Source organism: Aegilops tauschii, chromosome 5, assembly GCF_002575655.3.
Source record: "Aegilops tauschii subsp. strangulata cultivar AL8/78 chromosome 5, Aet v6.0, whole genome shotgun sequence".
Lineage (NCBI taxonomy): Eukaryota > Viridiplantae > Streptophyta > Magnoliopsida > Poales > Poaceae > Aegilops > Aegilops tauschii.
The window spans coordinates 464,479,245-464,550,147 of NC_053039.3; the positions used below are offsets into that span (position 1 = coordinate 464,479,245).

The following is a 70,903-nucleotide window of genomic DNA, read 5'->3' on the forward strand; positions in this document are numbered from 1 at the left end:
GAGGGGCCACAACAAGCAGTCCCTTATATCATATCATGCCTACCCACTAAACTCCTTTGATACCAGCAAGAAGCGCATATCCGCATAAATGTGATCACATATCACCATAAAGCTCATTGCCATGATATTGGAAATTTTGTTGTTCCTTTCACTCCAAATGCGACAACCAACAATAAATCAATCATAGCGATCAAGAAGAAGGGGAATGATTCTTGTTTTTTTTATCTATGTTTGTAGAGTGTACAACTTTATGTTTATGATGTATTGGGTTTTTTTCCTGTCTTATTAATGAATGAAAGGCGCGCTAGAGATGGCTGTGTCAACGCAGAGGCCAGGGTTTTCACCACCTTCAAAAAAGCAAGAAAGAAGGCAATGCTGCTGCATTTAGCTTAAATTTACTAGATCTGTTGGTTGGGTCGATGAGGTACGTAGAAATTAGTAAAAGGGACATGTCAGGTTGACACGCAAAAGAAAAAGAAAAAGAAAAGCGTGAGCAGGGTGTAACGTACGGCACTCCAACCATGCTAATCGACTGAGAACATACGCCGGACTGGAATCCATGCCCTACTGCTACAATCAAAATAATTAGCGAGGGAGTGATGGGTAGAAAAGTCCATGGTGCATGCATGCTATGGCAAACAGATGGGGGGCCATTTTCGTGTGCACCACTACGTCCTTATGACAAGAGGGTACCTGTAGCTAGAGCTGGCTCGCCCTACTTACGTTACTCCACTACCGTCTTTGTCATATGTACTATGTATGCAATGTCGGTCTGTACCTACCGGAAACTGCTCAGCACGCCACACAACAATACAATACATACAGATCACATATATAGGAGTACATCTTAGGTATGGGTGCCCCTACATAGACGTGTGGTGTGGCGTGAGCAAGGGACAAGGCAACTAACAGATTTTCCCATTTGCAACAGGGTGCAACTAATAGAGTTGAAATATTGTTACCGGATATGTTGCTGTGCCGATCCGCACACCCACCGGCGGCACTGGTTTACAGGGATTGTGGCACACGCGTCCGGATCTGATTGGCTCCTCCGCCCTATTAAACCACACCGTATGTATCTCCACTTCTCCACACAGAGCACACCCATCCACCATCCATCCACGCTAGAAGCAGCGGCGAACAAGTGCACCCCTAGCTGCGAGCACAAGGAGCAGGCAGCAATGGCGAGGCGTCGCCTCCTTGCCGTGCTTATGCTCCTCGTCGTGGTAGTGGCAGCCTCCACTTTCCACCAAGCGGCCGCCGCTGGCCGAGGCCTTGCTGCCGTCGAGAAGTTTGCGGACCTGGAGCCAAAGCCAAAACCTAAACCAGAGCCAATGCCCAAACAAATGCCCAAGCCAGAACCCAAGCCGATGCCTAAACCTGAACCGAAGCCAGAGCCCAAGCCCAAGCCAATGCCCAAACCTGAACCAAAGCCAGAGCCCAAGCATAAACCAATGCCTAAGCCAGAGCCCAAGCCGGAACCTATGCCTAAGCCGGAGCCCAAGCCTAAACCTGACCCGAAACCAGAGCCACCACCGAAGCACAAGCCGCCAACAGCTTACAATTGATGGGATGCTATATATGAAAACTGAAGGATCGAGGAGATCATGGCCGGAGCCACAATCACGATATTTCTAGAATAAGTGGTGTAGTAACAATGTCATTCTATCCGGCTAGCTCCATAGTGATGCATCTTTCTGTATTCTATGTATTTCGTTACATTTACAAAGTTTCTGTTCCATGCACCCATGATGAGTATTACTACTTTGTAATTGTTAATTTGCTTGTTGGTGTACGTTCAGTTTTGTACGTGACTCGTTGTTCTATTTGTGTATCTATATGCATGATTCTATTCATTCGCATGAATGAGTTATTTTGTCCAGAGGACCGTAGTCTATGTTGTTTTTCTCCATGGGATGCAGTATAACATTTATTTGGAGAATATTGCACTGGAGCAAACGATATTCTTGCATATCTAGACTTCATATGTGACAAGTAACCTCATGGAATTTTTGGAAGACTTTATCAAAGGTAGAAAGGTGGCTCCTTTGTAAGGTCAAGAGTAGGAGTTTATATTCCCATAATTTGGAATTGATCTAAGTAGATTGGGCCATGGGGCATCATTAGTGGCACAGAATATTACCTTTTGCTAAGGAACAAAGATACCATCTTGCATCTTAACATCCACCAAAACTCCAAATGTAATCCAAAGAAAAAGAATATTCCTTTTTGTTGAGGAACAAAGATACCATCATGTATCTTAACATCCACTAAAACTCCAAGTGAAATCCAAAGAAAAAGATAAGGATAGCTTATAAACACCCTTCCACTAAAATGAGGATAGCTTATAAAACCAATCAATCAGTCCTGATGTTTGAAGTCAAAAAAAAGTTAATTTATCTGATTAGATAAACAGTCTATGACAATGGGGCCCACCCGTCAGCTTGACTGGTCAACGGTCAAAGCTGACCGCTGACATCACCCTGACATCATGCTGACGTCATGATTGCATTTTCTAATTTAATTAATTCTGTTAATTCTAAAAATATTTTAAATCTTTAAAAATTAATATAAAATAATCCGTAGCTTGGATGAAAATACTTTGTACATGAAAGTTGCTCAGAACGACGAGACGAATCCGTATATGCAGTCCGTTCGTCCGCCACACGTCCCTAGCATAACGAACATGCAACAATCCCCCTCCGTTGCATCTGTCCGAAAATGTCAAACACCGGGGATACTTTCCCGGATGTTTTCCCCCTTCGCCGGTATCACCTAATACCGCGTTAGGTCACCTCTAGCACCGCGTATTGCCATGTTACGCTTTGTGATGCTTTGATTGCTCTGTTATTTATTGTGTTCCCCCTCCGTTACTTCTTTCCGGTAGACCCCGAGACTACCGGCGACCCCCGATCGACTACGGTGTTGATGACCCCTCCTTCTTGCCAGAGCAACCAGGCAAGCCCCCCCCCCCCCTTGATCACCAGATATCGCCTATTCTCTCTCTACTGCTTGCATTAGAGTAGTGTAGCATGTTACTGCTTTTGGTTAATCCTATTCTGCTGCATAGCCTATCATTGTTGCTACATCTGTTGATACCTTACCTGCAATTCCTAACTGCTTAGTATAGGATGCTAGTGTTCCATCAGTGGCCCTACACTCTTGTCCGTCTGCCATGCTATACTACTGGGCCGTGATCACTTCGGGAGGTGATCACGGGCATATGCTATATACTTTATATTGTTACATTACTTATGATACTGTTCGGAGATGGGGGCTGAAGGGGCAGGTGGCTCCATCCCGGTAGAGGTGGGCCTGGGTTCCCGACGGCCCCCGACTGTTACTTTGTGGCGGAGCGACAGGGCAGGTTGAGACCACCTAGGAGAGAGGTGGGCCTGGCCCTGGTCGGCGTTTGCGGATACTTCAATTAACACGCTTAACGAGATCTTGGTATTTGATCTGAGTCTGGCCACTGGCCTATACGCACTAACCAACTACGCGGGAACAGTTATGGGCACTCGACGTCGTGGTATCAGCCGAAGCCTTCTTGACGTCAGCGACTGAGCGGCGCGCGCCGGATTGGACCGTAAGCCTGCTCTTGTATTAAGGGGGCTAGTTCTGCTTCCGGCCGCCCACGCAACGTGCAGGTGTGCAATGGGCGATGGGCCCAGACCCCTGCGCGCATAGGATTTAGACCGACGTGTTGACCTCTCTGTTGTGCCTAGGTGGGGCTGCTACGTGTTGATCTTCCGAGGCCGGGCATGACCCAGGAAAGTGTGTCCGGCCAAAGGGGATCGAGCGTCTTGGGTTATGTGGTGCACACCTGCAGGGAAGTTTATCTATTCGAATAGCCGTGTCCCTCGGTAAAAGGATGACCCGGAGTTGTACCTTGACCTTATGACAACTAGAACCGGATACTTAATAAAACACACCCTTCCAAGTGCCAGATATAACCCGGTGATCGCTCTCACACAGGGCGACGAGGGGAGGATCGCCGGGTAGGATTATGCTATGCGATGCTACTTGGTGAACTTACCATCTACTCTTCTACATGCTGAACATGGAGGCTGCCAGAAGCGTAGTCTTCGACAGGACTAGCTATCCTCCTCTTATTCTGGCTTTCTGCAGTTCAGTCCACCGATATTGCCTCTTTACACAGATACCCACGCATATGTAGTGTAGATCCTTGCTTGCGAGTACTTTGGATGAGTACTCACGGTTGCTTTTCTCCCTCTTTTCCCCCTTTCCATTCTACCTGGTTGTCGCAACAAGATGCTGGAGCCTAGGAGCCAGATGCCACCGTCGATGACGACTCCTACTACACCGGAGGTGCCTACTACTACGTGCATGCCGCTGACGACGACCGGGAGTAGTTTAGGAGGATCCCAGGCAGGAGGCCTGCGCCTCTTTCGATCTATATCCCAGTTTGTGCTAGCCTTCTTAAGGCAAACTTGTTTAACTTATGTCTGTACTCATATACTGTTGCTTCCGCTGACTCGTCTATGATCGAGCACTTGTATTCGAGCCCTCGAGGCCCCTGGCTTGTATTATGATGCTTGTATGACTTATTTATGTTTTTAGAGTTGTGTTGTGATATCTTCCCGTGAGTCCCTGATCTTGATCGTACACCTTTGCGTGCATGATTAATGTACGATTGAATCGGGGGCGTTGACCTCATATGCACGTAGTAGTAGGCACCTCCGATGTAGTAGGAGTCGTCGTCGACGGTGGCATCTGGCTCCTGGGCTCCAGCATCTGGTTGCGACAGCCAGGTAGAATGGAAATGGGGAAAAGAGGGAGAAAAGCAACCGTGAGTACTCATCCAAAGTACTCGCAAGCAAGGATCTACACTACATATGCATGGGTATTTGTTTAAAGAGGCAATATCGATGGACTGAACTGCAGAAAACCAGAATAAGAGGGGGATAGCTAGTCCTGTCGAAGACTACGCTTCTGGAAGCCTCCACCTTGCAACATGTAGAAGAGAGTAGATGGTAAGTTCACCAAGTAGCATCGCATAGCATAATCCTACCCGGCGATCCTCCCCTCGTCGCCCTTTGTGAGAGCGATCACCGGGTTATATCTGGCACCTGGAAGGGTGTGTTTTATTAAGTATCCGGTTCTAGTTGTCATAAGGTCAAGGTACAACTCCGGGTCGTCCTTTTACCGAGGGACACGGCTATTCGAATAGATAAACTTCCCTGCAGGGGTGCACCACATAAACCAACACGCTCGATCCCCTTTGGCCGGACACACTTTCCTGGGTCATGCCCGACCTCGGAAGATCAACACGTCGCAGCCCCACCTAGGCACAACAGAGCAGTCAGCACGCCAGTCTAAATCCTATGTGCGCAGGGGTCTGGGCCCATCGCCCATTGCACACCTGCACGTTGCGTGGGCGGCCGGAAGCAGAACTAGCCCCCTTAATACAAGAGCAGGCTTACGGTCCAATCCGGCGCGCGCCGCTCAGTCGCTGACGTCAAGAAGGCTTCGGCTGATACCACGACGTCGAGTGCCCATAATTGTTCCCGCGTAGTTGGTTAGTGCGTATAGGCTAGTGGCCAGACTCGGATCAAATACCAAGATCTCGTTAAGCGTGTTAATTAAAGTATCCGCGAACGCCGACTAGGGCCAGGCCCACCTCTCTCCTAGGTGGTCTCAACCTGCCCTGTCGCTCTGCCACAAAGTAACAGTCGGGGGCCGTCGGGAACCCAGGCCCACCTCTACCGGGATGGAGCCACCTGCCCCTTCAGCCCCCATCTCCGAACAGTATCATAAGTAATGTAACAGTATAAAGTATATAGCATATGCCCGTGATCACCTCCCGAAGTGATCACGGCCCAGTAGTATAGCATGGCAGACGGACAAGAGTGTAGGGCCACTGATGGAACACTAGCATCCTATACTAAGCAGTTAGGAATTGCAGGTAAGGTATCAACAGATGTAGCAACAATGACAGGCTATGCAGCAGAATAGGATTAACCGAAAGCAGTAACATGCTACACTACTCTAATGCAAGCAGTAGAGAGAGAATAGGCGATATCTGGTGATCAAGGGGGGGCTTGCCTGGTTGCTCTAGCAAGAAGGAGGGGTCATCAACACCGTAGTCGATCGGGGGTCGCCGGTAGTCTCGGGGTCTACCGGAAAGAAGTAACGGAGGGGGAACACAATAAATAACAGAGCAATCAAAGCATCACAAAGCGTAACAAGGCAATATGCGGTGCTAGAGGTGACCTAACGCGATATTAGGTGATACCGGCGAAGGGGGGAAAACACCGGGAAAGTATCCCCGGTGTTTGACATTTTCGGACAGATGCAACGAAGGGGGATTGTTGCATGTTCGCTATGCTAGGGATGTGTTAATCTTAATTAATTATTTATTTAAATTTCATTATTACTATTATTATTATTGTTAATCTTAATTTTTTTACGTTCTCTGGGCGTGGGGCCCTCGTGTCAGCGGCCCAAAGGGGCCATAGCGAGCAAACGGGTGCACGGGCGCCGGGTGCGGGCGCACCTGAGCGGGAACTCGCCCGCAGGGCGGGACGAGGCCGTCGGGACACCGATGGCGGGGCAAGCCGGCGCGGCCAGTCGGGGCCACGGCGGGTGAAGGCGAGGGGTGGCGCCGGCGCGGCCAGTGGCGCGCGGGCGGGCGCGGTGGCGGGAGGAGGAGAGGGCGGAGGTGAGGCGCGGGGCCATGGGGCGCCGGCCGGAGCGGGATGCGGGGAGGCGGCTGTCGGTGTCAAAACCGGCAGATCTCGGGTAGGGGGTCCCGAACTGTGCGTCTAAGGCGGATGGTAACAGGAGGCGGGGGACACAATGTTTACCCAGGTTCGGCCCTCTCGATGGAGGTAATACCCTACTTCCTGCTTGATTGATCTTGATGATATGAGTATTACAAGAGTTGATCTACCACGAGATCGTAGAGGCTAAACCCTAGAAGCTAGCCTATGATTATGATTGTTGTTGTCCTACGGACTAAACCCTCTAGTTTATATAGACACCGAAGGGGGCTAGGGTTACACAGAGTCGGTTACAAGGGAGGAGATCTACATATCCGAATTTCCAAACTTGCCTTCCACGCAAAGGAGAGTCCCATCCGGACACGGGACGAAGTCTTCAATCTTGCATCTTCATAGTCCAACAGTCCGGCCAAAGTATATAGTCCGGCAGTCCGAGGACCCCCTAATCCAGGACTCCCTCAGTAGCCCCTGAACCAGGCTTCAATGACGATGAGTCCGGCGTGCAGATTGTCTTCGGCATTGCAAGGCGGGTTCCTCCTCCGAATACTCCATAGAAGATTTTGAACACAAGGATCGTGTCCGGCTCTGCAAAACAAATTCCACATACCACCGTAGAGAGTATAACATTTCCACGAATCTAATCTGCTGACAACTGTTCATAACGTGACATCCTGCCATGGTCCGGTTATTACGAACCGTTTTTCCCAGCCTGCCGCTGCACGTGTTGCGAGGCGGTTTTATTGGCATGTCTTGTTGAAGCAGAGATCGTGTTCCCCTTATCACGGGATTCTCATTAATACGGGTGTGGGTAACCCAATCGTGCCTGCTGGTATGACTCCTCGATTTTAGGCAAGTTCCAAACGGCCACGCGGAGGACGCTTGATATTCACCCTCTTTATAAGGGGCCAAGGCCTGTCCTTTTCTTCTCGCGCTCGATCCTCCCCCACCTCGAATTCCAACACCCAAGGCTCAGGCTAAGCGCTTCGGACCTTCAATCATGTCCGGATCCAACCTTCAAGGCCGGTGGATGGCCTCCTCTGTCATAGAGGAGGACGTCAAGAAGCTAAGAGAAGCCAGGTATCTGACCGCCGAAATCTCGCACAGGCTGCCTGCTCAAGGGCAGGTCATCCCCACTCCCGAACCCAATGAGAGTGTCGTATTTGTTTCCCACTTCCTCCGAGGGCTAGGCTTTAGTCTTGATCCTTTTGTTAGAGGGCTTATGTTCTATTACGGGTTCGATTTCCATGATTTGGCTCCGGATTCCATCCTTCACATCTCGTCGTTCATCGTCCTGTGTGAGGCCTTCCTCCGCATCACCCCACACTTCGGCTTATGGCTCAAGACCTTCAATGTGAAGCCGAAGATGATCGATGGGCGACACGCAGAATGCGGAGGTGCCATAATAAGCAAAGGCGCTGATGCTCCATGGCCAAAGGGTTCCTTCCCGGAGATGTCCAACTTATGGCAGCGGGAGTGGTTTTACATCACGGCTCCCCGAAGTACTAAGTGGGCAGCTGCCCCCGCCTTCCGTTCGGGCCCCCCGCCACAACTGGCGTCATGGGTCAACAAGGGGCTGGATAGGGGGCCAGTTAATGACGTGCCGACATTGCAGAGTCGCATCCGAGATCTCCTCAAGAGAGATGTCAGCCTTGTCAAGGTAATGCTAGTTCGTCGGGTCCTGCCATGTCAACGTCGACCTCTCCGTATGTGGGAGTTCAACCCGGAAGGACCGCGAACTATTCAGCAATTCTTAGGCGTGACGCTCGAAGGGATGTATGGGTTGTTCTTCGGATCACGAATAAAGTGTCCGGACACCACCGAGGATGTGGGTCTAAACTGCAATCGTCCAGATACCCACGTAAGTAATTCTGCGGCCGAACATGCTGTCTTTTCATTTGTCACAACATCATTCTGAAAAATCGCTCTTTGACCAGGACTGGATAAAAAAGGCGAAGATGATCAGGTGTTCGGCCCCCCTTCCCGGAGGCTCACCGGATCCTGTACTAGCCAGGATGCTTGAGCTCGCACCTTATCAAGCGCCATCAGGGGAAGATAAAGGGAGGAATAAAGAAGCCAAAAGCGGGCCTCAGGCATTACTCATCCAAGCCGGGGGAATTAGTGTTTCCGCGAAGGAGGATAATCGGGGAGAAGAATCTGAAATTCCCTCTCCCCAAGGAAGGAAAAGGACCGCCTCTGAAGACTTGGAAACAAGGGTTTCCAAACGAGGGAAGAAACCTTCGCCAGGGGGCCCTGCCCCGGAGGGCATCCTTACCGCACAGTGCCCGCAAGGGGATCAACCCTCCACCGAGCTGTAAGTGAACAAGAGTACTTTTGGTAAATATATCTTGCTTTATCTCTGAGGACAATAACTGAGACGTATGTCTTGCAGTTCGGATCGTAGCCCTTCTCGACAGAGTTCGTCTTCGGGGGATCTTCTTCCAAAGATGATGGAGAGCGAAACGCCTCCCCCTGTCTCCCCGCCTCATGAGGCGGACAACCCTGAGGTGTCGTCACGGAGGATTTCTCCTGATCCGCCAAGGCCGGAAGGTAACCCTTCGGCCACCCGAAGTTCGGAGTATTCGGCTCCTAAGGAGAGCAACAGAAAGAGTCCGGGACTATCCGGTGCACGACCGGATGCACTGATGGGTATTCTGGAGCAAGCGGCTATCTCAGAGGCGCATCGTACTTTAATGGGTACGGTGGTTGAGAGGATTTCATCCGCCAAAAGTGGGTTGCATGAAGCTTTTATGAGCCTGCTAAGAGGCTTTGAGGTACGCAAAGTAATATATATATATATTGACGGTACCACACACGCTAGGTGTGCCCTATGCAGATATTAGCCCCTGAGACTCTGGTTGCTGTCCAAAGGCGGCAAACAGAGGATCATAGTCCCAGGTAATGATCATGCTGCTTTCATGTGCAGGCGGCTGAGGGTCCGGTGGCTGGCCGGACCGAACTGAGGTGGCAACTTGATGCGGCAGATGCCGACATCGTGCTTGTAAACAAGCGGCATGACGAGGCACAGGGTATGTATTCTCCGGTGGTCAACCGATATTAAGAGGAGCATGATGCTAGTATTTGTAATATGCTGTGACTGCAGATGGAGCTGCCGCCGTGGAGACCCTTCGGGCGGAGCTTGCCCGAGCCAAGGAACAAGCCAGGAGAAGCGATGCGGCCGCCCTAAAGGCGGCCGAAGAGTTAAGAGCCGAACAAGCTGCTCATCGCCAGAGCGAAGATAAAATAGCCAAGATGGCTGTTGAGCTGAAGGATGCCGCCAACCGGTATGAGCTTCTTGAAAAGGAAAGCCAAGCGAAAGCGGCGGACCTGAAGAAAGCCATGGTAGCAGCCAAGGAAACCCGCTCTAAAATCAGAGCGGCGAAGGAGGAGCTTCGCCAAGCGGGAGATATCACGGCTGGAAAGCCCTTTTTGTTGCGGACGAAGTTTGGAGATCTGAAGTATGCCCCTCTGGATCAATTATGGAGTGCTGCAGACGCGTACTTGGACTTGGCAACGAGTGCTGCTGATGCGACTGAGTTTTTCAGAGATCAAAAAGATCACGAAGTGGAAAAGTTGTTCTGGTCGCAGTTCAGTGCTCCGACGCGTCCGCTGCTTTTAAATGAACAAATGGCCGAGTGGGCTGAACTCCATAGATTGTCCGGACTTGCCATGAGGTCTGTCGTGGATCATCTTTGGCCGGAAGGACCAAGGCCGAATAGTTATTTTGGTTTAGTGCAACGATTCCTTGGTGCTGTGCCGCATATCGACGCTGTAAAGAGGTCGGCGTGCATAGAGGGTGCACGGATGGCTCTTTCCCGTGTTAAGACATACTGGGCAGAGATGGAGGCCACCGCTATTGCAACCCAGGATCCGGCCGTAGGCCAGGTCTCGGCCGAGCACTATTTTGAAGAAGTCCTAGAAGGTGCTCGTTTAATGGAGGCTTAGTGCTCAAAGAGTATCATGTTCGAGTGACATGTATCCCGATTGTAAAAACAATGCTATTTGGATTATAAAGGTTGTGTTTATACTTTTGCCTGAAAGTATTATGATGCCTCCTGTGCGGCTGTTTATGTATGTATATAACCTGAAAGTTTGCAGTCGTCGGCTTCAGCCCCCACGCATATGATGCGGGGGTGTTCGGAAAAGCCCGTATTCACACTTGATCCAACGTCTTGGTCCATTAAGGAGGTGATGGCGCGGCGAACAAGGCAATCGGACTATATAGCTTTAACACTTTCACTTAGCCATAGGAGTTTGACGGTGGGGCTACTATATAGCCCTGGTACTTCCACGCTCATCCGAATACGGGGCGCGTACATACATGACCGGGAAACCGGCCCTTCGTTAATGCGGAGGAATCGCAAAGATTCCGCTAAGTCATTAAGTGGTTGACCAGTCTCGCGCTTTATCATGACAGTCAGTTTTCGGCTTTCTCTACTGAGGTGCTCGTCCAGATGAACCAGGGCACAATCGCAGTAGTTCTCCCGGTGCCACCTTAGCCGATAAAGCGGAACATAAGGTAGCAAAACACGGGAGCCGGGCAAACCCAACTATTGACCAAAGACATGATTCGGAGCTGATGCATATAAGGCCAAACTCGCGACGCCGAACACTCCCTAAGGTATTCGGTCTTTACAACATATACCGGGCTGAGTAACGCCCTTGATAATGAACCCTGAATTTCCAGGTACGTGCATTAGTCTGACGTGGCGAAATGCCAATAACGCCAGCATCCCTCTCGGTTGTGTTGAGTATCCGGAGGGTGTGAAGCAACAAGAGACAGTAAGAAAGGTTTACACAGGGTCTTAATCTAAAAAGAAACCTTTGAGCGGGGCCCTGCTGCACGTCTGCGCCTGTGTCTCCGTTGTGCCGTATCCTGGAAGGGTGTAGCACGATGATCATCTATAAAAGAAAAAACCCAGGTGAAAGTCTTCGTGCGAAAAACTGATTATTCGTAATGAACCATTAAAATTCAATCTAAATAAGGTCAAGCCAAACTGTAGTCCTTTTTACATGCGGGAAGCCCCTAGCACCACCTATAGGGGTATATCCATCGACCCAATCTCAGGTTTATCTAAGCTGTTACAGCTAGTGGTGTGCCGGACTCGTCTAACCGTGTCTGCGGTCTTGACGACCGATCAGTTATTCTGGTTGGAGAGGTTGTTCAGTGTTCGGCTGCTAAAGCCGCCACACATTCTTCCGCGCGTAAGGAACGCTCTGTGTTTCCGCTAACTATGATGATGCCACGTGGACCGGGCATCTTAAGCTTAAGATAAGCGTAATGCGGTACTGCATTAAAACGAGCGAAGGCCGTTCTTCTGAGTAGTGCTTGATAGCCGCTTCGGAATGGGGCGATGTCGAAGGTTAAATTTTCACTTCAGAAGTTGTCGGGAGAACCGAAGACAACCTCTAGTACTAGAGAGCCCGTGCAGCGGGCCTCTGGGCTTGGTATTACTCCTTTAAAGGTAGTATTGCTTTGGCTGATTCTTGTCGGGTCTATCCCCATTTTGCGGACTGTGTCCTGATATATCAGATTAAGACTACTGCCGCCGTCCATAAGGACTCGGGTGAGATGGTATCCGTCAATTATTGGGTCTAGTACCAAGGCAGCCGATCCTCCGTGCCGGATACAAGTCGGGTGATCCCTGCGATCAAAAGTGATCGGGCAGGCCGACCAAGGGTTGAACTTGGGGGTGACGGGCTCCACGGCGCATACGTCTTGGAGTGCGCGTTTGCTCCTCCTCTTCGTTACGTGAATCATGTTCACTGTTTTAACCTCTGGTGGGAATTTTTTCTGTCCCCCAGTGTTTTGCTGGCGAGGCTCATCCTCGTCTTCACTTGTGTCTCCCTCCCCTTGCGTTCGGCGTTTAGCTCTGTTGGTGTGATTTGCAGGTTTGTCGGAGGTGCCATGAATCTGACATAATCTGTCTAGAATCTTGTTTAGGCTGGACGGTCCATCTCTGCTGCCTTTGAATGGCTTTTTCTGCTGACCGGGTCGAGAGCCCCTGAATCCGGTGTTTACCGCCGTGTTGTCTGGGCTGTCTTCATTGTTTCGACGCTTGCTTTTATTGCGTCGTGGTTTTCCATTGCAATCCCTGCCTTCGGATGTGCCTGGGTCGCTTGTGCCGCTACGGGCCAGCCAACTATCTTCCTGTTGGGGAACGTAGTAATTTCAAAAAAAATCCTACGCACACGCAAGATCATGGTGATGCATAGCAACGAGAGGGGAGAGTGTGTCCACGTACCCTCGTAGACCGAAAGCGGAAGCGTTAGCACAACGCGGTAGATGTAGTCGTACGTCTTCACGATCCGACCAATCAAGTACCGAACGCACGGCACCTCCGAGTTCAGCACACGTTCAGCCCGATGACGTCCCTCGAACTCCGATCCAGCCGAGTGTTGAGGGAGAGTTTCGTCAGCACGACGGCGTGGTGACGATGATGATGTTCTACCGACGCAGGGCTTCGCCTAAGCACCGCTATGATATTATCGAGGTGGACTATGGTGGAGGGGGGCACCGCACACGGCTAAAAGATCAATGATCAATTGTTGTGTCTTTGGGGTGCCCCCTGCCCCCGTATATAAAGGAGCAAGGGGGGAGAGGCGGCTGGCCAGGAGAGGGGCACGCCAGGAGGAGTCCTACTCCCACCGGGAGTAGGACTCCCTCTCTTCCTTGTTGGATTAGGAGAAGGGGGGAAGAGGAGAGAGAGAGGAAGGAAAGGGGGGGCGCCGCCCCCCCCCCCTCCTTGTCCAATTCGGACTAGAGGGGGAGGGGGCGCGTGGCCTGCCCGGCGGTAAAACCAGTCTCGCGTAAGCGTACGCGTAATGTCGGTCCGGGCCGCTTCATCCAACAATACCGCCGAACCAAAGTGTGACATGCTGGTAAGCAGTATGACTTGTATCGCCCACAACTCACTTGTGTTCTACTCGTGCATATAACATCTACGCATAAAACCTGGCTCGGATGCCACTGTTGGGGAACGTAGTAATTTCAAAAAAAATTCCTACGCACGCGCAAGATCATGGTGATGCATAGCAACGAGAGGGGAGAGTGTGTCCACGTACCCTCGTAGACCGAAAGCGGAAGCGTTAGCACAACGCGGTTGATGTAGTCGTACGTCTTCACGATCCGACCGATCAAGTACCGAACGCATGGCACCTCCGAGTTCAGCACACGTTCAGCCCGATGACATCCCTCGAACTCCGATCTAGCCGAGTGTTGAGGGAGAGTCTCGTCAGCACGACAGCGTGGTGACGATGATGATGTTCTACCGACGCAGGGCTTCGCCTAAGCACCACTACGATATTATCGAGGTGGACTATGGTGGAGGGGGGCACCGCACACGGCTAAAAGATCAATGATCAATTGTTGTGTCTTTGGGGTGCCCCCCTGCCCCCGTATATAAAGGAGCAAGGGGGGAGAGGCGGCCGACAAGGAGAGGGGCGCGCCAGGAGGAGTCCTACTCCCACCGGAGTAGGACTCCCTCTCTTCCTTGTTGGATTAGGAGAAGGGGGAAAGAGGAGAGAGAGAGGAAGGAAAGAGGGGGCGCCGCCCCCCCCCCCTCCTTGTCCAATTCGGACTAGAGGGGGAGGGGCGCGCGGCCTGCCCTAGCCGCCTCTCCTCTTCTCCACTAAGGCCCATGTAGGCCCATTAAACCCCCGGGGGGTTCCGGTAACCTCCCGGTACTCCGGTATATATCCGATAACCCCTGGAACCATTCCGGTGTCCGAATATAGTCGTCCAATATATCAATCTTCATTTCTCGACCATTTCGAGACTCGTCGTCATGTTCGTGATCTCATCCAGGACTCCGAACTACCTTCGATACATCAAAACATATAAACTCATAATATAACTGTCATCGAAACTTTAAGCGTGCGGACCCTACGGGTTTGAGAACTATGTAGACATGACCGAGACACGTCCCCGGTCAATAACCAATAGCGGAACCTGGATGCTCATATTGGCTCCCACGTATTCTACGAAGATCTTTATCGGTCAAACCGCATAACAACATACGTTGTTCCCTTTGTCATCGGTATGTTACTTGCCCGAGATTCGATCGTCGGTATCTCAATACCTAGTTCAATCTCGTTACCGGCAAGTCCCTTTACTCGTTTCGTAATACATCATCCCGCAACTAACTTATTAGTTGCAATGCTTTCAAGGCTTAAGTGATGTGCATTACCGAGTGGGCCTAGAGATACCTCTCCGACAATCGGAGTGACAAATCCTAATCTCGAAATACGCCAACCCAACAAGTACCTTTGGAGACACCTGTAGAGCACCTTTATAATCACCCAGTTACGCTGTGACGTTTGGTAGCACACAAAGTGTTCCTCCGGTAAACGGGAGTTGCATAATCTCATAGTCATAGGAACATGTATAAGTCATGAAGAAAGCAATAGCAGAATACTAAACGATCGTGTGCTAAGCTAACGGAATGGGTCAAGTCAATCACATCATACTCCTAATGATGTGATCCCGTTGATCAAATGACAATCATGTCTATGGCTAGGAAACATAACCATCTTTGATCCACGAGCTAGTCAAGTAGAGGCATACTAGTGACAATCTGTTTGTCTATGTATTCACACAAGTATTATGTTTCCGGTTAATACAATTCTAGCATGAATAATAAACATTTATCATGAAATAAGGAAATAAATAATAACTTTATTATTGCCTCTAGGGCATATTTCCTTCACTTCCCCCACGCAAAAGCGGGTCATAAGGCTTGTTAGGGCTGCCATTGTCCTTGGTTTTTCCTGGCCGAGGTGTCTGGCGAGCCATTCATCCCAGACACTGTGTTTGAAAGCCGCTAAGGCTTCGGCGTCCGGGCAGTCGACAATTTGATTCTTCTTAGTGAGGAATCTGTTCCAGAGCTTTCGGGCTGACTCTCCGGGCTGTTGAATTATATGACTTAAATCGTCTGCATCCGGAGGTCGGACATAGGTCCCTTGAAAATTAGCCCTAAAAAGCATCCTCAAGCTCTTCCCAACTTCCAATTGAGTTTTCGGGGAGGCTCTTCAGCCAGTGCCGAGCTGGTCCTTTCAACATGAGGGGCAAGTATTTGATGGCGTGGAGGTCATCTCCTCGAGCCATGTGGATATGAAGGATAAAGTCCTCAATCCAGACCCCAGGGTCTGTCGTCCCGTCGTATGCCTCTATGTTCACGGGTTTGAATCCCTCTGGAAATTCATGATCCAGCACCTCATCGATGAAGCATAGGGGGTGCGCAGCACCCCTGTATTTGGATGTGTCATGGCATTCTGACGGTTGTAGTGCTCGGTTTTGCTTCTGTGCCGGAGCACGCTTCCTAGATCCGTAAATGGACCTGGTCATACCGTCTTTTTGGTGCAAGTCCTCATGTAAATCGTGTGCTGACTTATGTGCGTCATCGTTAGCCGCCCTATCGCGGCCACGGGGTGGTCGATCCGACTGATCGGTCATTTTATTTTTCGGCTGTATAGGCTCTAAAGCCTTGTCATCGAATTCAGGCAGCAGCTTGCGCTTTGGATAGCTCTTTGTGTGGCGACTGCCACCGTACTTTTCTTCGGTGTCGAGCACTTTGTTCCATCTGATGTTGAGTATATTTTGCGCGGCCTTAAGCCTTTGCTTCTGCTTTTTTAGACTCCTCGCGGTGGCAATAAGCCTTCTATGGAGGTTTTCTTGCTCCAAGTGCCTTTCCGGGATGATGTGTGCATCGTCGTCCGGACTGTTCTCCTCTCCGGAGACAGGTTGATTAGCTTTACCCTCGGCGTCGCCGTGATCGGACAGCGGCTCCGTACTATGTTCGACGTCCGCTGGTTCATCCTGCTCTGTCGCTGGGTCCATGTGGTCGTCGTTTCCTTTGGAGTCGACCGGGGTATTGTTCTTTCTTGCGCTATTATCGCTGTTTTTGCCGAGGCGGGGTTTGGAGTGGCGCCTATGCCGTCGCTTTGGTTGCTTCTCGAGGGAACTATCCTTCGCTGCATCCTTCCGTTCCTCGTCATTGTTTTCTTTGGGGTGTCCACCATGTATATATCATATGATGAGGTGGCAGTCCAGCGCCCTGTGGGCGGTGGTTCCTGTTCTTCTCCTGCATCGTCGTCCATACCGTCGATGTCTTCAGAGCCGAAATTGAGCATGTCGGTTAAGTCGTCGACAGTGGCTATTAAGTGGGTGGTGGGTGGGGAACGAATTTCTTCGTCGTCCGCTTCCCACTCAAGCCGGACACAGTTCGGCCAAGGGCCTCCTGACAAGAAGAGAGACCTTAATGAATTTAGCACATCGCCCATGGGCGAGTGCTGAAAGATATCCGCGGAGGAAAACTCCATGATCGGCGCCCAATCAGATTCGATAGGCACGGACGCAGGCGGTTCGGAGCCCGTGGCCGGGGACGAATCCAAGGATCCGGCAACACAGGTCTCATAGGAGGTGAAGTCAGAGTATTCGGCTCTATCGCCGCTGAGTGTGCGGCCTCCGTGGCGAGGTCCATCCACCCGTCCTCGGACGGCGCGATCTGCTCCGGATTGAGGGCCGGAGTAGCCACAGGTGTGATCTCCCGAACACCGTCCGACGACAGAGCTAAATCATGCTCGTCGTGACTGTGCGGCGCACCTGACATAGGCTCGAATCCGTCAAAGATCAAGTCTCCGTGGATGTCGGCAGTATAGTTTAAGTTTCCAAACCTGACCTGACAGCCAGGGGCGTAGCTCTCGATCTGCTCCAGATGGCCAAGCGAGTTGGCCCGCAGTGCGAAGCCGCCGAATACGAAGATCTGTCCGGGGAGAAAAACCTCACCCTGGATCGCATCGTTGCCAATGATCGAAGGAGCCATCAAGCCTTATGGTGACGGCACAGTGGAACTCTCAATGAAAGCACCAATGTCGGTGTCAAAACCGGCGGATCTCGGGTAGGGGGTCCCGAACTGTGCGTCTAAGGCGGATGGTAACAGGAGGCGAAGGACACAATGTTTACCCAGGTTCGGGCCCTCTCGATGGAGGTAATACCCTACTTCCTGCTTTGATTGATCTTGATGATATCAGTATTACAAGAGTTGATCTACCACGAGATCGTAGAGGCTAAACCCTAGAAGTTAGCCTATGATTATGATTGTTGTTGTCCTACAGACTAAACCCTCCGGTTTATATAGACACCGGAGGGGGCTAGGGTTACACAGAGTCGGTTACAAGGGAGGAGATCTACATATCCGAATTGCCAAGCTTGCCTTCCACGCAAAAGAGAGTCCCATCCGGACACGGGACGAAGTCTTCAATCTTGCATCTTCATAGTCCAACAGTACGGCCAAAGTATATAGTCTGGAAGTCCGAGGACCCCATAATCCAGGACTCCCTCAGTGGCCAGCGCCGTGACAAAGAGGGCAGCGCAGCAACGGCGGTAGAGCAGCAGCAGCAGGGGGCGTGGCCGTGAGGTTGTGCGAGTGCGGGGACGCGGGGCAGCAGGAGCAGAGCGGGGCGGTCGTAGCAGAAATTAAAATTTTCTACGCATCACGAAGATCAATCTATGGAGTTTACTAGCAACGAGAGGGGAGGAGTGCACTATGGAGTTCACCCTTGTAGATCGCGAGCGGAAGCGTTCAAGAGAACGGGGTTGATGGAGTCGTACTCATCGTGATCCAAATCACCGATGATCCAAGCGCCGAACGGACGGCACCTCCGCGTTCAACACACGTACGGAGCGGTGACGTCTCCCACGCCTTAATCCAGCAAGGAGGAGGGAGAGGTTGAGGAAGAAGGCTCCAACATCAGCACGACGGCGTGGTGGTGGTGGAGTGACAGTTCTCCGGCAGGGCTTCGCCAAGCACACGCGGAGGAGGAGAGGTGTTGGGGAGGGGAGGGGCTGCGCCTTGGATGTGGTGCTGCAGCCCTCCCCTCACCCCTCTATTTATAGGGAGAAGGGGGAAGGGGCCGGCCCCTCTAGATGAGATCTAGAGGGGGGGCGGCCAAGGGGGGAGGAAGCTTGCCCCTCAAGCAAGGGGGGCGCCCCCCCTTTAGGGTTCCCCCAAACCCTAGGCGCATGGGCCCTAGGGGGGTTGGCGCCCAGCCCACTAAGGGCTGGTTCCCTTCCACCTACAGCCCATAAGGCCCTCCGGGGCAGGTGGACCCTCCCGGTGGACCCTCGGAACCCCTCCGGTAGTCCCGGTACAATACCGGTATACCCCCGAATATTTCCGGTGACCGTATGGTGACTTCCCATATATAAATCTTTACCTCCGGACCATTCCGGAACTCTTCGTGACGTCCGGGATCTCATCCGGGACTCCGAACAACATTTGGTAATCACATACAAACCTTCCTTATAACCCTAGAGTCATCGAACCTTAAGTGTGTAGACCCTACGGGTTCGAGAATCATGCAGACATGACCGAGACACCTCTCTAGCCAATAACCAACAGCGGGATCTGGATACCCATGTTGGCTCCCACATGTTCCACGATGATCTCATCGGATGAACCACGATGTCGAGGATTCAAGCAATCCCGTATACAATTCCCTTTGTCAATCGGTACTTTACTTGCCCGAGATTCGATCGTCGGTATCCCAATACCTCGTTCAATCTCGTTACCAGCAAGTCACTTTACTCGTTCCGTAATGCATGATCCCGTGACTAACTACTTAGTCACATTGAGCTCATTATGATGATGCAATACCGAGTGGGCCCAGAGATACCTCTCCATCATACGGAGTGACAAATCCCAGTCTCGATCCGAGCCCACCCAACAGACACTTTCGGAGATACCTGTAGTGCACCTTTATAGCCACCCAGTTACGTTGTGACGTTTGGTACACCCAAAGCATTCCTACGGTATCCGGGAGTTGCACGATCTCATGGTCTAAGGAAATGATACTTGACATTAGAAAAGCTTTAGCAAACGAACTACACGATCTAGTGCTATGCTTAGGATTGGGTCTTGTCCATCACATCATTCTCCTAATGATGTGATCCCGTTATCAATGACATCCAATGTCCATGGTCAGGAAACCGTAACCATCTATTGATCAACGAGCTAGTCAACTAGAGGCTCACTAGGGACATGTTATGGTCTATGTATTCACACATGTATTACGATTTCCGGATAACACAATTAAAGCATGAACAATAGACAATTATCATGAACAAGGAAATATAATAATAACCATTTTATTATTGCCTCTAGGGCATATTTCCAACATGTGTGGCGCGCACGGGCGCGCGGGGGAGGCGAGCGGGTGACACGGCGGCGCGGAGCTCGGGCGACAGCAGGGGAGCACGGCGGGAGCTAGCGGGTGCAGGCCACAGGCGGGGCACGGCGAGCACGGGGACCGGAGGAGAGGAATCTCACGGGGGTGTAGGGTCTGGGCAGTGGGGGTCAAGGAGGAAGACGGGGACGACGCAGTCCGGCGGGGAGGCGACGCCGGCGAGGTAGCGGGCGACCCGACGAACGGCAGCGAGGGCGATCCGGTGGCGGCGGCATCGAGCGGCGACGGGGTGGGGGGCCCGAGCACTGGCCGCCAGTCGGGAGGAGGTGAGGACGGGGCAGCATCGGGCGTCTAGCGGTGGGGGATCGATCCCGATCCAGATCGGGAGGGGGGAAGTGGCGACGTGGGGGGAGTGGGAGCGAGTGGGGAGGGGGTTAGGGTTTCGGGTGTGGGGAGGGCCTTATAGGCCAGGGGCGATTGGGCCGGCTAGCTGGGCCGGCTTTGGCCAGCTGGGCCATTTGGCCCAGTGGAGGGGGGCTTTTCATTTTTTGTTTTCTATTTTGTATTTTCCTTTTCTTTTATTTATTTTTTTTCTTTTCTGTTTTGGCTAATTGTTTGGGCACCAAATGAGTTTTGTAAAATATGAGAGCTGGCCCACAAATCACAGCACAATATATCCTACCACCAAAAACTAGTTTGGGGTAAATATCATTTCATATTTATTTTGTATTAATAAAAAGGTTGTTAAATAATGTTTTCAACCACTGTTTGAGGTTGTTTAAGTCACTTATCAAATTTCAATAGTGTTGTTTACAATTTTATCATAGCCTCTGACTTATCTACTATTTATTGAACATTTTAGTTTTAATATTTGAAAACTTTTATTGTTTGCTTGATTTTGAATTTGAATTTGAATCGGTTTCGAACTAACGCGAGATTAGCAAAAATAATTGAGGTGACATGGCATTGTTAACGTGGGATTACTGTAGCCTAATTATCCGGGCGTCACAATACTTCACTGCATGTCGCTCTGGTGTTTTTTCGAAACGAGGGAATATCACCGGCATTTGCATCATGTGATGCACACAACCATTTTTATTGAAGTATTTAATATCCGATACAAGAGATAAGAACATAATTTCAATTGACTCATCAGCCTAACCGGTTGAATGTAACTTGTGCTATAGTCTCCCCACAACTGCACACAAGGACCATAGGCACCTAATCATCTGCACATTGTAGACAACACCAAGTATAGATACATCATGTGGCTTGGAAGATAACCGGCAACAAATTTGATTAGTTGTATGGTTAAAATACAATCATCACTGCAATACAATATTGCCCATAATTAATAAGGCACACGTGCCAACGCGCATATGAGCCTTGGTGGTTACAACCTTTCAAATGATGGGTAGAAAAACGATATATTTTGGTTGTGTTGTTATCGCGCTCTTGCATACCATGTGTGAGATTCTTGTTTGATTTCAGCTATAGTTCATTCCTCTTTGTTACAACTTTCACTTCATTTGAAGCTTGCATGTTGTAGCCTCCCCTCCGTTCGATGGGGAATCAATTGCCCCAAAGCCACTACCCCGGCATCACACACCCATATTTAATATCCGATACAAGAGATAAGAACATAATTTCAATTGACTCATCAGCCTAACCGGTTGAATGTAACTTGTGCTATAGTCTCCCCACAACTGCACACAAGGACCATAGGCACCTAATCATCTGCACATTGTAGACAACACCAAGTATAGATACATCATGTGGCTTGGAAGATAACCGGCAACAAACTTGATTAGTTGTATGGTTAAAATACAATCATCACTGCAATACAATATTGCCCATAATTAATAAGGCACACGTGCCAACGCGCATATGAGCCTTGGTGGTTACAACCTTTCAAATGATGGGTAGAAAAACGATATATTTTGGTTGTGTTGTTATCGCGCTCTTGCATACCATGTGTGAGATTCTTGTTTGATTTCAGCTATAGTTCATTCCTCTTTGTTACAACTTTCACTTCATTTGAAGCTTGCATGTTGTAGCCTCCCCTCCGTTCGATGGGGAATCAATTGCCCCAAAGCCACTACCCCGGCATCACACACCCATATTTAATATCCGATACAAGAGATAAGAACATAATTTCAATTGACTCATCAGCCTAACCGGTTGAATGTAACTTGTGCTATAGTCTCCCCACAACTGCACACAAGGACCATAGGCACCTAATCATCTGCACATTGTAGACAACACCAAGTATAGATACATCATGTGGCTTGGAAGATAACCGGCAACAAACTTGATTAGTTGTATGGTTAAAATACAATCATCACTGCAATACAATATTGCCCATAATTAATAAGGCACACGTGCCAACGCGCATATGAGCCTTGGTGGTTACAACCTTTCAAATGATGGGTAGAAAAACGATATATTTTGGTTGTGTTGTTATCGCGCTCTTGCATACCATGTGTGAGATTCTTGTTTGATTTCAGCTATAGTTCATTCCTCTTTGTTACAACTTTCACTTCATTTGAAGCTTGCATGTTGTAGCCTCCCCTCCGTTCGATGGGGAATCAATTGCCCCAAAGCCACTACCCCGGCATCACACACCCATATTTAATATCCGATACAAGAGATAAGAACATAATTTCAATTGACTCATCAGCCTAACCGGTTGAATGTAACTTGTGCTATAGTCTCCCCACAACTGCACACAAGGACCATAGGCACCTAATCATCTGCACATTGTAGACAACACCAAGTATAGATACATCATGTGGCTTGGAAGATAACCGGCAACAAACTTGATTAGTTGTATGGTTAAAATACAATCATCACTGCAATACAATATTGCCCATAATTAATAAGGCACACGTGCCAACGCGCATATGAGCCTTGGTGGTTACAACCTTTCAAATGATGGGTAGAAAAACGATATATTTTGGTTGTGTTGTTATCGCGCTCTTGCATACCATGTGTGAGATTCTTGTTTGATTTCAGCTATAGTTCATTCCTCTTTGTTACAACTTTCACTTCATTTGAAGCTTGCATGTTGTAGCCTCCCCTCCGTTCGATGGGGAATCAATTGCCCCAAAGCCACTACCCCGGCATCACACACCCATATTTAATATCCGATACAAGAGATAAGAACATAATTTCAATTGACTCATCAGCCTAACCGGTTGAATGTAACTTGTGCTATAGTCTCCCCACAACTGCACACAAGGACCATAGGCACCTAATCATCTGCACATTGTAGACAACACCAAGTATAGATACATCATGTGGCTTGGAAGATAACCGGCAACAAACTTGATTAGTTGTATGGTTAAAATACAATCATCACTGCAATACAATATTGCCCATAATTAATAAGGCACACGTGCCAACGCGCATATGAGCCTTGGTGGTTACAACCTTTCAAATGATGGGTAGAAAAACGATATATTTTGGTTGTGTTGTTATCGCGCTCTTGCATACCATGTGTGAGATTCTTGTTTGATTTCAGCTATAGTTCATTCCTCTTTGTTACAACTTTCACTTCATTTGAAGCTTGCATGTTGTAGCCTCCCCTCCGTTCGATGGGGAATCAATTGCCCCAAAGCCACTACCCCGGCATCACACACCCATATTTAATATCCGATACAAGAGATAAGAACATAATTTCAATTGACTCATCAGCCTAACCGGTTGAATGTAACTTGTGCTATAGTCTCCCCACAACTGCACACAAGGACCATAGGCACCTAATCATCTGCACATTGTAGACAACACCAAGTATAGATACATCATGTGGCTTGGAAGATAACCGGCAACAAATTTGATTAGTTGTATGGTTAAAATACAATCATCACTGCAATACAATATTGCCCATAATTAATAAGGCACACGTGCCAACGCGCATATGAGCCTTGGTGGTTACAACCTTTCAAATGATGGGTAGAAAAACGATATATTTTGGTTGTGTTGTTATCGCGCTCTTGCATACCATGTGTGAGATTCTTGTTTGATTTCAGCTATAGTTCATTCCTCTTTGTTACAACTTTCACTTCATTTGAAGCTTGCATGTTGTAGCCTCCCCTCCGTTCGATGGGGAATCAATTGCCCCAAAGCCACTACCCCGGCATCACACACCCATATCAGTGAAGCCACCTCCACTACCCCACAATCCAAGGACACACACATATCTGCCAAGGAAAGGTTTAAGGCTCCCGGCTAGCATGAACGGTGGAGTAATATTTCTGGAGAAAAGGGGTAGATTCCAAATGCCCCGGTTCCACGACATTACGTGAATACCGTCTGTTGTCTCCTTTGTTACCAAGTGTATACTTTTAAGGAAATTGCGAAAAAACACCCAAAGGGCATCTTATAACTGACATTTATCAGCGAAAACGGTGGACAGTGCAACGAAAAGATAACAAGATACATAGTGATTTGCAAAAAAATGTACTTCAAAATCATACTGGACGTGTTCTTCCTTCGGTTGTACCCCCCCCCCCCCCCCCCTTGGCGGAGCAGAGCATGAAAAATGGACAGAACCAGTTGTAAGGGAAAGAGACAGCTGCAAACATCCTCACCAAACCAGGCTTTGAAGACCGCAATAATCACTCGCCGCTAGAAACGAGATCTAGTTACCAATGATGAAGTGTTAGTTGGGGCATCACCCCACACAATGCAGACTTGCAATCCTTCATGGCCAATCCAAAGGGTTGGAGAAACCGTACCTGATGTATACTGTCTCTTGAGCAAGCAATACACATGATTCATTGCATTGGTCAATCATGCATGTTTGTGGTTCTTGAGATGGCTACGTGAGAATTGATCATTTTGGTTATGATTGGTAGCTGGATTTACATAAGGCAAAAAGGTTAACAGTTAAAACTAATCACAAAGGCGGACCTGAGATGGCTCATTGTCATTGATGACCTAAAGTGCATGGATCACCATTGTACCTTTTGTGGTAGTATTGAGAAAATATTTTATTGATCCATAGGAATTAAGGTCAGCCATTCCTTGTTACCACAACTAGAGTTGACACGATCTCTAGTCGCTGCTGCACTCGGTCAAATTTAGTTGGGCCAACACGACGGCTAAAAAAAATAGGGGTGTTCCGAGAATCGAACTCGGGACCTCTCGCACCCGAAGCGAGAATCATACCACTAGACCAAACACCCTGTTAGTTGGGGCATCACCCCACACAATGCAGACTTGCAATCCTTCATGGCCAATCCAAAGGGTTGGAGAAACCGTACCTGATGTATACTGTCTCTTGAGCAAGCAATACACATGATTCATTGCATTGGTCAATCATGCATGTTTGTGGTTCTTGAGATGGCTACGTGAGAATTGATCATTTTGGTTATGATTGGTAGCTGGATTTACATAAGGCAAAAAGGTTAACAGTTAAAACTAATCACAAAGGCGGACCTGAGATGGCTCATTGTCATTGATGACCTAAAGTGCATGGATCACCATTGTACCTTTTGTGGTAGTATTGAGAAAATATTTTATTGATCCATAGGAATTAAGGTCAGCCATTCCTTGTTACCACAACTAGAGTTGACACGATCTCTAGTCGCTGCTGCACTCGGTCAAATTTAGTTGGGCCAACACGACGGCTAAAAAAAATAGGGGTGTTCCGAGAATCGAACTCGGGACCTCTCGCACCCGAAGCGAGAATCATACCACTAGACCAAACACCCTGTTTGATTTCGTAGCCAATCTAACTTCTTAAATCTACACAGCTAATTAGGCGCTATTCGACTCCTCTTTTTTTTCGCTGCTATTCTACTTCCGTTGATGAGCTACCACGAAAATGGTGACTACCTATTAGGCGCTTGTTGTAGGGCAGATGGAAATCCAAGTAAAAGGGACATGAGGGATTGACACAAGCTCGTCAAAAGGAAATGCGATCGAAAACTCAGAGCTGATCCTCAACTCATCTATTCCAGGGTAGAGTAAATTTCCCCCCGCAGAAAAAAGGGGGTAAATAGTAAATTCAGATAAAATAATAAAAAAATATTTTAAAAATCTGAAATGTTTGTACTTCAAACACGCTCGACTCTTCTAGGCGCGTGCAAATTTTCATGGGAGGAGCTTGGTAACAAAACAAAATCGGAACTCCAAAATGTCCAAAGCTGCAAAAAAAAATGCCAAACTCCTACTTTCTTTCTGAGCCCCTCCAAACTCATATCGCCAAGAAATTTTGCAAGCACCTACACAAGAGTCGAGCATCTTAGATGCCCGAAACATTCAGATATATCTTTTTTTTAAACTCTAATTATTTGTCTCAAATTTACTTCTCACGAGCTGGACTGTTGGAACAGACGCACGTGGGCATTGAAACGCCGGCCGCCGCGGTGCGGGATTTATTTCGTCAGCGGTGGGAAACGGGTGGGTGGTCAGTTTCGTGTGCACCCTTGTGACAAGGATACCTGTACCTGTACCTGGCTAGAGCTGTGGCCCCTCTTCGTACGTTACCCTAGTACTTACTGTATTTGTCGGCATATCTGTATTTTTATATGCATGTTGATCTGTACCTTCGGGCGGCCATATGAGGCTGCCTGGTAAGATCAAACATTTCTTTTCGGAAGTGCTGCGAGGTGCTTTTTTACCCTGCGATGGTATTCTTGCTAACCGGCACATCCCACGTTGACCGCAATGCCCCATTTGCTGGGCTGGGGTGGAGGACATCCAACATTATTTATTTATTTAACCGTCGTGGAGCACAAGAGGTATGGAGGGAGCTAGAGCTGCGAGAAACTATCAGGCATACTGTTGCTGCAGCTTCTTGGGTTTTGCCAAATGTGAGTAATATTGACTCTGCTGAACTCATTGCTGCTAAGCACGATATTTACTTGGCTGCTAGAATCGGTTGCAGTTCCGTTCAGATTGAGTCGGACTCTAGCTTTGTAATGGAGACTATTCAGAATCAGGAGGCTTACCATGGTTTGGAGGTTGCAACTATCACGGAGTGCAATATTCTCAAGCTGGATTTTACAAAAGTTTCCTTCTCTCATTGCTATCTAGAAGCAAACACGGTAGTGGATGCTCTAGCCAGCTATTCTTATACCAATAGATCCTCTGATTTTTGGGAGAGCTCGATCCCTGACTTTGTTTTTCAATTATTCATTTATTTGTAAACGATATGTCAATTATCTTTCCTTCAAAAAATATGTCAACTATCTGAGAATAAAGTCCTATTCATGTAGAACAAAAAGGCATCTGTACACAAGTGCCCTTTGGGTTTGTGTAAATAGTTCATCGTCATCAATAAAGAAGGGAGTTGGATCATTTGCTTTCTTTTGTAAACAAATACTCCCTCCGTCCGGAATTACTTGTCGCAGAAATGGATAAAAGTGGACGTATCTAGAACTAAAATATGTCTAGATACATCCATTTCTTTGACAAGTATTTTCGGACGGAGGGAGTAGTACAAATGAACACGGGCCGGGCCAGTGTTGAGTCTCCTCAACTATGATCTCAAAGTGATCAGTCAGAAAAGGCATCCATCCATCCATCACTACTATTGTTTGCTTGGGCCCGTCTGTGAATGAATGAAGGCGTGGAGGATGGATTTTGCCGTACGGCCTCCTCTTGAGATTTACATCTCCCTTCGGTTCCCTCCCGACACTTCTTAAGACATCTTAAGCTAGCCAACTAATTCTACCAAGCCGTCTTACTAATTAATAAGCCGGTATGGATTTGTAGCAAAGTACAGTATAACCCAGGGAAGAGGACATGTGTAAGCAAAGTATCCTGCGAGATGACTCAGGGGCATGTAGACGGAATGGACACATCTACTTTTCCTTTTACGTACCCACATACATACATACATACATACATAAGTTTTGGATATGTCATACAAGCTATTAAAACTCCTGATACATCAGTTTTGCCCTGAATACATGAGAGTCTCTTTATTTATTCTTTATCATACCCAAGAGTACATCTTCTGATGCGTACAGTCATTAACCTCAGGTTACGACTTTGTTGTGCCCAGTCACGAAATGGTTCTTACCAGACACGGTATTGTGGCTCCCAGATACAACATTGTTGCTACCAGATACGATATTTTTGCTCCCACCTACGTCATTGTGGGTCCCGGACACAATATTGTGCTTCCCAATCACGACATGGTGGCTCCCAGACGCGGCATGGTTGCTCCCAGACACGACATGGTTATCCCCAGTTACGACATGGTTATTACCATATACGACCTGGTAGCTCCCGGATACGGCGTTGTTATTCCCAAATATGATAGTGTTGTCATTCCCAGCCACAACGTTGTTGCTACCAGATCTGACAATGTTGTTGGTCCCAGCTATGACATTTGGGGCATGCTTAAGTTGTCGGCGAAGTATGCTTGTTCCACTACGCTTCAGATACAATGACATGTTAGTGAAACTGATACCTGGTGAACACCCGGAGGTGTTGAGGCCCTTAGAACTCTTGGGTACCTCGCCAACCAATGTATTGTTGGAGAGATCCAAGTAGCAAAGGTGATCAAGCCTACCAATCCACGACGGGATGGTGCCGACCAGTTGGTTGCGGGACAAGTCAAGGACCTCCATGTTCTTGCATTGAGACAACCATTCCGGAACCCTGCCCTTGAGAGCACAATCACCAAGGTCCAGCACCACGAGGCTCTTGAACCCAGCAATAATGCCATCACCGGGTAGCTCCTCGCCACCGAAATTCTTGGTGAGAATCAGCGTGCTGAGGTTCTGGCACCCACGCAGCATGGTGAGCGCCCCTGAGATGTTGTGCAAGCTGTTGTAGCCGAGGTCGAGTTCCTCCAGCCGCATGAGACCCGCGAGGGAGGCTCCTGGGATGGGCCCCACAAGGCCGCGCCCAGGGAGGCGCAACGCCGTGACGCGGCCGTCGGTCCCGTCACAACCCACGCCATCCCAGCCGCAGCACATGTCGCCGGACCAGGCGGCACGAAGGAGAACGGCCCCCCTGCTAAGGTTCCCGGCGAAGCCCCGCAGCGCATGTAGGTCGTCGGGGTGGCACGAAGTCGCGCGCGCCTCGGGCAAGAGAACCGCCAAGAAGAGGAGGAGGAGCAGGCAGCATTTCACCATGGGATTCATTGAGCTCTAGTGAGTGATTCACGGGCGCTCTTGGTGTACAAACTGCTTGGGTGTTGCATCTATCGTTATTTATAGTTTCTACAACATGTGCGTTGTTGCAAGTAGTAGAGAGTGAGTGGCCACCCCACGAACAAGTAAGTGCCTGCCATTGATTTCATTTTGATCTGTGTCTGTCGACTGGGCTGAAATTCGTGGGCGCCAACTCCTCCTCCTCCTCATCTATCTTTTACTTTACTTCCCATCAATCAAAAAGTGAAAGAAAAAAAACGTATACTTTACTTGTCGAGAGAGAGCACCTGGCCTTCTTATAGTGCTCATGCTTCTTGTCTTCATTGTCCTTTCGTCGACACCTGTTTTCTACCCATAGCCCATAGGATGTATCTTGTCAAACTTTCTCGAGGCGTCCGGGGACAAAATACGTTTGAATTCCTCCAAATTCCTTGTTGAATGGATGCACCTTATCTTAATTTTCTCTAGCAAAGTGGAAATGTATCTCAATATATATATGTCCAAGGGAAGGGATCCTATGCTATGCTCTTCATAATTCGTCCTCTCTACTTGCCAAACTGACGGGTTGATTTTACACTTGGTTTATATCCTTGAGCACTTCTATCAGTTGCAGGCCCGCTCTCTTTTCATATGTGGACAACATGCCAGGATCATATTCTAGAGCCCACGTCATCTACAAATAGCAAACATGATAATTGGTCAGTGTTCACCAACCAGGGTCAATCTTTGTAAAGCAGAGTTAAAACTTAAAGAAACATGAAGTGCTGTTCCTTAAGACATGAGACAACCAGGGTCGTATAGTTGGCTGGCCTTTTACTGGACGCCTCCTTTACACAGAACAGTTTGCAACAATGCTAATAACTAGCTAGCGCTTAAAAAATCCATGGATTCAATCCAACTAAGCTTGAGTGTGATTGTTTACCAGTGGTAACCATCTTGACCCTTTTTGGCTGGCTGGTAATACCATTCGTTTATTTTGTGGATACAAAACAACCCTGACCATACAAAAAACAGTAAGTACTCCTTCTGTAAACTAATATAAGAATGTTTACTAATATAAGGGAGTAGTAAATATGCATTACGTTGAATGGCTTCCGTGACTAAACCTGGTTCTTAACAACCTCAAAAAAGTCATGGTATCACTAAAGATAACGAAAGAAAATATCTGAATATGGCATCTAAGACATAGTGAAAGCGCATTTGAATTTGGTCCATAGATCACCCGCAAGATTTAGGATTCTCATCTCAAACAGAAAACACCAGAAGATATAGTATTCAGCACAAACTTTGATCTTTTACCATACCATTTCTAGGGGCGTAAACATACACAGCTTCGACGATTTGTTCGAATTTGCCCCAGCTTCCACTGCGAGGGAACATACCAGAGTTTGAATACAAGACAGTGAGACTTTTGAATTCTCTTTCAACTATAGTACATAAAGCCACAACACACGAAGCCTCTTCTGAACTTTTAACTATGGCTACTGCTCCCTGTCCTGTTATATCCAGGGAGATTCAGATACAACTCTCAAGCTTGTTATTTCCTTGCTGCAAGCCTGCAAATCCTCATAGGTTTCTGTCAGTGTTTGTTTGGGTCAGCCGCGGACATTGTTGCTTGGTCATAGCGACCGCCTTTCACGGTGCCTCCTGAAGAAGCGGTGGCTCAGGGCTTCCTGAGCGGTCAGCCTGGCCGAAGGCTCGTATGCCAGGAGGCCCTGCAGCAGCCCGATCAGGTCCCCAGCAGAGTGATCCACATGCTGCATCACCAGGTTCTGCATTGCAGGATTGGATGAAGGTGGTTATAAAACAATCCAACAAACTTAAGCAAATACCGTGTCACTGCGGTGGAGAAACACAAATACATCTTGAATCCAAACAAGGAAACTTAAGAGCCACTGGCACTAGATTTCAGGGCGAGAAAAAATAGAAATGCCCCAGAAACTAATAGGGAAAGCTCGTCCTGTTTGCGTACCTGGAGGCGAGGCAGCTTGAGAACAGCTCTCATGCTCTCTCGTGTCGTTGCACCTTCTGGCCAGTTCAACCTTCCTCTTCTGATGTACTTCTGCGCATGGTGGCTGAATTTACACAAGGCAAAAAGGTCAACCATCAAAACTAATCACATAGGTGGCATTAGATCCTAATAGTGGCAATAACACAGGTAGTGGATGATTAATAAACATACTCGGCTCTTTCCAGCATGTGCCGTGGGAGAGGACCTAGAACCCTCTCCATCATCGCCAAGTGCTCCAAGTTTTCATGGGTCTGGAATAATGTCTCACCCTGTAATACATAGAGGCCAGTTCAATCATACATGCACATGAACCTTTCCCAAGACAAAGACGGACAAGATATACAATCACATACCGAGCAAAGCTCAACGAGTATACAACCAATGCTCCATATATCACATGGGTAGCTCCACCCGTGCCCTAATACAAGACCAGGGAAAGTCAGTTCCAGTATTTAATAAAACAATCAGAAGTATGTGCACCCAATAGCCAGTCATGTCCAAATTCATACCCAAAATAACCTCAGGAGCACGGTAGTGCCTAGTAGAGACAATGTAGCTACAGTCTTGATGATCATATGCTGTGCTACCAAAGTCGATTAACTTGATCGCACTTGATTTTGGCACCTTCTTTGAGAATGATCCATCCTAGATTTTAAACATGTATACAATTAGGAAAAATAATGCAGCGTGTTGTATCTAAAACAGAACTATACTGAACATGACTTTTATCTGCTTTGAACATGGTGCAAATTTTAAGGAAAAAAAAATCCTGCAACTTAACAGTTATTCGATGTTATGCAATGGTAATACATACCTTGTTTTCAGCTAACTTAGCATCTTCTGAAGAAACAAGGAGAATGTTCTCTGGTTTTAGATCAGTATGAATTAACTTCAGGGCATGCATAACTGCAATGAGATAAGATAAATATCAAGATACATGACACAGAAGCACATGAACCAAATTATGAGCACCCAAATACACACAAAAGCAGATAGCCTAAAAATCAGGAATAAAAGAGAAGAGAAAAATGTATGCAGAAACTTCTACTCATTTTTTTCCGAAAATGACAGAAAGAACCCAGTCCAAGATATGTTATAGAAGAATAAGCGCACAGAGAAAAAGAAAAGCAAACAAATAGAGAATCTTAATAGAAAACAAAGCAAGTACAAAATATATGAGGTTTGCAAAGGTACTGTCTCTACACACATGCGACAGATTCCAAAAGTTGCTCTCCAAGCTCACGAACTAGGTCGATTGGAAATGGGCGGTAGGCTGTTTTCCGCAGAAAGTCGTACAAGCTTGGGCCAAGCTTCTCGCATACCTGTTGAGTCATTGAAATTTATTGACTAACTGGACCCCAAGTCTAACAGACAAGTTGGGGAAATTCTATGAATCAAGCATATATACTTACAATACAAATATGGTTACGATAGTCAAACCAGTTCCGTATTTGCACACAGCTGCAAAAACACTCACGAGTATGTAACTTATTTCTTTAGCAACATGATGCGAAAAATAAATACACAATTTAGTCCATCCCGTACTTATTTATTTAGCTTCCTTGTGGAGGTAGGAGAGTTAGATGTATAACTTACTGTTTTCCTGTGGCGTCATTTCTTGCGAGCTTCTGCAGCACATCAATCTCTATCATTGCTGCGTCACTGTATTTGTTTACAGCACGAACAATTTTAATAGCTACCATTTCTTTTCTTTCTCTGTCCCAACATTCCAGTACCTGACCAAAAGTACCTAAACAGACAAAGATATTCCAATATTATTGTAGATATAAAATGGAAGTTAGTTGCTAGACAATATCAGGTGGATCTGAGCAACATTGGTGTCACAAATTCATTAATTTAAGATTTCACAAATCTATACTCGTGACCATAAGAAAATACTAACCTTCGCCCATCTTTCTGTATATTTTATCTGCAAAAATAGTGAGAAGGGGTATGAGAACAGAGCCTTCTAAGGAGCTCAATAATTTAAGACAATTTGTGCAAACAGAGATAACTAGCATGCACTTTTCAAAAAGACATGTTTGTGTTAACACTAAGACATAACAGTAACATCATCTGGTGCAGCTACAAAATAGGCCAGCATGGAAAACCTTGTAGACTTCAAACCACCCGAAACCAAGGAAATAAAGTCAAATGTAAAAACCCTACACAAGAAAAAGGGAAATCCAAAAACTATTTGAAAATTCGAAGATTGAAAACAAATTTGAGTTAATGTGAAACTAACTATATCAAAAGAAATTGTAAAAGAAGTTAAATCATGGATTTAAAGGTACTTGTTGACAGAACAGTACATGAGTAACCAAGGAACATAAGCAGGTACCGTATGTCTGCAGAATGAACAAATTCAACATACAGATATATCTCTAGTTTTCTGTAGTGCAGTTTAACCAATGCTAAAACATTTTTTTATTAAAAAGGAAAAAGGGAAATGGAAAAAGAAGTTTCCTGCATGCTAAGGGTCACAAACAGTCATTATACTCAAATAATGATGGTCAAGTGTAATTACAGCGAGAGGTCAAATTCTCTCCAACAGCAAATACATAATGGCCATCTTTATCGTCTTCTCTCCGAGGAGGGGAAGCATTTCGAGCAACACCCTTTGAGAGCAGAGAGAAGCAAGTATAGTCCGGAGGATGTGACGGCAATACCATGGTGGTCATATCGCCAACTTCTTGCCCACAAAATGTTATCTGAGCCTACACACATCGATCACTCATATTTTTCATGCAGAAAAGAAAATATAATACCCATCTGATGTTAATGTTATGAAGTGGAACACAGAATAAACAAAGCACAGAATCGGACATTAGCATCACAGTAATAAACCTATATAGCACTAATAGAATCATGCAAAAATAGCTTACCTGAAAGCACTCATATTAACAAAAGAAAATACCACTTAGTATGCTACACGCTATTCGTACGTGTAAATTTGAGCCACTAATACAGTGCCGAATATTCTGAAAACGCCATCCATAGTTCTCACTAGATGAAGCGAGGTATGTTAGACAATAATAATGTAGATCCACCCAAGTATTTCACATGTATTTTAGGCAGTGAACATAGGTGCATCAAGTTAAACATGAATTGTACTAAACTCAACAACATCATGATAAGCTGAAAGTTGTACGATATTGAGGCACTCTAACTCAAGTAAACAAGGCCTGAGAGAGAACCACGGACACAAGAATTTACAGGGGCAATTTGGTCCAGCATCCTAATTTAACCGACGCTGGCCGCATGTTGGCTGTAACAGCTCTACACAATCGCAGAGCCAACGGTATCTGCAGTTCAATCAATCAATCTCAGCCTGAGCAGGTCTAGCATCAGGCACACGACACTCTAAACGCTGGATTTGCGCCAGATCTACACGGACCGCGCCTCATCTAGCTCATGCTACACCTCGGAACAGACACAAAAGGCCCTGATCATGCTAGGGCTAACGAAACCGCGGACGAATTCCGTCGAATCGCGCCCCGAATCCGCGGATCGGGTCAGAGCAGAGCAGAGCATATAGGGGAAAATGGGGGCGTCTGTTTACCTTGGTCGCTGGCGCGACGTCCCAGCCGTGCCGGGCCCGCTTGCGGGGGCGGCCGGCGGGCAGATCGGCCGCGGCGGCGCACCTGGTCGCCATCGGTGGGTTGGAATTGGGGGGATTTGGTGGGAGCACGGGAGGGAGGGAGGAGAGGCGAGGTGGGGGAAACGCGCCAAAGGGGAAAGTGTGAGGCCGGTTGCTATGTAGGGAGGGGTGGGTTGGGTTGGGTGAGGATCGGATGCTGCTGGTGCTGGGTTTGACTTTTGACCCGGCCAGCGGCGCCGAGATTCGTGCCAGGCCTGATGTTAGGTACTACAGCGTTGGGATTTTTTGTAAACCTTGTTTTTATGGAATTTGCAATGTTTGGCCTTTTTCTCAGTGTCTATAAACGAACAATGGCACGAACTATATGAGATTACCAAGCGCATACGAAACCGAACGAAGAGTTTATACAAGTTCTCATTTGATGTGGGCATGTATGCTACTCCCTCCGTTCCAAATTACTCGTCGTGGTTTTAGTTCAAATTTGAATTAAAACCACGAAGAGTAATTTGGAACGGAGGGAGTACATTCGATGTGCCGTATTGTGGGTTGAACTTGTCTCTTGTGGTGATTTCAACCAAGAAGTCAAAGGGGAGACATGACAACGGATTTCTTCCTTTTAATTCAAAAATACAAATCTAGGGTGGGGGGGCGTGATTTTCTGTCATGTGTATCACATGTCCACCTTAGTGGATTGAACTCCAAACATATAATCATATCTGGAATGCTGATATGAGCATTCTAGCAATATACATGTCCATGCATGGACGACCAATGAGACCCTGGAAAATTGATGTGATCATTACGAAACACATATGCACAAGCCACCGATTATAATCCTTCAAGGACAAGATTGATGGAAGATTTGTGAACGAAAAGGATTAAGCAAAGAGCGGTGCCAACTTCTAAGGGCAAGGATGGAAATCAGAAAGAACCCACTGGTTGACACATATACTCTAGAATTTTCTATTGGTTACAACTAATCTATAAATCCTGCTCTAGAACCTCTATTAGGGTATTTCTTGCATTTGTGCATATATCAAGATTCTTAAATTGGAGCAAATATATATAAAGACACTATAGGACATCTAAATGTCACACATTATTCTGTAGACGAATATGGCTATCTTCTTTGCTCGGATTTTGATTTAGATTGGATTTTGAGTACCTAGGATATATCTAACTACTTTTGAGAAAAATAACATAACCCCCATGACTAATAACACTATACTTATACACTTCCTATTTGAAAGCACGAACATTTGGATATAGTAGCACACTTCGAGTTTTCAATGTTGGTTGTGGTTATCTTATAATAGAATTGCGAGTTAATGCATGTATCATCAAAAAACAAAGTTAATATTTTGTGAAAAAATGATCTATAAAAGATAAAAATATTTAGTATAACTAGATGATGGTTTGTTCACCATTTTACCATTTGTGGTATGTGAATTGTCGAAGTAGAGTGACCTTATATTGTACGAGGTTGTGGATCTGGCATCCCGGGAGTGGAACAAAGGAAGAGGATGCGGCGCCGACTAGGGGAGGAAACGGCGTCCTGAGACAGGAGGAGGCAGCCCTTGCCGGGGGAAAAGATGACGCCCAAGGAGAGGAGGTGTGGCGGCTCTAAGAAAAGGACTCGCTAAGTTAGGCAGTGTGACGCGGGGGACGGCACGCAGAAAGGTCGGTCACCCAATAATTCTCACCCAGCCATTCGGGAGGACTGACGAGCCCACCAGTCATACACTTCGAAAATAAACCCCGTGGTGAAAGGCAGCAGAGACATCCGACGGGCTAGTGTGCTCATTTGACCGAAATCAACCTCATCAGACAGCAAGGAACATCTCATAGTAGGTGAGAGTCGTGAGGCCTCTGTGTTGGCCAGTAACTTACAACAGCTTATTTGTCAAAGATGCCAAGCTGGAGTTTGCTAAGTTTAACAAAACAATTGTCCGTACTCACACAATCGAGTTATGCAAAACACAGTGGAGCAACCAGACCGTAAAGAAAAAACATATTGGCCCTTGTGTAGCTCCTTTAGTTGGCACTCGCATCCGAATTCATGTTACCTACCAGTCCTACGTACTAAGCGACATTATGCACGCACCCAACATTCAATGTCAAAAGATCAGTCTGGTTGATCGTACAAAGTACTAGCGGAAGGACGAAAGAACGAGATAACAATGAAGACATGCCAATTTAGACTATGTGCATGGCCTAGGGTTATGAGTTGTCTTACTTATGTACTACATGCATGTCAAAAGCTCCACTACTTGATACATATTTTCACATGTCATCGTTGCTTCTGGGCATTCAGTGAGAAGTGGCAACCAACAAAGAAGAACAAATTTCAAAATGAATCATGGGAGTGGATTAACCTAAATTAAACAAATACAAATTTAAAAATAAAAAATATAATGCAACTATGTGTAACATAATAGAACATACAAATTTGAAGTTTCTCTAGCCTTCTCATTCCCCCTATACTAATATACTAAAAACTAACAAAAACAAATTTTATAACGAAGAATGCATTACTAACATTGGTAAGAAAATGAAAAGAACTAAAACAAATAATAATAAAATATGCACACAATTTACACGGAAAATTGTGTTTTTTCATAATATGCAAAAATAAACATATAATAGTGAAATTACTGCAAAAATAATTTTTCTAAAAATAATAAATTAGTGGCATCGGTACTTAACCCATGGCGTCTGTGCTACTCAAAATAAAAAATAATGATGTTTTCCAATAAACTAAAATGAAAACTAAAGCAAAATCAAAATAACGAAGTTTTTTTAAGAAAGAATGAATTAGTGGTATTAGTATTACCATTTAAGAATAAAGAAAATAAAAACAAACAATGAAAAAACAGCACACACTATATAAAAAAATGTATTTTATATATGCAAGAATAAGCATATAATAGTTGAATTTCGCAAAAAAAGAATCCTAAGAAGGATTGAATTAGTGACATTGGTATTTCCCTTGAAGAAGAAATAAAATTAAATGAAAAATGAAACAAAATCAAAGCAATGAAGCTTCCTAAGAAGGAATGAACTAGTTGCATTGGCATTACAAGAAGGAAATGAAAAATATTAAAGCAAATAAAGAACAAAGTCCACAATTTACACATAAATCACGCTTTTTTCAGTATGCAAGAATAAGCATGAATAGTGGAGTTTTCACAAAGAAAGTAAGTTTCCTAAGAAGGAACTAATTAGTGACCTTTGTATTACCCTTTAAGATGAAATAAAATGAAATAAACAATAAAACAAAATCAAAATAATGAGGTTTTCTAATGAAGAAGAATTAGTGGCATTGGTGTTACCCTTTAAAAAGAAACAAAATCTAAAGCAAATAATGACAAAGTTTGCACACAATATACACCAAAATTAAGTTTTTTTAATATGCAAGAATAAGCATATAATAGTGACTTTTTTTGCAAAAATGAAGTTTCCTCAGAAAAATGAATTAGTGGCACTGATATTACCTTAAAGAAGAAATAAAAGAAAATAATGACTGAAAAATCCGAACAATGAAGTTTTATAAGGAACAATAAATTAGTGGCATTGGTATTACACAAAAAAATAAAAAAAGTTGCACTCAACTTTGCACTGAAATTGCACTTGTTTGTACTATGCAAAGAATAATCATATAATATTGCATTTTTTGCATATATTTTATAGTATTTGTGTGTATACATTTACACTCACCCAACATCTAAAAAAACCCACAAAATAAAAGAAAAAACTAATAAAGAGAAGCAAAAGCAAAACACATAAAACAAAAAATGGAAAAAATGAAGGGAAAGAGGGGACGCCTGGATCTCACATAATGGGCTTTAGCCCATTAAGGATTTGATTAACCCAAATCTATAGTTAGTCGAAAAAACACAGTCGAAAAGAACTCAAAGAAAGAAGAGCATGAAAAAAGGGAACACAAATCTCAAAGCAAAAAATTAATGGCCAAAAAGCCGACGAACCCAAAATCAGTGTTCAGGTGATTGTTTTTTTAAACTTCACTCCTCATTTTCTCAACCACACTCACATTTTTATAAGAGGAACCAAGTCCTTAGGAGTTGAATCTACCCAAAGGCTAGGAGGAGAAAATCTAGCCCATCTAGCCAACTCATGTGCAACATGATTGGACTCCCTAAAGCAATGCTCATAGATTACATGGATATAAAGTATAAAGACATGAAATAACAATCATTAAAAGTCGCACTTGCGTGAGATGAAGAGTTCCCCTAATGCATGGTTGTGATCACATCTGTATTATCGAATTGATCTCAATTTTATTGTAGCCAATCGCGCGAGCTAGATTCAAACCAAACCTCCAAGAGCCTCCGACATGAATGCATCATAACACGCCTCAACTCTTTCATCGGCAGCTGTAATAAACTTCCCATTACCGTCTCTCGACACAACAACAACCTCACCTAGCATCAAATCAGGCGACTTACATATCGCTAAAGTGCACCTGGTTTTATGTTATGACCATATGTCGCATGTCCGCATCACGGACTCCGGGTTTGTACGTCTATATGAGTGAAAAAAACATTGTTTCTCCACTTATCACGACAACGGATCTGAACGATGAAAACACATCAATAGATCAACCATATATACATTGACGAGTGATGTGCCCTGCGCTCCACAGCCGCGACATCACAATCCTATCATGGACAATGGATAGTGTCGCATGTATGGCACAAACGGTTTCAAGGTTGGGTATTTTTTGATCGGGTTGGGTGGACAAGGAAGGATTGCATGCAATCATTATTTTTGTTTGATGGACTTTCCACTCCAAGTAAGGATCTTGTTCCTTTCAGTAAACTCACTTCGTTGGGCTTCACTTTGCAATTATAATGTACTTGAACTCTTTCTATCAATGGCAACATACACAAAGTTTTTGCATATTTGTAAAAAGAAAAGGCGTGATCACAAGGCCGGGAAGTGAGTGAAAAGGCAAGCCATTTGCTAAGTAAGCACGTAGGCGTGGTAGCATACGCCCTTGCAGTGATTTGTCTTGCACGTTGGCAACCATTATCGTGCTCCTTTTGTGGTCTCCAACATCTACTACCTGTCTACCTCCTTTCCGGTTTAGAAGGCTCACACGCAGTGGCGGAGCTCGCCAGAGTTGTTTGGGGGGGGGCAAGTACAATATATGAGTCAGTGGGGGGCCAAGTACACAAAAATCCTTAATATAAACCCACTCTCAAAAATATTTGTGCATGCATGTGACAATCTTGGGGGGGGGGGGGGGGGGCACAACCCCCAGGAATGCACTAAGCTCCGCCATTGCTCACACGTATCTTTAGTCCACGATTTAACCAACGCAATATGAGTTTTATATCATTGGAAACTTCAAATGTTCTATTTTTCTAATGGTATAACTTTTGTGTATACAATTTAATTATATTGATCAAACTAGCAATGTAGGGATACACGTGGGACTTTTAAACCGGAAGGGAGGCATATTTATCGCATGCCTCGAGACCAAGGAGCAAGATAAACTGGAAAAACAACCAAAATTAAGAGCTAATGTAGTTGGAAGAGTGGGCCTCTCATATGGATTATATTTGCCACAAAAAGAACTGTTGCAGGTGAGCAGAACCCCACTTACCGTAGGTCAGGGAGTAGAAAATGACATCGCCTATGTCTGTTTTTAATATATTCTTTTTTCATCTATGTGAAAATACATGACTTTACTATTTGAAGATTCACCACATTGGCTTTTTTATGCTTTATTATTTTCATTTTATACCCTTTTTGTTAGGATTTATAGCATAGTCTAAATGAGACCATAGTCGGAAGTATATTGGACAGTGCAAAAAATATTGGAAACAACTTGTATTTGTAGATAAAGATCAAGCTAATCATATGTCACATTATAATTACTCCCTCCGTTCACTTTTATAAATCATTTCAGACAACTGAAAATAGACTGCTTTGCATGCTGTCTGAAATGTCTTCAAGGACTTATAAAAGTGAACAGAGGGAGTATAAGACACCAAACAACCGAAGAAGTCATGAATGGAGTACAAATACTGAAACCATTAACGTGTTTTCAATCCAAAACAGTGTTGCATTTGCTAGATTTACAACAAAGACTCATAAATAGTTTAGCTAATACAGATATTAGAGTCTAACAGTATGCTCCATTCAACAGTTCACATGAGGAAGTAAGCATTACAATAGTTCCACTTTTCTTTATCCACCAGTACCAATGTTATTTGGGACAGGCTATATGTAAGTCGCCTGAAAATTTATTTTGGGGTAAGTCGATTTTCTAAGCCATTAGATTAAAGATTCAACGGTCGACCTTCTTTCTTCTTCCTCCAGCTTTCTTCCTCCTTCAACCGTTCATACTTTTACAAAATCTGACTTACCCAAATTGTAAATTCAGTCAACTTACATGTAGCTATTGTGATGTTATTTACATTTAGTAGTATTGCCAGACGACAAAAGCCATATGAATTTTCTCTCAATGACATCACCAAAAGTCAACATAATGAAATCATATGGATTTTACTTCGCAAAACAGCTCACTGCGAGGACTCAAAACACATTTCAGTGTCTGCCATTCCATCAGAGCCTACAAGCAATAGCTTGTCAGGATACGCTTCGATGTGCCCAAACGCACTGGTGCCGGGAGGACACTCCAGCGCAGCCTCGAGGGTGCGATGGTGCACGCCGTGGGAGTCCACAGAGTAGCCACCCTTGTGATCGTGCCCGGCGAAGCAGGCCTTTACACAGTTGTACTGTCGAACAACAGCCATCACCTCATCATAATTCCACATGAGGCCTACCTGGGACGCTGCTACAGGATCCAATGGGAGGTGACTGCACAAGACGACATTCTGCCGACGCTCCGATGCATCCCGTAGGACATCACTGAGCCAGGACAGCTGCTCCTCTCCAACCGCGCCATTGAACATCACGAACCGCTGGTCGACGCCCACCAGACCCTCAGGGCTGTTCTTGTCGGCGTTTGGGTTCTTTTCTTCAAGGAGCCTCGTTGCTGCTGCAGTCACTGGATGATCACGAGGCCAGCCAAGCGTGCTGAAGTCATAAGCATCCAGAACAACAAATCTGTACTCAGGACATGGCGAGAAGTCATAGTACGCGCGGTCAGAACCCGTTGGCATCTTCAGCAAAGCCACTAGCTCGCTCCGAGGAAGGTTGTAGAGGCAATGGTTGCCAAACATGTGGTAGGTCGGGCCGGGGAATTTCTCAAATTCGCCGAGGACCTTCTGCACCGCCCACAACGACTTGTCCTTTGGGCATTTCCCGTCGACGATGTCGCCAAAGTTGATGGAGAACTTGACAGCACCTTGCTTGTTCCACGCACTGACAGCCCTCTGGAGGACGTCGATGCTGTGACGGTAGTAGCGCGGGATGCCAGTGAACGAGCGCCCGTCCGGGATGTCGGCGTACTGGACATCGGCAATGACACCAAAGGTAAACAGGGGCTTGTGGGCAGATGCATGGACTAGTCCATTCGTTGCGGCCATCATTGAACTTTGGTGTCACCAGACCTTCGAAAACCTCCCTTCTTCTTGTTGTCTGCGAGGAACTGAACCTACAAGCAGTGAAAAGATCTCTGCGCAAGAACCTACAAGAGAAGCCAAGCAATATTTGTTCAGGACTCTGTACCGGTGAGGGGAATATTACAGACTACAGAGCACTCTGTTTATCAGAGTAAAATGTAAAGCAGATAGCAGGCTGGATACCAGCAGCATAGCAGTAAAAGTCCCCACTTATTCTTGTTCCAAGATTGTAGTATACAGTTTCAATTTTTCCCCTTTCAATCACTTCCACTGGAAGTAACTGTAGATGAGACCAGCTCCAAATACTGAATATTGCAGCATTGCATACTAGTGTGCTGTGTGCATCTCATCCCATTTCTAATTGTCAAGCACCGGGAGCTAGACCCTGGCCTGAATTGCTGATAAAATCACTTAGGCGACCCGCCGTAGCCGAAACTAGCGACTCGCACGGAAGGGGATACGCAGCCGAGCTGTGTGTAATCGGAGCCTACGGACTGTAACGACCACAGAAGGAAGGAGGCGGGGGAGGATGGATTACCGGCGCAGCGACAGAGGCGGGGTGGCCGGACTCCGGCGGGAGCTGGTTTGGTTGCTCCCGGCCCGGAGGGCGGACGGCGGAGAGTCGGAGCCGGGATGGGGAGGAGTTTGGATCTTGAAGAAAGATTCTCTTTTTTTTTTTCCTGAAAAACTGACGAAAGCTTCTCTGCTCGTCTTGGTCGGTTGGATTTTTTTTTTTGAGGCTGTCTTTGTCGATTGGAGAGACGGGGGAAACGAGACGGGCCACCGGGCCGATGGATTTGTCGTTAGCTCTCGGCCGAGGAGGCCTGTAATGAAGCCCAGAGATACAGAAGGCCGTTGAACTTGAGGCTCTGTTTTCAGAGACCTCCTCCTAATCGGCGCTTTCAGCACCAGAAAGTCTCCGAATTTTTCTGATGTAAAAAAGTCTCTAATTTTTTTAAATCGCGAATTTCAAAATATCATGATTTAAAAAAACAGTAAATTTGGATTTTTTTGTGAATTTTATAAAATTACATGAATAGAAAAAAATCCATGAATTCAAAAAATCACGAATTTGATTTTTTATGAATTAAAAAGATAACAAAATTAAAAACAAAAACAGTAATGGAAAACAAAAGAACAGTTCAGAAAAACCCAGCGGAAAACCGTCCCGAAAGAATTGGATGGAACCTTCACCTAATAGAAGGTTGCCAAAATCGGTCAAAGGGACTAATATGGGCCAGCCCAACAGCAAAAGGACCGTGTGTGTTGCGTACAATAACACGGTAATCGTTGACTTAAGCGCTGAATAGGAATTGGGTTGTTCTCATCAAGGAGTTGGATTTAGATCTCACTTGCATAACAAAAAAATTGTCTCAAAAAGAAGAAAAAAACGTGCGTAACAAAAAAAAACAACCTCTTTGTTTCAGTCTGTAAAGCATATATGTATCTTGCAAAAAAAAAAGATGTCATTGGCCGATGCGGCCGATCGATCCAATGGAGCAGTCAATTGATGGAATCCTTTACGAAAATAAATACCAGTCTCTCTGTTTCAGTTTGTAAAGCGTACATGCATTTTGAGCATTAAGTTTGACCAGTACTTCAACCAACAAAACATAAGCCATATGTCACACATGTAAAAAAAAGCCATAAGCCACAAAAATTGGAAAAATTATATTACCAAAGGCTGCCTTTAAATGTGAATCTGTTTTTAACAGAAAATGTGAATCTTAATGGTATGCTTTTTTCTGACAAGTAACTTATAGTCCGGAGGGAGTGCTCGATAACTTGGTTTAGAAAAAGGAGTAGGTGATCAAGGAGACCCTAAACGTAGTTACGACCGGGCTACTTTCACTATTGTGTGTGACTCTTTAATGTTTTCATGCCACACGCACACATGCATGATCGGTATAACCTCTAAACATATACTGATATCTAGAATGCGAAAAGAATATAGATATGTCGATCTCACAAGAATTCTATAAAGTACAACACACATTTTCGCATGCCTGTAAAGACAATCGACGAGACTGTAAATCTAACATGGAGGGATGTTTAAGAATGAAGCAATAGGTTGCACAAACTACCGCCACTTGTTGACATCTCTATCTCCAGACCTTTATATTGGTCACAACGAAGGTAGACAATCATACTCCGGGAACATATATATCAGGATATTTCTTACATTCGTGCGTTTTAAGATCTCTACCAAAGATATATTCAAAGATAATTAAAATATAAACGAACATTACATACTGTATATATGGGTGGGTTTGGGTATCGGCAGGGTTTGCGCCCATGGGCATGGGTTGGGGTGAGGTTTTGTGCCCGTGGGCAACATCGGCATGGGTATGTAATTATTGTACCCGCTCCACCCTAACCATTGTCTTCCTTAATGGAATAATGGAGTACAAATACTGAAACCATTTACCAAATAGCATTGCATTTGTTACATTTACAACAGACTCGTGAATAATAGAGCCTAACACTATGCCCCATTCAGCAGTTTCCAAATGGTGAAGTGAGCATTACAACAGTTCCATTATTTATTCCACCACTTTCAATGTTATTTACAAGTAATAGTGTCGTCAGACAACAGGAAGTCACATGAGTTTTCTCTCAATGGCATCACCAAAAGTCAAAATAATGAAGTCACATGGATTTTACTCTACAACGCAGCTCGATCAGAGGACCGAAAACACATTTCAGTATCAGCCATTCCATCAGAGCCTACAAGCAATAGCTTGTCAGGATAGGCTTCGATACGCCCGAATGCACTGGTGCCCGGAGGACACTCCAGCGCAGCCTCGAGGGTGCGATGGTGCACGCCGTGGGAGTCCACCGAGTAGCCACCCTTGTGGTCATGCCCGGCAAAGCAGGCCCTAACACAGTTGTACCGTCGAACAATAGCCATCACCTCATCATAGTTCCACATAAGAGCTGCTGGGTACACTGCGCCAGGGTCCATTGGGAGATGACTGCATAGGATGACATTCTGCCGGCGGTCCGATGCATCCTGGAGGACATCACTGAGCCAGGACAGCTGCTCCTTGCCTACCGCACCATTGAACTTCACAAACCGCCTGTCGACGCCAACCAGACCGTCAGGGCTGTTCTTGTCGGTGTTTGGGTTCTTTTCATCGAGGAGCTTCATTGCTGCTGCAGTCACAGGATGATCGTGAGGCCAGCCAAGTGCGCTGAAATCATAAGCATCCAGAACAACAAATCTGTACTCAGGACATGGTGAGAAGTCATAATACGCGCGATCAGAATCCGTCGGCATCTTCAATAATGCGACCAGCTTGCTCCGAGGAAGGTTGTAGAGGCAATGGTTGCCAAACATGTGGTAGGTCGGGCCATCGAACTTCTCAAACTCGTCAATGACCTTCTGCACCGCCCACAACGACTTGTCCTTTGGGCAGAACCCGTCGATGGTGTCTCCAAAGTTGATGGAGAACTTGATATTGCCTTGCTTGTTCCATGTGCTGACAGCTCTTTCAAGGACGCTGATGCTGTGCCGGTAGTAGCGTGGGACGCCGAGGAAGGAGCGGCCGTCTGGGATATCGGCGTACTGGACATCAGCAATGACGCCAAATGTGAACAAGGGCTTCTTGGCAGGTGCATGGACTAGTCCGTTTGCGGCAGCCATCACAAGAACTTCAGTGTCACCACTCCCTCGAAAGGCAAAAGTAGATTCTGGAATAGAATGCGGTGCCCCCTGCTAGAACCTAGAATGTAAGCCAAGAAATATTTGCTCAGAATTTGGGTGAATCAGTATGTAATCATTTTGTCACATTAAACAGTATATATAAAGCAATGGAGCGCAATGCATATCAGCATCATAGCAGTAAAAGTCTCTGCGTGCTACACATTTCACCACGAAGTAACTTTAATAGACTCTCAACTCTTTCTGTACATGTGCCCAACCAAAACAAGCACCTTGTGAATTGTGATTTACTGCTAATAAAATCTACTAGCTATCTATCGACCCGAGAACTGTTGATAAAACCGCTCCTGAGATTCACGCGAAGCGGGGAGACGCAGCCGGGCTGCCTGTAATCGGAGCCTATGAACTGAAACAGAGCGACCGACAGATTGTAACGACCAAACGATCCCAAGAGGAAGGAAACCAGGGGCGGATGGATTACCGGCGCAGCGACAGAGGCGGCGAGGTAGGCTGCGGCGGACTCCGGTGGGATCTCCGGCGCGCTGGGTTGGTAGATCCCGGATCGGACGGTGGAGTCTAGAAGCAGCGAGCAGCCGGGAGCGGGGAGGAGTTTGGATCTTGACGTAAGCCTCTGTCCTCCTCTGCTCTTCTCCTCCGGCTCGGGAGAGGCAAAGACGGGGGAACCGAGTCGGACCACCACCGGCCGGTCGTTAGCCCTGGGCCGAAGAGGCCCGTAAACAAAGGCCAAAATTGCAAGGGGTTTAATTTGAGGACTCGTTTTTTTATCTCGATTTATTTATTTATTTTTGTAATTTAAAAACAAAAAATTATTTATTTATTCATAAAACAGATATATAATTTTTTTAAACACATACGTTATTAAAAAATAAAGTAAGACTAACATTACATTGCGGCTTGCGGAGATAGTCGCTAGCCACTGCTAAACAATTTTATCTTTTGCCATAGAGCAACGTCCAAATGGCAACTTGGTGGTTTTGAAGATGTCAATGGGGTAGATTTAAGCCACGCTTGCATCCAGGAAAATACAGCTAAACTTGGTTTATATAGGAAGCAAGGACACATTGGTTCTGATGGCAGGTTGAATACAAATTGAAACTTACAAAAAATAAGCAGTTGGTATAATGGCAAAGGATTACATTTTTCTTAATATTGTGAATCATATATGCTTAAGTAGTTACGAGATGTCTGGCTTCCCTCTGGTCTCAATGTGACTTCTTTGATCTTTTCTTCACACACATATCACATTTACACACGATTGAAAGCCGTTTCGGTGCTTCCAAAGCCACGAAGCGGTGAGGATGACGAGGGAGGCCAACCCTCTACGAGCGGGTGCGGGTGCCCGGTAACAAGACGTAGCCCACTAGGATTGGAAATCCATATCGCCTATGGGTAGGTCGGTCGTGGAGCGAACCCATCCTAGGATCTTGTGCCATACTTGCCGCGAGAAAGAGCAGTCTGCCAGCAAGTGTTGCATCATTTTTCAATAATGGAAGAATTGTATGCAAGTACTTAAATGTAATATTATTGGATTCTATATCGACTGAACGGCTAGCATTTCCGAATTTGAAGTTTGAATCTTGGAATTCCTATATTAAGACAGTTTCATTCTAAGATTAAATCCATTCAGGTCCGAAGAGCTTCCAACTAGATGGTGTTGTAAGTTGCATGTATCACTTAGAAGTTTTGTTAGTACATTTGTTGTTTTGTTAATACAATTGTTTCTTTGCCCGCAAGGGATGATGAGTGAGTAGTTGTCACGAGATAAGGGTGGGGGCGTAGCCTCGTAGCGAGTAGTCGTCACTCTTGTGTCTATGATGACTAGCAAAAGAGCCCGTGCATTGCAATGGGGAAAAAAGTAACATATAGCCTTAACCCAAGTAATAATCATGGCTCAAGACCCCAATAGGCCCACATCCTTTATTTTAAAGGAGCATCAAATTTATGTTGCCGCTTATCCTCCTTACCCTCGTTGACGATAGCCTCAGAAGGTCTCTCTCTCTCTCTCTCTCTCTCTCGGTCGGTCGGTCGAAATAAGATGAGAACTTTGTTGTTTTTTTTCCTGCGAGGTTTTTCAAAGGTGTGCAGGCGTGGTTATCGATATTTTGTTGCATCTCAAGTTGGTTTTAGTGAGGCGTTTCTTTGCGATTCAGATTGCCGTCGGTATGAAAGAAAAACAGGCTATGCGTTATAGGTTAAGTTTGCACCATAAATAACATTTTAAAAATATTAAAAGGTAAAATAACATCATATTCAGATTTCACATATTTTTTAATCAAATTTCATATATAACATCTTGAAATTGGAGTTAGGTTTAAAAGATATGGATAATTTAGAAAAGCATTTGTTTTAGAATGGCCGTGGATTGCTTAACCAAAAAACCGGGGGGCTTTATGTTAAAATGCAAAAAAAATGATTTGTTTGACTTAAATATGGACCACGGGTTAATTATGTGAAACGGCAGGGTTTTGAAAAACAATCAAAAAATGATTCAGATGTGACTCAAATGTGTATTGCGGGTTAATTCACATAAAAGGCGGTGTTTTTTCTATAAATAACATGACGGGTGGGCAGGAGCACTAATGATTTTATTAGTGTTTATGATGATTAAAATAATGCGAATAGTCGCCAAGTGATAGATAAGTCGGTGGTGTAGCCACAAAGCATCTAACTTGAAAAAGAAAACCTCAAATCATCTCCAACAACTGCTTTATTATAGGGCAGCCGTCACTTTTTGGTTGTTTAAAGGGCAAAAAACATCTCCAATGGCTGCCAAAAACGAAAAGCTGCTGAAAATTTGTTTTGGGCTGGCCTAAGATGCGGCACGACTCCTGCATATATGCGGCACACAACTGATTGCCAAAAATTCAAATCACCCCGCGCCGTGCGGCCGCCTCCTCCTGCAGCCAAATTCCACCGCCGCCGCACCGAATTCGGCCACCACCACCGCCACCCGACCTCCCCACCGACGGTTTGGCGTCGAGTTCCAGCACGACGGTCGGCATGTTTGTAGTTGAATGTTGGGAAGTTTGTTCTCCCGCAAAAAGAAAGTTTTCATGTTTCGGTGCCCTATTTTAGGGCAGAGATGCAATATTTTCATGCCCAAAAAATGCACTTTTTTGCTGTCCTAAAATTTACTCCAGTCTTTTTTTGCTGCTGTATTTGCAGGCTTGCAGCTGTTGGAGATGCTCTCATAGCTAGTAGTGATGTGCGAGTAGTCGCCGCTCTTGTGTCCATCGTGATTACGACGACGTGCGAGTAATTTTTTTTAGAACGAAGACGCCAGGTGCGTCCGGCTTTAACTTAATAAAGCCAACAACAGGCAGCGTACACGGAACCATAGTCTTAACAACACAACTAACACCCTCAAAAGATCGAGCGAATGGAGGGGAACAAGTCTTGGATTACAAGCCACAGCCGGCTGAATCAGAGCACGCAGGCTCGCGATGATGATGCCAAAAGATGCCTCGCGACCCTAGGGAGGCGGCGCAGGAGCTCTTGCCAAAGCGTAGACTTGACGGAGACGGGCAAGAACGAGCTGCAGAAGATCAGCGTCTTGGTGCCGTCCCAACGGCGCCCACTGCTGCAAGAAGATGACACATTTGAATACCACGTCAGCAGGATGAGAAGGGAAGGAACACTCAATAGTTAGTTTGTTCCTAATATGCCAAAGTGCCCAACATAACGCCCCAACGCAGCACCACATGACACGCCGAGCGCTACCACTAACCGACGAAAGGAGAGCACACAACTCAGAACTGGACCGGGGATCCCAATCCCGACCAGCAGCCTCGGGGACCGCACTCCACGCAAAATGGGCCAGATGGCAGTTGAAGGAAACATGGTTGGCGGTCTCTGGCACCCCGCTGGCTGGCCCATTGCGCTTGGCTATGTTGACGGACGTGGGCAGTCTATCACGACACAGCTATTGATAAGGTCCCCGAGCCTTCCACAACCCGGAAGCCACCTGTTGATAAGGTCCCCGAGCAAGTGCTCGGTAGAGGGAGTTAACCGAGAACTTGCCCGAGGTGTTGAGGTGCCAGGTGTTGGGGAACGCAGTATCTCAAAAAAATTCCTACGATCACGCAAGATCTATCTAGGAGATGCATAGCAACTAGAGGGGAGAGTGTGTCCACGTACCCTCGTAGACTAAAAGCGGAAGCATTTAGTAACGCGGTTGATGTAGTCGAACGTCTTCGCGATCTAACCGATCCAAGCACCTAACTTACGGCACCTCCGCGTTCAGCACACGTTCAGCTCGATGACGTCCCTCGAACTCTTGATCCAGTTGAGACCGAGGGAGAGTTCCGTCAGCACGACGGCGTGGCGACGGTGATGATGAAGTTACCGGCGCAGGGCTTCGCCTAAGCACTACGACGATATGACCGAGGTGTGTAACCGTGGAGGGGGCACCGCACACGGTTAAGAGAAACTTGTGTGTTCTAGGGTGCCCCTGCCCCCGTATATAAAGGAGGGGAGGGGAGGCCGGGCAGCCCTCCTAGGGTGCGCCAGGAGAGGGGAATCCTACTAGGACTCCAAGTCCTAGTAGGTTTCCACCTAAGGAAGAGGGGGAAGAAGGAAGGAAGAGGGGGAAGGGAAGGAAAGGGGGGCGCCGCCCCCTTCCCCTAGTCCAATTCGGACCCAAGGGGAGAGGAGGCGGCCAGCCCCTCTTGGCCCTTCCTCTTTTCCCACTAAGGCCCATTGAGGCCCATTAGTTCCCCTGGCGGGTTCCGATAACCCTCCGGCACTCCGATAATTATCCGGTACTTCTCGGAACTCATCCGGTGTCCGAATAACATCGTCCAATATATTAATCTTAATGTCTCGACCATTTTGAGACTCCTCGTCATGTCCATGATCTCATCCAGGACTCCGAACAAACTTCGGTCATCAAATCACATAACTCATAATACAAATCGTCACCGAACGTTAAGCGTGCGGACCCTACGGGTTCGAGAACTATGTAGACATGACCGAGACACATCTCCGGTCAATAACCAATAGCTGAACCTGGATGCTCATATTGGCTCCTACATATTCTACGAAGATCTTTATCGGTCAAACCGCATAACAACATACGTTGTTCCCTTTGTCATCGGTATGTTACTTGCCCGAGATTCGATCGTCGGTATCATCATACCTAGTTCAATCTCGTTACCGGCAAGTCTCTTTACTCGTTTTGTAATGCATCATCCCGCAACTAACTCATTAGTCACATTGCTTGCAAGGCTTATAGTTATGAGCATTACCGAGAGGGCCCAGAGACACCTCTCCGATTCACGGAGTGACAAATCCTAATCTTGATCTATGCCAACCCAACAAACACCTTCGGAGACACCTGTAGAGCATTTAATAGTCACCCAGTTACGTTGTGACTTTTGATAGCACGCAAGGTGTTCCTCCGATATTCGGGAGTTGCATAATCTCATAGTCAAAGGAACATGTATAAGTCATGAAGAAAGCAATAGCAATAAAACTAAACGATCATTTATGCGAAGCTAACGGATGGGTCTTGTCCATCACATCATTCTCTAATGATGTGATCCCATTCATCAAATGACAACACATGCCTATGGTTAGGAAACTTAACCATCTTTGATTAACGAGCTAGTCAAGTAGAGGCATACTAGGGACACTCTGTTTGTCTATGTATTCACACATGTACTAAGTTTCCGGTTAATACATTCTAGCATGAATAATAAACATTTATCATGATATAAGGAAATATAAATAACAACTTTATTGTTGCCTCTAGGGCATATTTCCTTCACCAGGACACGACGTCCGGACCCTGGGATAATGAAACCTCCTCGACAAGAGTCAACAAGTTTCCCAAACTTGTTGTCTCCGGGCCGGTGGGTGTCGGTGTCAAAACCGGCCGATCTCGGGTAGGGGTCCCGAACTGTGCGTCTGAGGATCAAAGGTAACAGGAGGCGGGGGATACGATGTTTACCCAGGTTCGGGCCCTCTTAAGGGAGGTAATACCCTACTTCCTGCTTGATTGACTTTGATGAGTATAAGGGTTACAAGAGCTGATCTACCTCGAGATCGTAATGGCTAAACCCTAGATGTCTAGCCTGTATGATTGATTGCCCCTACGGACTAAACCCTCCGGTTTATATAGACACCGGAGGGGCCTAGGGTTGTATAGAGTGGTTTACAGAGAAAGGAATCTTCATATCCGAACGCCAAGCTTGCCTTCCACCCCAAGGAGAGTCCCATCCGGACACGGGGGAAAGCCTTCCATCTTGTATCTTCACGGCCCACTAGTCCGGCCCACGTCACATAGGCCGGACGCCCGGGGACCCCCTTATCCAGGACTCCCTCAGTAGCCCCTGTACTAGGCTTCAATGACGATGTGTCCGGCGCGCAGATTGTCTTCAGCATTGCAAGGCGGGTTCCTCCTCTGAACACTTCAAAGTAGTTTGATCAAAAGAACTATATCCGGCTCTGTATAATAGTTTCAACCCTGAACCACAAGGGCATAATACTTCAACAAAAGATAGGTTATGTCTTCTGACAACTTTTTCGGCGAGGTGTTGTGTTCCGGCTTTATTATTATTTCGAACCGTTTTTCAGCCTCCTGCTTCGCGTTTCGAGGTGCGGTCTTCATTGACACGTCTTGTCAAAGCAGAGATTGTGTCCCCTTATTGCAAGATTCTCATCAATATGGGTTTGGACAATCCAATCGTGCCGTTCGCATGACCCCTTGTGAATAGGCGAGTTTTAAGGCTCGTGGGGGGACGCTCGATATTCACCGCCTTTATAAGAAGATAAGGATCCATCTTTTTACCCCACGCCTTCTTCCTCCTTAGCCCATCTGCCCTCGAGCTCCAACGCCCAAGTCTCAAACTTTCCCCTCGCCACCAACTACTCCAGCCATGTCAGGATCCGGCTCGCACGGCAAGTGGATGGCCTCCTCCGTGACGGAGAAGGACATCAAGGAGCTTCGGGAAGCGAGGTATTTGACAGCGGGAATCAGACATAGACTCCCTGCCAAAGAGCAAGTTATCCCCTCTCCAGAACCCAGTGAGAGGGTGGTATTCCTCCCTCACTTTCACCACGGACTAGGGTTTCCCCTACACCCCTTTGTCCGAGGTCTCATGTTCTACTACGGGCTGGATTTTCATGATCTGGCCCCGAATTCCTTCCTCCACATCTCGGCGTTTATCGTCATGTGTGAGGCATTCCTCCGCATCCCTCCTCACTTCATCCTGTGGCTCAAAATTTTCAATGTGAAGCCGAAGGTGGTCGACGGTCAACACGCAAATTGCGGCGGTGCCATGATAAGCAAGCTTCCCAAAGTTATCTGGCCCAAAGGGCCTTTGTTGATACCGTCAAGATATGGCAGCGGGAGTGGTTTTACATCACTGAACCCCATGGCACCAAGTGGGCGGCGGCCCCTGCATTTAGATCCGGACCCCTGTTGCGGCTTGCGTCCTGGACCAACAAGGGTCTGGATTGGGGATCATCTGACAAGGTGCTGATGCTGAAGAAGCGCATCAAAAATATCATAGAGAAGAACACCAGCCTCACAGATGTGATCCAGGTGATGCTCATCCGCCGGTCCCTTCCCTACCAACGCCGGCCTCTCCGCATGTGGGAGTTCAATCCGGAAGGGCCACAGATCCTGACGCGATTCTTCGACACGATGCATAAAGCGATCTGGAAGCTACTTGTCGTGATAGACTGCCCTCGACTGCAATCATCCAGCCTCCCCAGTAAGTGCTAATTTTTCGAACATAACATAGTTCATTAACCGAAAGGGGGGATGTAATGAGAATTCCATCCTGTAAAACAGAGCTGGACAAGAAGACAGAACGAATCAGATGTCCAGCTCCATTGCCCGAAAACCCAACAGATCCCCTTCTAATGAAGATGCCAGTCCCGGCGCCCTATCAAGCACTGGAGAAGAAGGTCCAGAAGAAGAACAAGGGAGCCAAAGGTGGCTCCCGTCGCAAAGGTACTCCGGACGCAGTGTCCGGAGAGACCAACACTCACTCCTCTGAGGAAGATGAAGACGGGGAGGAAGATGAAGAGGGCGGCCTTCGAAGACCCCGAGGCGGGGGCGTCCAAAAGGGGAAAATTATCCCTCCCCGACGGCTCGGATTCGGATGTAGAAGCCATCTCTGAATGGCGCCCCAGGCTGAAGCCCCTCGTCGAATCGTAAGTATCCAAGGATGCCTTACATAAGTTCGGTCTTTATAATTATGGTCCTAACACATCATATGGTGCAGTCCGGCCCACGATCTCCCCCAACAATCATCGGAGGGGAATTCTTTAGATCCGGGGATTATGGAGAGCGAGTCACCTCCGCAAGCCTCCCCGCCAACCGCTACGGACGACGCTGAAGTGCTGTCCCACAGGGCCTCTCCGGGCCGTAGAGCGGTACAGGAGACCACCAAGACGACGCCAGAGGGTAATGCCTCGGCTGCCGAAAACATGGGGGGCGCAATCCCCATGAAGACCAATGGCGGGGGCCTTGATCAGTTCGGCCCCCAGCCGAGCCCCGTTTCGGAAACCCAAACGGTTCCAGAACCGAATAAGCGACCCCCTTCAAGCGAGGGGGTGTCGACTCCAGCGGCTACCTCCACAAGTCCGGAGGTGCCGAACACCCTGATGGAGGCACTGCAACGTACTTCCATGTCGGGGGAGCACCGCACCCTAATGGGTGTGTTGGTTGAAAAGGTTCAGTCTGCCAAGAACGGACTGAACGATGCCTTTACTAGCCTGCTGACAGGCTTCAAGGTATGCAATGCAATATTCCTGACCACTTTTCATATGAAAAGATACCTGTGTATAGATAGTAGCCCCCGAGACTCTGATCGTCCCTTTTGCTAAAGAAAAGGAGAGACAAAGGATCAATAATTGTCGCAGGAGATAATTATAGTTTTGTATGTTGAAATATAGGCTTCGCTGTTAACGGCGACCGCTCAGGCCGCCGAAGTAGCCGAACTAAAACGTAAGCTAGGGCTGGCCGATGAGGATCTAGTCCGCATCAACAAGAAATTGGATGAGGCGCAAGGTATATTTTATGACACTTTGTTCATGCCTGCAGATTTCGTGTCAAAGCTCATGCGCTGCTATATGTATGATTGTAGGCAGCACGGCTGCGGTTGAGGCCCTTCAGGGTGAACTGACCCAGGCCAAAGAGCAGGCAAGGATGAACAAGGCGGCCGCTGATAAAGCGGCCGAGGACCTGAAGTCCGAACAGGGTGTCCGCTGCCAGTACGAGGAGCGGGTGACCCAAGTAGAGCAGGCGCTCAAGGACGCCGCCGATAAGTACAAGTCCCTAGAGGAGAAAACTAAAGCCCAGGCGACCGACCTTGCCAAGGCCCATAAAGAGGCCGAGGAGGCGCGGGTCGAATCCCGAGCGGCGCGCGAGGAGATTAAACAAACCGGACAAATAGCGGCCGGTAAGCCCCTTTCTTCTACAGTGTAAATTCGGCAATCAGTCGTATGTGTTACTCACGCAATTGTGGAATGCTCCAGATGTCTTTGCGGATCTTTCGAAGAGTACCGCCGATGCCGCATAGTTCTTCGGGGCTCAGGAGGGACACACGACGAAGGGGCTATTCTGGTCACAGTTCGAGGCACGGGAGCGCCCAGCAATGCTAAATGACCAGATGGCACAGTGGGCCGAGCTGCATAAGATGTCCGGATCGGCCATGAGGGACGTCATAGTCCGGCTGTGGCCAACAGAACCCGTTCCGAGCAACTATTTTGGCCTAGTGCGGCGACTTGTTGACGCACTGCCCCGTATCGGCGCGGTCAAGCGGTCATCATGCATAGAAGGTGCACGGCTGGCCTTTGCCCGTGTTAAGATGCACTGGGCCAAGATGAAGGCCTCTAGCATGGCCGTTGAAGGTCCGCCCGGAGACAAGGTCCACCGTACACCGGAGCGCTATTTTGAAGACGTCCTGGAAGGTGCCCGTTTGATGGAGGGCTAGTGCTCAAAGAAGATCTTGTTCGAGTGAATGTATCCGGACTATCCGGACAATGTATTATAAACCAAGGCTTTTTAATATATTTGTGCCTGTTATCTTGAATTACTTCTCCTCCTGTGCGGCCGTTTTATATCTTTGAGAGTTTTCCAGTCATCGGCTTCAGCCACCACGTAGATAGTACGGGGGTGTTCGGGATAGCACATAATCACACTTGACCCAACGTCTTTGTCCGTAAAGGAGGTGTTAGTGCGGCGAACGAAGCAATCAGACTATGTGGCTTTACCACTCTCACTTGGCCATAGGAGTTTGACAATGGGGTTGTAAAATAGCCCCTCGTGCATATGCGGAGATCGAACTTAGATGCCTTAGACGCGTGACTGAAAAGCCAGCCCTTCGTGTAATACGGAAGAAATCGCTAAAGATTTAATAAGTCACCGAATTGTTGACCAGCTCTCATCGCATCACAACAGTCAGTTTTCGGCTTTCTCTACTGAGGTGCTTGACCGGGCTAGCGGGAAACACAATCGCAGTAGTTCTCCCTTTTAGCCAAAAACAGAACATAAGGTAGCAAGCACAGGAGCCGGGCAACCCAACTATTGACCAAAGACGTGATTCGGAGCCGATGCATATAACGCAGTATTCGGGACGCCGAAGTGTACTCTTAGAGTGTTCGAAGTTTCTATTGTTGAAGATATATATATGGCTTGAATAGAGCCCCTGGCCATTTAAGTCGTACCAAGGTGTATATGCCAATTTGAACGTAAAGTGGGAAAACAGATTTAAAAAATAGGCCAATACCAAACAAGGCTGGGCAAAACTATTTCCATTATAGTCTGATTGGTACGTCAAAACGTATTTTTACAGAAGATGCAATAAGCATCACGGCTATTTTACATGCCAAGAACAAGGGAAAGTTGTATATAGGTCCTAAACTTGAAAAGATGATCAAGAAGATCCTTTGGACACTCTGCCGCACGTCTGCGCCGCTTTTCACCTTTGTGTAGGATCCTTTGAGAGGATCGACAATCGAGTATGTATAAGGGGCCTAGAAGGGGGGCCCTTGTTAGCTCCAGAAATTGATGTGGGTTGTAGAGAACCTGAAAAATAAAAACAAGAAGAAAAAGGTGGAGCAATATGAAGGTCCGGATAGGGTCGAGTCGTGTCGTGGACCTTATATTTAGCATGCCTCCGACCTTGCCCATGGTATTTTTAGTGCGTAGTTATGCACACGCGGTACATATGCCGCTATTAGGTTGGGGCTTTGTCGGAGGGTGAATTGCTAATCTAGCTCTGGACGAGCCGGACTATCATTCTGCAGGGTAGACCGGACTCGTTTAACAGTGTCCGGGGGCTTGACTACCGGTGTAGTTTTCGGCCGGGCGAGGCCTGTCGGTGTCAAAACCGGCGGATCTCGGGTAGGGGGTCCCGAACTGTGCGTCTAAGGCGGATGGTTACAGGAGGCGGGGGACACAATGTTTACCCAGGTTTGGGCCCTCTCGATGGAGGTAATACCCTACTTCCTGCTTGATTGATATTGATGATATGAGTATTACAAGAGTTGATCTACCACGAGATCGTAGAGGCTAAACCCTAGAAGCTAGCCTATGATTATGATTGTTCTTATCCTACGGACTAAACCCTCCGGTTTATATAGACACTGGAGGGGGCTAGGGTTACACAGAGTCGGTTACAAGGGAGGAGATCTACATATCCGAATTGCCAAGCTTGCCTTCCACGCCAAGGAGAGTCCCATCCGGACACGGGACGAAGTCTTGAATCTTGTATCTTCATAGTCCAACAGTCCGGCAGAAGTATATAGTCCGGCTGTCCGAGGACCCCTTAATCCAGGACTCCCTCAGTAGCCCCTGAACCAGGCTTCAATGACGATGAGTCCGGCGCGCAGATTGTCTTCGACATTGCAAGGCGGGTTCCTCCTCCGAATACTCCATAGAAGATTCTGAACACTAGGATCGTGTCCGGCTCTGCAAAACATATTCCACACACCACCGTAGAGAGTATAACATTTCCACAAATCTAATCTGCTGACAACTTTTCATAGCGTGACGTTCTGCCGTGGTCCGGTCATGACGAACCGTTTTTCCCAGCCTACCACTGCACGTTGCGAGGCGGTCTTATTGGCACGTCTTGTGGAAGCAGAGATCGTGTTCCTCTTATCATGGGATTCTCATCAATACGGGTATGGGTAACCCAATCGTGCCCATGGTATGACTCCTCGATTTTAGGCAAGTTCCAAACGGTCACGCGGAGGACGCTTGATATTCACCCTCTTTATAAAGGGGCCAAGGCCTGTCTTTTTCTTCTCGCGCTCGATCCTTCCCTTCCCCCACCTCGAATTCCAACACCCGAGGCTCCGGCTAAGCGCTTCGGACCTTCAATCATGTCCGGATCCAACCTTCAAGGCCGGTGGATAGCCTCCTCTGTCACAGAGGAGGACATCAAGAAGCTAAGAGAAGCCAGGTATTTGACCGCCGAAATCTCGCACAGGCTGCCTGCTCAAGGGCAGGTCATCCCTACTCCCGAACCAAACGAGAGTGTCGTATTTGTTTCCCACTTCCTCTGAGGGCTAGGCTTTAGTCTTGATCCCTTTGTTGGAGGGATTTTGTTCTATTACGGGCTCGATTTCCATGATCTAGCTCCAGATTCCATCCTTCACATCTCGTCGTTTATCGTCATGTGTGAGGCCTTCCTCCGCATCACTCCACACTCCGGCTTATGGCTCAAGACCTTCAATGTGAAGCCGAAGGTGATCGATGGGCGACACGCAGAATGCGGATGTGCCATAATAAGCAAAGGCGCCGATGCTCCATGGCCAAAGGGTTCCTTCCCAGAGATGTCCAACTTATGGCAGCGGGAGTGGTTTTACATCACGGCTCCCTGAAGTACTAAGTGGGCAGCTGCCCCCGCCTTCCGTTCGGGCCCCCCGCCACAACTGGCGTCATGGGTCAACAAGGGACTGGACTGGGGCCAGTTAATGACGTGCCGACATTGCAGAGTCGCATCCGAGATCTCCTCAAGAGAGACGTCGGCCTTGTCAAGGTAGTGCAAGTCATGCTAGTTCGTCGGGTCCTGCCATGCCAACGTCGACCTCTCCATATGTGGGAGTTCAACCCGGAAGGACCGCAAACTATTCAACAATTCTTCGGCGTGACACTCGAAGAGATGTATGGATTGTTCTTCGGATCACGAATAAAGTGTCCGGACACCACCGAGGATGAGGGTCTAAACTACAATCGTCCAGATACCCACGTAAGTAATTCTGCGGCCGAACACGCTGTCTTTTAATTTGTCACAACATCATTCTGAAAAATCGCTCTTTGACCAGGACTGGATAAAAAAGGCGAAGATGATCAGGTGTTCGGCCCCCCTTCCCGAGGGCTCACCGGATCCTGTACTAGCCAGGATGCTTGAGCTCGCACCTTATCAAGCGCCATCAGGGGAGGATAAAGGGAGGAATAAAGAAGCCAAAAGCGGGCCTCACTCATTACTCATCCGAACCGGGGGAATTAGTGTCTCCACGAAGGAGGATAACCGGGGAGAAGAATCTGAAATTCCCTCTCCCCAAGGAAGGAAAAGGACCGCCTCTGAAGACTTGGAAACAAGAGTTTCCAAACGAGGGAAGAAACCTTCACCAGAGGGCCCTGCCCCGGAGGGCATCCTTACCGCACAGTGCCCGCAAGGGGATCAGCCCTCCACCGAGCTGTAAGTGAACGAGAGTACTTTTGGTAAATATATCCTGCTTCATCTCCGAGGACAATAACCGAGACGTATGTCTTGCAGTTCGGATCGTAGCCCTTCTCGACAGAGTTCGTCTTCGGGGGATCTTCTTCCGGAGATGATGGAGAGCGAAACGCCTCCCCCTGTCTCCCCGCCTCATGAGGCGGACGACCCCGAGGTGTCGTCACGAAGGATTTCTCCTGATCCGCCAAGGCCGGAAGGTAACCCTTCGGCCACCCGAAGTCCAGAGGATTCGGCTCCTAAGGAGAGCAACAGAAAGAGTCCGGGACTGTCCGGTGCACAACCGGACGTACTAATGGGTCTTCTGGAGCAAGCGGCTATCTCAGAGGCGCATTGTACTTTAATGGGTACGGTGGTTGAGAGGATTTCATCCGCCAAAAGTGGGTTGCATGAAGCTTTTATGAGCCTGCTAAAAGGCTTTGAGGTATGCAAAGTAATATATATTTTGACGGTACCGCACACGCGAGGTTTGCCCTATACAGATAGTAACCCCTGAGACTCTGGTTGCTGTCCTAAAGGCGGCAAACAGAGGATCATAGTCCCAGGTAATGATCATGCCGCTTTCATGTGCAGGCGGCTGAGGGTCCGGTGGCTAGCCGGACTGGTGAGTTTGCCGAACTAAAGCGGCAGATGCCGGCATCGTGCTTGTAAACAAGGGGCTTGACGTGGCACAGGGTATGTATTCTCCGGTGGTTAACATATATTTAAGAGGAGCATTATGCTAGTATCTATAATATGCTGTGACTGCAGATGGAGCTGCCGCCGTGGAGACCCTTCGGGCGGAGCTTGTCCGAGCCAAGGAACAAGCCAGGAGAAGTGATGCGGCCGCCCTAAAGGCGGTCGAAGAATTAAGAGCCGAACAGGCTACTCATCGCCAGAGCGAAGATAAAATAGCCAAGATGGCTGTTAAGCTAAAGGATGCCGCCGACCGGTATGAGCTTCTTGAAAAGGAAAGCCAAGCGAAAGCGGCAGACCTGAAGAAAGCCATTGTAGCAGCCAAGGAGACCCGCTCTAAAATCAGAGCGGCGAAGGAGGAGCTTCGTCAAGCCGGAGATATCACGGCTGGGAAGCCCTTTTTGTTGCGGACGAAGTTCGGAGATCCGAAGTATGCCCCTCTGGATCAATTATGGAGTGCTGCAGACGCGTACTTGTGTTGGAGATCGTTGCAGAAATTAAAAAAAATTCTACGCATCACCAAGAACAATCTATGGAGTCTTCTAGCAATGAGAGGGAAAAGAGTGCATCTACATACCCTTGTAGATCGCGAGCGGAAGCGTTCAAGTGAACGGGGTTGATGGAGTCGTACTCGTCGTGATCCAAATCACCGATGACCGAACGCCGAACGGACGGCACCTCCGCGTTCAACACACGTACGGTTGGGGAAGACGTCTCCTCCTTCTTGATCCAGCAAGGGGAGGGAGAGGTTGATGGAGATCCAGCAGCACGACGGCGTAGTGGTGGAAGCAGCGGGGATCTCGGCAGGGCTTCACCAAGCTCAGCGAGAGGGAGAGGTGTCACGGGAGGGAGAGGGAGGCGCCAGGGGCTTGGGGTGCTGCTCCCATGCGCCTCCCCACTATATATAGGGGTGGAGGGGTCTGGTTTCTTGCCCTCCAAGTCCATTGGGGCGTTGGCAAAGGTGGGGGAAAGAAATCCCATCATTTCCCTTCCCCACCGATTGTTATCCCCCTTTTTTAGGGATCTTGATCTTATCCCTTCGGGATATGATCTTATTCCTTCTAAGGTGGGATCTTGGTGCGCCTTGACCAGGGGTGTGGGGCCTTGCCCCCACTACCCACGTTCATGTGGGTCCCCCCATGCAGGTGGGCCCCACTTCGGGACCTTCTAGAACCTTCCCGGTACAATACCGAAAAATCCCGAACATTTTCCGGTGGCTAAAATAGGACTTCCCATATATAAATCTTTACCTCCGGACCATTCCGGAACTCCTCGTGATGTCCGGGATCTCATTCGGGACTCCGAACAACTTTCGGTTAACCGCATACTAATATCTCTACAACTCTAGCGTCACCGAACCTTAAGTGTGTAGACCCTACGGGTTCGGGAGACATGCAGACATGACCGAGACGACTCCCCGGTTAATAACCAACAGCGGGATCTGGATACCCATGTTGGCTCCCACATGTTCCACGATGATCTCATCGGATGAACCACGATGTCGAGCATTCAATCAATCCCGTATACAATTCCCTTTGTTAATCGGTACGTTACTTGCCCGAGATTCGATCGTCGGTATCCCAATACCTTGTTCAATCTCGTTACCGGCAAGTCACTTTACTCGTACCGTAATGCATGATCCCGTGACCAAACACTTGGTCACATTGAGCTCATTATGATGATGCATTACCCGAGTGGGCCCAGAGATACCTCTCCGTCATACGGAGTGACAAATCCCAGTCTCGATTCGTGCCAACCCAACAGACACTTTCGGAGATACCCGTAGTGCACCTTTATAGCCACCCAGTTACGTTGTGACGTTTGGCACACCCAAAGCACTCCTATGGTATCCGGGAGTTGCACAATCTCATGGTCTAAGGAAATGATACTTGACATTTGGAAAAGCTCTAGCAAACGAACTACACGATCTTGTGCTATGCTTAGGATTGGGTCTTGTCCATCACATCATTTTCCTAATGATGTGATCCCGTTATCAATGACATCCAATGTCCATAGTCAGGAAACCATGACTATCTGTTGATCAACGAGCTAGTCAACTAGAGGCTCACTAGGGACATGTTGTGGTCTATGTATTCACACATGTATTACGATTTCCGGATAACACAATTATAGCATGAACAATAGACAATTATCATGAACAAGGAAATATAATAATAACCATTTTATTATTGCCTCTAGGGCATATTTCCAACAACTTGGACTTGGCAGCGAGTGCTGCTGATGCGACTGAGTTTTTCAAAGATAAAAAAGATCATGAAGTGGAAAAGTTGTTCTGGGCGCAGTTCAGTGCTCCAACGCGTCCGCTGCTGTTAAATGAGCAAATGGCCGAGTGGGCTGAGCTCCATAGGTTGTCCGGGCTTGCCATGAGGTCTGTCGTGGATCATCTTTGGCCGGAAGGACCAAGGCCGAATAGTTATTTTGGTTTAGTGCAACGATTCCTTGGTGCTGTGCCGCATATCGACGCTGCAAAGAGGTCATCATGCATAGAGGGTGCGCGGATGGCTCTTGCCCGTGTTAAGACATACTGGGCAGAGATGGAGGCCACCGCTATTGCAACCCAGAGTTCGGCCGTAGGCCGTGTATCGACCGAGCACTATTTTGAAGAAGTCCTAGAAGGCGCTCGTTTAATAGAGGCTCAGTGCTCGAAGAGTATCATGTTCTAGTGACATGTATCCCAATTGTAAAAACAATGCTATTTGGATTATAAAGGTTGTATTTATACTTTTGCCTGAAAGTATTATGATGCCTCCTGTGCGGCCGTTTATGTATGTATATAACCTGAAAGTTTGCAGTCGTCGGCTTCAGCCCCCACGCATATAATGCGGGGGTGTTCGGAAAAGCGCGTGTTCACACTTGATCCAACGTCTTGGTCCATTAAGGAGGTGATAGCGCGGCGAACAAGGCAATCGGACTATATTGCTTTAACACTTTCACTTAGCCATAGGAGTTTGACGGTGGGGCTACTATATAGCCCCTGGTACTTCTGCGCTTATCTGAATACGGTGCGCGTACGTACATGACCGGGAAACCGGTCCTTCGTTAATGCGGAGGAATCGCGAAGATCCCGTTGAGTCCTCGAGTGGTTGACCAGTCTCGTGCTTTATCATGACAGTCAGTTTTCGGCTTTCTCTACTGAGGTGCTCATCCAGATGAACCAGGGCACAATCGCAGTACTTCTCCCGGTGCCACCTTAGCCGATAGAGCGGAACGTAAGGTACACGGGAGCCGGGCAAACCCAACTTTTGACCAAAGACATGATTCGGAGCTGATGCATATAAGGCCAAACTCGCGACGCCGAACACTCCCTAAGGTATTCCGTCTTAGCAACATATAACGGGCTGAGTAACGCCCTTGATAATGAACCCTGAATTTCCAGGTACGTGCATTAGTCTGACGTGGCGAAATGCCAGTAACGCCAGCATCCCTCTCGGTTGTGTTGAGTATCCGGAGGGTGTGAAGCAACAAGAGACAGTAAGAAAGGTTTACATAGGGTCTTAATCTAAAAAGAAACCTTTGAGCGGGGCCCTGCTGCACGTCTGCGCCTGTGTCTCCGTTGTGCCGTATCCTGAAGGGTGTAGCACGATTATCATCTGTAAAAGAGAAAAACTTAAGTGAAAGTCTTCGTGCGAAAAATTGGTTATTCTTAATAAACCATTAAAATTCAATCTAAATAAGGTCAAACCGAACTATAGTTCTTTTTACATGCGGGAAGCCCCTAGCACCACCTATGGGGGTATATCCCTCGACCCAACCTCAGGTTTATCTGAGCTGTTACAGCCAGTGCTGTGCCGGACTCGTCTAGCCGTGTCCGCGGTCTTGACGTGTAACACCCCGCATGTAATTTGCCATATTTGTAACTCCGACTCTTGCCTTTTTCCGGCGATGTGATATGTTTTTTCCCTCCGTTGTTGGGTTTTGTCTTTCGTTTTGTATTTTTTCATGTCATGCATTTTCATATCATGTCATCATGCGCATTGCATTCGCATACGTGTTCGTCTCATGCATCCGAGCATTTTCCCCGTTGTCCGTTTTCCAATCCGACGCTCCTATCTCCTCCGGTGCACCCCTCTAGTTTTCTTTCGTGTGCGTGTGCCAAACTTTCTCGGAATGGACAGAGGATTGTCAAGTGGTCTTAATATACCACCCGGAGACTACCGGTCAAGTTTCGTTCCATTCGGAGGTCGTTTGGTACTCCAACAGTTAACCGGGCATCCGCAAAGTCCATTTGAGTGTCCAGCAAAACCCCCCTCCAAAACCAGCCCAAAACCCACCAAACTCTCTTCCATGCTCTAGGTCGTTCGATCACGATCGTGTGGGCGAAAACCGCACCTCATTTGGAGCCTCCTAGCTCCCTCTACCTATTTATATGTGGGCATCCCGAAAAACGGATTCGCAGACGAACCCTAGCGTTTTTCCCACTGCGCCGCCGGACGCGTCCGTCCGCGCCGGACAACGTCCAACCGCCGCCGCCGCCGGCCCGTTTCCGGCCCCCGCGGCCCGAGCTGCGCCGCCGCCCGAGCCCGCGCCCGCACCGCGCCTCCGCCGCCTCTCCCGCCGCCGGCCGGCCCGCCGCCGCCGCCATCACCGCCGGCCGCCGCCGCGGCGCCCGTCCCCGCCGCCGCGCGCCCGCCGCCGGGCATCGCCGCCTCCGCCGCCCCGCCGGCCTCGCCCGCCGGCCTCGCCCTCCGGCCGTCGCCCCGCCCGTCCCCTCTCCCTCTCCGGCCGGCGAGCGCCCGAGCGAGCCCGAGCTCCACGAACCCCGATCCGATCTGGTAACTCCTCCCCGTTGACTTCCCTCGCTCCGTTTTTTTTTTCCGAGTCTGAGAATCCATCAGCAAGTGCTCCTGTTCCCGATGCGATAACTTCTTGCATGTAGCTCCGATTCGCGCGTGTAATATGTCAAATTGTTCGCCTCGTGATGCTCTTCATTTTATTAAATTGCACCATTTTCATTAGAGGTCATCTTGATGCCCAAATCCTCGTTGTAAGAGGGCTAGTTGCTGTTAATCTCTGGTTCTTATCAGAACCTGGAGATTTGTCATTTTTGTATCATTTATGCTGTGCATCTTTTGGGCATGAGCTCTACATGTGTTTTGAAGTATGCCATGCCATGTTTCCAGTGGTATAGTCCATGTATTTTTGTGATCTCTGTGGTGACTAGCACAAGCATGCAAAGTAGGCCCCGTAATATTTCTGATTTCAGGGACTTGGTGATTTCTCCAAGTCCTTGTCTGCTGTAATTTTGTTGCCATGTAAACTTGATGCTTCAGAGAGATCCATGCATATTTTGGAGATGTTCAGTAAGGATGTTTTGTAGCTATAGTTGTAATTGATCCATTCCTGCAATTGTTTGCAATTTTAGAGTAACATAGCATGACTCAATCTTGCTCTACTTTTGCTATAAAATATTTCTGGCAGATTCTTAACATGACATGCATTTTTGCCAAGCTTATTGTAGTTGATCCATACATGCTATGCAATTGTTCTTGCCATGGAGAGCTTCATAAACATGCCATCTTAATGTAGGTATGCTTGGTTTGTCATGAAATGCTCTGTAGTGAGTGCATCAAGCTCACAAAGAGGCCTACATATTAATATTTCTGCCATGCTCTGTTTTCTGCTAAGTCTGAAACCTGATAACGAAACTTGCTATGTTTACATGCTTGCCATCATATCTTCTGGTCCCTTTTGGCTTATGGTCAGTAAGGGACTTTTGTCATGTGCATTTAGTAGAACACTACCATGCCTTGTTTTGCTATGTTAAGTTCCTGTAGCATGTTGATTTCGTGCTCTAAACATTGCTACCTGATGCTGATTTCTGCCATGTCCAGATTTTCACCGTCTGTGAACGTGTAATCTTTTGCACTTTTGCAATGCTTGTTTGAGCTTGATATGTTGTGATCTAGCCGTAGCTCAGTGTTCATCTTTTGTCAAGAATCTCCTGTAGATTACTGTTATATGCTTTGGTGCTATGTTGGGGTGCTGTAGCATTGCTACTTGTTGTATTTTAAGTGCTATCTTGCTGTTAATCGCAGATTAGTGTCATTCTTGTTTTGCTTGCCATTTGCAAACCGTGCATCCGATTCCGGTGATCTTTATATCGATTTCGTCCGAAATCATCTCATCTTTCCAGTGGCATGCTTGGTTTGCCAAGTTACTGCCATGTTCATCATTTTCCTTCCGGAGCACGCATATGCATCGCATACCATATCTTGCATATCATACATGTTTTGCATCATGTTGCTTGCGCATTTCTCGTTGTTGATTGTGGTTCCGTTTGTTTGTGTTCTTGTCTTGGGTAGAGCCGGGAGACGAGTTCGTGAACGAGGAACCTGTCGAGTACGCTTACGAGGATCAAGCGTTCGACAACTCTGAGAATCTTGCAGGCAAGATGACCACCCCTCGAAATCACTTCTATCTTTGCTATGCTAGTTGTTCGCTCTATTGCCATGCTCGCTACCTATCACTTGCTATATCATGTCTCCTATTTTCAGTCATGTCAGCCCCTAACCATCCTTTCCTAGCAAACCGTTGTTTGGCTATGTTACCGCTTTTGCTCAGCCCCTCTTATAGCGTTGCTAGTTGCAGGTGAAGTTGAAGTTTGTTCCATGTCGGAACATGGATATGTTGGGATATCACAATATCTCTTATTTAATTAATGCATCTATATATTTGGTAAAGGGTGGAAGGCTCGGCCTTATGCCTGGTGTTTTGTTCCACTCTTGCTGCCCTAGTTACTGTTATACCGGGATTATGTTCCTTGAGTTTGCGTTCCTTACACGGTCGGGTGATTTATGGGACCCCCTTGACAGTTCGCCTTGAATAAAACTCCTCCAGCAAGGCCCAACCTTGGTTTTACCATTTGCGACCTATAGCTTTTTCCCCCGGGTTTTCTAGAGCCCGAGGGTCATCTTTATTTTAAACCCCCGGGCCAGTGCTCCTTTGAGTATTGGTCCAAACTGTCAGTCGCCGGTGGCCACCAGGGGCAACTCTGGTCTGGCCTATCGGAAGCTTGGAAAATCCGGTGTGCCCTGAGAACGAGATATGTGCAGCTCCTATCGGGATTTGTCGGCACATTCGGGAGGCTTTGCTGGTCTTGTTTTACCATTGTCGAGATGTCTTGTTAACTGGGATTCCGAGACTGATCGGGTCTTTCCGGGAGAAGGTTTATCCTTCGTTGACCGTGAGAGCTTATGATGGGCTAAGTTGGGACACCCCTGCAGGGTATTATCTTTCGAAAGCCGTGCCCGCGGTTATGAGGCAGATGGGAATTTGTTAATGTCCGGTTGTAGATAACTTGTCACTTGACCCAAGTAAAATACACCAAGTGCGTGTGTAGTCGTGATGGTCTCTTCTCGGCGGAGTCCGGGAAGTGAACACGGTCTGTGTTATGTATGACGTAAGTAGGTGTTCAGGACCTCTTCTTGGTCATTGCTAGATGACGTCCGCTCCATTGCTTCTCTTCTCGCTCTCATTTGCGCAAGTTAGCCACCATATATGCTTTTGTCGCTGCAGCTCCACCTCTTTGCACCTCCTTGTCCTATAAGCTTAAATAGTCTTGATCTCGCGGGTGTGAGATTGCTGAGTCCCCGTGACTCACAGATACTTCCAAAACAGTTGCAGGTGCCGACGATGCCAGTGCAGATGATGGCGTCGATCTCAAGTGGGAGTTCGACGAGGAACGTGGTCGTTATTATGTGTCTTTTCCTGATGATCAGTAGTGGAGCCCAGTTGGGACGATCGGGGATCTAGCATTTGGGGTTGTCTTATTTTTATCTGGATTTTGACCGTAGTCGGTCTATATGATTGTATTTTGGATGATGTATGAATGATATTTATGTTTTGTGTGAAGTGGCGATTGTAAGCCAACTCTTTATCCCATTCTTGTTCATTACATGGGATTGTGTGAAGATGACCCTTCTTGCGACAAAACCACTATGCGGTTATGCCTCTAAGTCGTGCCTCGACACGTGGGAGATATAGCCGCATCGTGGGCGTTACAAGTTGGTAATCAGAGCCATCCCCGACTTAGGAGCCCCCTGCTTGATCGAATCGCTGGCGTTGTTGAGTCTAGAACAAAAATGTTTTGAGTCTTAGGATTATATATATCGGAGAGTAGGATTCTTTTTACTCCTCAGTCCCTTCGTCGCTCTGGTGAGGTCTCCTGACGTAGAAGTTTTGACTATTCTCTCCTCAAATTTCACTAATTTTTTTTTAGGATCACGCGGGTATCTTGGAGTCGTTCCGATGGATTTGTGACGAGAACATTGTTCTTGGTGCCTCCTGTCATTTAGGGGTTGTGGCAGTGTCCCGGGGAGTTGAGCTCCGAGGTGTTGTCGTCACAATTTTATCGTTGCAGTTCTAGAATACCTGAGTTTCGCCGACATCGAAATCTCTTTTATGCAGTTGTTGGTGAGATCACCTCGACGCCACCCAGTACTGGGGCGGGAGTTCGGGAGTATTGCCATAACTTGTATAACGGATGTTTTTCGAAGGTTGAGGTAAACGATTTCCGAAGGTTTCTTGGTTATGTGTTGACGGATGGATACAGCTGGATCTAGGGATTGTTAGTTTGGGTGATATATTTGTGTCCCCTGTATCCCCTACACCAGATTGCATAACCAGAAAGTTTCGGGAGTTTATAAGTGGGAATTCAAGTAGCCTTAGGATATCTTTCCGACAGACGCATGATATGAGATTGGGGTTCGACGTCTAGTGGTCCGCCTGTATACGGTTGATTTTAAAGTGGTCTCGTTGTGTCTTAAAGAGTCCATGGCTTTGCTGACTCGGGGACGCTTCGTATGTCATGTGCACAGCCTTGTACATGATGGTGCTGTACGATTGAGCCCGTGTGGGCCCCACCACGAAAACTTCGGACGAAATATCTATCATATGTTTGTTCCGGCTTATTTTGCAAGCCAATACTTTGTTTTATTTTGTATTGTGGTATTCGAGTTGCTTCGAATTCATATGTTCATTCCATATCTTTTTCAAGTGGCTTCTCAACTTATGGAAGTGTGATGATTTACTACGGAATTCATTCGTTCATCTTCGTTCGAATGTTTATTGAGAAGACTATATGTTGCAATTTCTGTCCGTTGATTCTACTTATCTTTTGTCTATCAAGATGCTAACGGATGTCACCCTCTTCAGGATGGCTCCGCCAACGCGTCAGAATCCGGATCGCAATGAAGGGAGTCAAGCGAACCCTCCGCCACCACCTCCACCTCCGGAGGCATGGCAAGCAATCATGGCAGCCACCAACGCCAATGCTCAGATGATTCTGCAACTCTTGCAAGAACGTACTCAAGGGCAAGGCAATCAAGGCAATCAAGGTCAAGGCAACAATCAGTTTCACTTCGCCACTCTCAACCAGTTTCTCGCAAATCAGCCCAAGTCTTTCAGCTACTGTGCCGAGGCCACGGATGCCGATGATTGGCTCGTGGACATCAACAAGCATTTTGAATGTAGCAATGTCAGGCCTGAGGACTTTGTCAAGTTCGCTTCTTTCCAGCTCAAGGACCAAGCTGCTGATTGGTTTCAGCAATACAAAGATTCCAGAGGAGGTCGTGTGATCACTTGGACTGACTTCTGTCGGGACTTCAAAGCGCACCACATCCCACAAAGTGTTGTCGAGAGCAAGCGTGAGGAGTTCCGCAATCTCAAGCAAGGAAACATGTCTGTGTATCAATACAACATTCAGTTTCAGAAACTTGCTCGCTTTGCTAAACAAGACGTTCCTGATGAGAAGAGCATGATCTATCACTTCAGAGGTGGCCTTAAAGAGGATCTGCAGTTAGCTCTCGTTCTTGTTGAGCCTACTCACTTTGATCAATTCTACAATATGGCACTGAAGCAAGAGGCTGCTCAGCTCAAGTGTGAGGCTTCTAAGAAGAGAGTCAGGGACGCAGTTCAGTCTTCTTCTTCCTCACTTGTGACAGCTAAGCAACAGAAGTTCTGATTGCCTCCTCCTCCTCCGTTTCGTCAGCCTTACCAGCAGAAGAACAAAGGTGGCCATGGTTCTTCAAACTCTTCCAACTCTGGCTATCAGAACAAGTCTCAGAATCAAGCTCCCAAGTCCAATGCTCCTTATCACCGTCCACTCTCAGAGGTGACTTGCAACAAATGTCAGCAGAAAGGTCACTATGCTAACAAGTGCTTCAACCAGAGGCGTCTTCCTCCTCCTCCTCCTCCTGTCAGATCTTCCAGCAATGCAGTGGTCAAGCATAATCCAAAGTTTGCAAAGGTGAACATGATGAATGCAGCTCAAGCGGAGGAATCTACTGATGTGATAATGGGTAATCTCTCAGTTAATGATGTTTCTGCAAAAGTTCTTTTTGATACTGGTGCATCGCTTTCTTTCATATCAAGACCTTTTGCATCCAAGCATGAATTGCATTTCCAAGGATTGCCTAGGCCGTTAGCAGTTGTCTCTCCGGGCAAATGCATGAATGCAAGTTCCATGGTTCCGAATGTTACCATCAAGATGGGCGACTATAGATTTCAGTCTTCTCCAATTGTTCTTGGTGACTCGGATATTGATCTTATTCTCGGGATGGACTGGCTTTCTAAGCACAAGGCTCAACTTGATTGTGCTGCCAGGGGAATTCAAT

At 47.2% G+C, this 70,903-nt stretch overlaps 5 protein-coding genes and 2 non-coding genes across 11 annotated transcripts; 1 reads left to right on the forward strand and 6 right to left on the reverse strand.

The window, feature by feature from the left end:
- The first annotated feature begins 1,097 nt into the window (after positions 1-1,097).
- On the forward strand, positions 1,098-1,882 carry LOC109779163 (uncharacterized). Its single transcript, XM_020337775.1, has one exon. The coding sequence runs from the start codon at positions 1,182-1,184 to the stop codon at positions 1,566-1,568; it is 387 nt and encodes a 128-aa protein (XP_020193364.1). The 5' UTR covers positions 1,098-1,181; the 3' UTR covers positions 1,569-1,882.
- Positions 1,883-25,042: 23,160 nt separating this feature from the next.
- Positions 25,043-25,114, reverse strand: TRNAP-CGG (transfer RNA proline (anticodon CGG)). Its single transcript has one exon. It is a non-coding gene; the product is annotated as a tRNA-Pro (tRNA).
- Positions 25,115-25,570: 456 nt separating this feature from the next.
- Positions 25,571-25,642, reverse strand: TRNAP-CGG (transfer RNA proline (anticodon CGG)). The gene has a single exon. It is a non-coding gene; the product is annotated as a tRNA-Pro (tRNA).
- Positions 25,643-27,744: 2,102 nt separating this feature from the next.
- LOC109779164 (uncharacterized) lies at positions 27,745-29,056 on the reverse strand. Its single transcript, XM_020337776.4, has one exon. The coding sequence runs from the start codon at positions 29,030-29,032 to the stop codon at positions 27,917-27,919; it is 1,116 nt and encodes a 371-aa protein (XP_020193365.1). The 5' UTR covers positions 29,033-29,056; the 3' UTR covers positions 27,745-27,916.
- Positions 29,057-30,310: 1,254 nt separating this feature from the next.
- On the reverse strand, positions 30,311-34,844 carry LOC109779169 (serine/threonine-protein kinase AFC1). Of its 5 annotated transcripts, XM_020337781.4 has the most exons (12): positions 34,615-34,838; positions 33,580-33,769; positions 32,956-32,982; positions 32,649-32,802; positions 32,465-32,513; positions 32,260-32,374; positions 31,867-31,958; positions 31,562-31,697; positions 31,406-31,470; positions 31,224-31,321; positions 31,014-31,116; positions 30,311-30,813 (listed from the first exon to the last, which is right to left on the reverse strand). In XM_020337781.4, exons 1-12 carry the CDS (start codon positions 34,705-34,707, stop codon positions 30,661-30,663), a joined length of 1,275 nt encoding a protein of 424 aa, XP_020193370.1. In that variant the 5' UTR covers positions 34,708-34,838; the 3' UTR covers positions 30,311-30,660. The 5 variants fall into 5 exon arrangements, with proteins under 5 accessions (XP_020193370.1, XP_020193371.1, XP_073354265.1 ...); XM_020337782.4 differs by lacking the exon at positions 33,580-33,769 and having other exon boundaries at positions 34,615-34,844; XM_073498164.1 differs by lacking the exons at positions 32,260-32,374; positions 32,465-32,513 and having other exon boundaries at positions 34,615-34,837.
- Positions 34,845-40,797: 5,953 nt separating this feature from the next.
- On the reverse strand, positions 40,798-42,968 carry LOC109779172 (manganese-dependent ADP-ribose/CDP-alcohol diphosphatase). Its single transcript, XM_020337786.4, has 2 exons — positions 42,748-42,968; positions 40,798-42,274 (listed from the first exon to the last, which is right to left on the reverse strand). Exon 2 carries the CDS (start codon positions 42,174-42,176, stop codon positions 41,205-41,207), a length of 972 nt encoding a protein of 323 aa, XP_020193375.1. The 5' UTR covers positions 42,177-42,274; positions 42,748-42,968; the 3' UTR covers positions 40,798-41,204.
- Positions 42,969-44,728: 1,760 nt separating this feature from the next.
- On the reverse strand, positions 44,729-46,509 carry LOC109779171 (manganese-dependent ADP-ribose/CDP-alcohol diphosphatase). The gene is made up of 2 exons (XM_020337785.4): positions 46,355-46,509; positions 44,729-45,934 (listed from the first exon to the last, which is right to left on the reverse strand). Exon 2 carries the CDS (start codon positions 45,853-45,855, stop codon positions 44,875-44,877), a length of 981 nt encoding a protein of 326 aa, XP_020193374.1. The 5' UTR covers positions 45,856-45,934; positions 46,355-46,509; the 3' UTR covers positions 44,729-44,874.
- Positions 46,510-70,903: the final 24,394 nt, after the last annotated feature.

What these genes read in the sequence shown, in the direction of transcription:
- LOC109779163 (XM_020337775.1), top strand. Translation starts at nt 1,182, where the DNA reads ATGGCGAGGCGTCGCCTCCTTGCCGTGCTTATGCTCCTCGTCGTGGTA.
- LOC109779164 (XM_020337776.4), bottom strand. Translation starts at nt 29,032, where the DNA reads ATGAATCCCATGGTGAAATGCTGCCTGCTCCTCCTCCTCTTCTTGGCG.
- LOC109779169 (XM_020337781.4), bottom strand. Translation starts at nt 34,707, where the DNA reads ATGGCGACCAGGTGCGCCGCCGCGGCCGATCTGCCCGCCGGCCGCCCC. An exon ending in ATCGTAACCATATTTGTATT is followed by an intron (nt 32,375 to 32,464) that starts GTAAGTATATAT and finishes ATGACTCAACAG; the next exon opens with GTATGCGAGAAGCTTGGCCC. An exon ending in TCAAGCTGCCTCGCCTCCAG is followed by an intron (nt 30,814 to 31,013) that starts GTACGCAAACAG and finishes CCTGCAATGCAG; the next exon opens with AACCTGGTGATGCAGCATGT.
- LOC109779172 (XM_020337786.4), bottom strand. Translation starts at nt 42,176, where the DNA reads ATGATGGCCGCAACGAATGGACTAGTCCATGCATCTGCCCACAAGCCC.
- LOC109779171 (XM_020337785.4), bottom strand. Translation starts at nt 45,855, where the DNA reads ATGGCTGCCGCAAACGGACTAGTCCATGCACCTGCCAAGAAGCCCTTG.